We start from the raw sequence: 72,089 nt of genomic DNA, 5'->3' as shown, positions 1-72,089 counted from the left end.
TGCAGAAGGTCATTGGTTGAAGGTGAGGAAACATGACTGAGGAGAGCCAAAAAGCACCAAGACGCACTCACCGACTTCACATCTTGCCAGAGCAGGTCCTGGTATGGGGTTAATGGCCCACTTTCCCGATGCTGTACCTGGAAACCTTCCCAGACTGCACATCTGTCAGGGCTGGGCAGCGCCCCCTCTGGAGGAGAAATCCGAGGGAAGGTGGGGAGGTGGACAAGTGAACTCTTCCTCTCACATCTCTGCTGCCACGATAGACACCTGGCTGCCCTCCTCCTCCAGAGCCATCTGGCCCAGAACCATCTGCTGGGGCAGTGGGGTGTTCTGAAATAGCTCTGTGCCCCCTTGTCAGTTTGGATGTTTAACTCTCCACTTGGCTCAGCTAATAGGCTCCCAAAGACCCAGGGCATCCCCATTGAGGCAGGAGGAGCTGGCTGGCATCTCCCAGGATGAAGGATTTAGGAAAAGAAAAAGCTCATGCAAGCTGTGTTTGCTCCATTTTCTGCAGTGAATTGGTTATTTTCAGGCATATGTTATCTCGCTTAACTCTCCAGCAGCGCAGCGAGGAAAATGTCATTACTCAAATGTCACCCATTTCATGGGTGAGAAAAACAAAGCCCTGAAGGTCACTGTGACTTGGCACTTTGAGACAAAAGTCTGAAGTGAGCTTGCCCAGTTCCTCTCCCAATGCCTCAGTAAAGGATTGAAAAGTTCCTGCAGCAGGATGCCCTCAAATGCCTGCCTCAAGTTTCCTCCCACTGAGGGGGAACTACCAGCGAGGTGGGGGAGAGCCCCTCAGAGAACAAAAACCCCACCCATCAGAGACAGGCTGGTGGCCAGGAGCCTCTGCAGCCTTGACTGTGGCTGATGAGGACTCACAGAGAAGTTGGCTTTCTTTCCTCCAAACCAAGCTTCTCACCAGTGCTTTTCAGCCATGGCGGCCATTACAATAGCCCAACAAGTTTTGCCAAGTCTGGCCCAGATTTCAGGGCTTTTGATTTCTTTGGTTTAGGGTAGGGCTTGCCCACTGGAATATTTTTAATCACCCCAGGGCTGACAACCATTGTTCTAAAGGAGGGAAAAGGATGAGAGTAGCATTCATATCCACAGTTAGGGGTCGTGGTCCTACCTCACCCACCACTTACCCATCCAAGTGATGAGTCAGCCAATTATTTGTAATGATTTTTACATCTGGCTTAACTCCTTGGTTTGGATGTGGCCAGGTCTATGGGGAGGGATGACTCCTGAAGGAGGAGCGTGGCACAGGACACAAGAGGGAGGGGTGATTGAAATTAGATTGGGCGAGCCACATGAGACAGACATTTGAGAGGTAACACAATGGCAACCTGCTGGAGGAAGAGAAGAAGGCCTCTTGATTTGCTGGTGGCACAGAGAGCAGATGTGGTGCTGCTAATGCCTTCTGTGCCGGGAGCAGCAGCCAGGTGACTGGGTGAGTTATGGGGCCCAGGCTGCCCCTTCCCCATCCTGGTCCAGCCCCACCAGGGAGCCAGTTTTGGAGGAGGATGCGAACCCCTAAGGGCCTCAGGGTGAGGTGGGAATTGTGGTGAGCGCAAGGAGGTGACCTGACTCTCAAGACAAGATTTAAGGACACTTGGAGAGAAAGCAGGAACTCCATGGTGGAGGCTGCAGGAACAGTGAGTGAGCAGAGAGGAGGGAAAAGCAGTTACTGTTGTCAGCATTAATTTAGTAATAACCGCTTAGCATTTCGTGAGCATTTCCTGTGCACCAGGCATTGTGCTGAGGGCAGAATAAGTTTTACCTCATTTATTCTTTACACGCTGTGAGGTACCTAATATCACTACCCCCATTTTATAGATGAGGAAACTGAGGCTTGGTGAGGGGTTAAGTGGCAAAACTGTGACTGAAACCCAAGATGGCCAGCCTTCCAGAACCAGGTTCTTGGTCCCTACAGTGGCTGCCTGCCATGGTCAGAGGCTTGCACAGTGGACAGTTGGCTGGGGGCTCTAATCCTGGCTCTCTTACTAGTGGAACCCCGTGGTCTTCAAGTAGAATTTGGAAACTGTAAGTAATGCTTAACCCCAGGGGATGAAGCTGTTGGTTTTATGGCTCCTGAGCCATTCCATCCCTAAGCAGGGCCGAGTGCTGTCTTTTAGTTCACTGTGTCCCCAGGGGTAACCAGAGACAATTTGATGAGCAGAGAAGAATGGGGAGGGGGGTGGTTTGCTGCTGCAGTGGAGAAGCCGCAGGCCGGAGAGAAGCAGCCATGGGCCCAGGTGTGTGAGAATGCCCGCCTGGCAGTCGTAGGAGCACATGGTGATTGCACTTCTTTGTGCCCCTAAATCAGGCCCTTGCCCCAAGGGGGTCCAAGCCTGTGCTTGTTTGCTGGAAGCACATCCCGGCTTCCCAGAGAGGAGCTGTCTTGGTCCAAGAATGAGCCGACCTGGGGGCGCCATAGTGTGCAGTTTTGTAATCTGAAAATAGATCTGTTTCCCCGGCCCTTTTATTCCATACACAATGGAATCACCAGGCCACTCTTTCTTTCTCTTTCGAACAACAATGATGCCATCAATATCCTCCTGGGCTCATCTTTATTTGAAGGCCGGGAGGTATAAATTTTATCATTGCAGATAATTCTTCTGGCTACAAAATATTCTAAACAAAGTGAACCACTCCAATTGCCCACTAAGGCAGGCTTTCTTGAATCAAACAGGCTTTTATTTGCTGAGTCCTCCTCCCGCCCAAGTCCTGAACCCTTCTTCACGAGACCAAATGGCCTTTGCCAATGGAGGAAGCCTTTCTGGAAAGTTGTGCAACTTGATTTCAGCCCAGGAACGAGCCCTGTGTGGAAAAGATGGTGGTTTTGAACTGCTCTTCAAGGGCACATTCTCGATATCTGAGTGCAGCAGTTTGCGGAAAGTAGTATCACTTGCCCTGAATTGAGTCATAGAGTGTGAGACTCAGAAGAACCAGAGAGATCACCTAGTAACTAAATTCTAGTCTAATCTTGCATTTTACAGGTGGGAAAACCAGGGGCCAGAGTAAAGCAGTGACTTACCTGAAGTCAAAACTAGCAGGTGGCAGAGAAAGGATGTGAAGCCATGCTCTTTCTCCCAGCCCGTGTCTCCCACAGTGTGACATGTGTGGTACAGATGGTGCCCAAAGTGGTTTTTGGTGGTCCATGGCATCAGATGGCATTAAATCATATTGATTCACCCAGGCAGATAAATGGTTCCCTTTCAAGTCTACTTTACTTTTGCTCTGTATATAGCAGGATGAAAGGCTTAGCTTGGTGCTAGCTTGCCTTTGATACCTCTGTAACAGAATTTTTCTCCCTTTGTAACAAATGCAGAGCAGACCTCCTAGTGAGGTGAGGTAACAATATCTGGTTTGCATTTAATAACACTGTTTTGTTTCCATTGTGTTTATTTTAAATGTTACCACCTAATATTACTCATTTTCCACTTAGAGCTTTTTAAGGACTGTTTTTAAGTGCCTGTATTTTTCATAAATTAAAAAAACTTTAAGTTTCTAAAAGTACGTATGTTTAGAGCATTAAGTACGTAACACCACAGGTGCCCTATCAAGTAGCAATACAAATGGTTGAAACTTGCAAACTACTGCTTTTGCACTTGCTGTACTTCCTAAATATGACTTCAGGGCTGAACTAAGTCTTGGAGAGAATTTCCAGAAAAAGATGCTTGAACTTGAACTCGTAAGTCTCAGCCTTCTTGAAGTATTCTACCAGACATTTATTTCTTTCTTATTCCTGACAGTTTGCTTCTTGCCCACGTGGATGTACGTGTAGGGAGGCTTGTTGAGTACTGTGCTCTCCTGAGGGTCCCAGCTCAGCCCCTCCCTGGCTATCCCCCTGCAAACAAGCCTTTGCCTATCTGCAGCTGTCTTTAACCGCATGTGAGAAAACTTAGGCTGAATGAATCTAGTGTGTCCTTTTAAATTTCTCTCTCCCCTCTCTCTCTCTTTTAACTGTGAGGTTGTATATTATAATGGGGGTTCCTGAGCCAGTCTGGAAAGATTCAAATCCTCTTTCTACTCCTACTTTAGCTTGTGCCCTTGGGCAAGTTTATCTAGTTTCTCTGAGCTTTCGCATCTGTATCTACAAATAAAGGATGGTGAAGTGGAAGCCAAGACCATAGAATCTGTGTGCATCTCAGACTCAGTCATGAGATGCAAGTGTCCCAAGGGCATCCGATGAGCTAATCAGGCATGTGGGAGAGAACTGGCTTGTCTTGCCACAACCACCATTAACTTCCTTGAGGGTAAGGTCCCTACAGCACCTAACATACTACAAAGTACCCAATGAGTACTGGTTGAATTGAGTTAACTGAGTCGAATGAAATCAGCTTGGGTTGTACTGCATGGAGTGCTTCTAATCTGCATTTATTTAGCAGATTCTTTTCTGAGCATCCATGACATGACAGGCATCAGTTTTCTGTCCAAGAGGGCCAGCTCCAAGGTCAGCCTAACCTGGAAAGTCTCATGGATCCACTACTTCCTATGTGACCTTGAATAAATTACTAAATGTCTCTGTTTTTTTGTTTCTTCATCTGTAAAAATGGGTCTAATAATAGTACTTACCTTGTAGGGGATTTTGGAAGAACGGAGGGGATAAAGCAGGGAAAATCCCTTAGGAAAGTGTGAGCATGGAGTACACATTACCCATCATGCCAGAGGGCTGTGTGCTGGGGATGGGGCAGTGAGCAAAACAGACATGGCCCTGGCCTCGTGACACTCATAGTCTAGCAAGGGAGCTAGACAAAACACAAGTAAGCCAATGAAAATATGCAACTAGAAGCAGTGGCAAGTGCTATGCAAGAAACAAGCAGGGTGCTCTCAGAGAGGCTGATGATGGGACTACCCTTGTGCATCCTGGCATCTGGTCAAGCTTGAGAAGAGAGCAATCAAGGTGAGACCATAGGGGTGAGAATGAACAAGCCCCATGCAAGGTCCAAGCTGTGCGTGACTCAGAGAGGAAGATCCTGGATTGAGAATGAGCCAAGAGTGGTACACATGAGCTGGAAAGCACCAGGGATCTCTTTCCCTGGAGTGTTCAAGAAAGACAATTTCTTAAGGCCAGATAAGATGCACTTTATTAGCAGGGATTGACTCAGTTACATCAATCCCAAAGTGATGTAGCTGTTCCTCTTTGGGAAGGACTCATCCTTTCTGCTTTGTTGTATACTTCTAGAGCTTCTGATCACCAAATCGGACATGGCAGTAGTGGGACTCCCCCAATGCTGGCAAGCAAGTCTCTGACACCAGCTGGGTGTCATACAATCCAACTCAATTTTGACACTCTCTACCCAGAGATGGCATCAGATTCCACATCTTAGGGGCTCAGCCCCACAAGACTGCCCTCTGCTTCAGATGCCAGTCTCTTCTCAACTGGCTATAAATCAAAGGTTCCCACGACCCCCTCCCTGGGCTCAATTAATTTGCTAGAACAGCTCACAGAACTCAGGAAACTAGTTTACTCACTAGCTTACCAGTTTACTACCAATATTAAGGGATAAGAATTAACAGTCAGATGAGAAGATGCACAGGGTGAGGTCCCAAATAAAGGAGCTTCTGTCTTTATGAAGTTTGGGACCTGGTATGGTTGCACATGAAAGCATTCTGGTTCCCCAACCTGGAGGCTCTCCAGACCCTGGCCTTTTGGGTTTTATGGAGGCTTTATCCTATAGACATCACATGGGCATGATCATTGGCTCTTGGTGATTGTTTAAACTCCTAGCCCCTCTCCTCTCCCTGAACGTCAGGGGGTGGGACTGAAAATTCCAACTCTCCATGGTTCATTCCTCTGGCAACCTGCCCCCATCCTCTGGTACCTTCCAAAGTCTCCTCATTTGCATAACCCCAATTGTGGTGGAAAGGGGCTCCTTATGAATTAGAAGGCACTCATATTACCTTTATGGCTCTGAAGTGATTTCAGGAATGAAGACAAGAGACCAAATATTGCCACAAAAGATGTTCCCATTGCTCTTATCACTCAGAAAATTTTAAGGGTTTTGGGAGCTCTGAGCCAGGAACTGTGGACAAAAACCAAATATACCTGAAAAGTACATTTTGGTCATGTGTATGACCAATACATATTTCTTATGAATCACAATATCGCACCTGCCATTGTCTATCTGGTGAGAGGTTGGAGAGAACCTTCTTCCATCTGGCAACACTCGGCTTCACAATTCTGCCATTTCGCTAAAGTCAGGAAATAGACCCTGTGGGGAGATACGGAGATGCCTAAAAAGTGCTAGTCCTAGGAGACAAAATTCTCCTTCACCACTTGACAGAAGGTGAAGTGGCCAGGCAGGGTGACCTGCACATTGAGCCAGGCACCACAGAGCTCCACTGGCACCTGGCCTTTGTGGGGGAGATTTGTAGCTTGAATTCATATCTGCATGGGTCAACATGTGAACAAGTCTCCTGTTTAAAACACTATTACAGGCAGATGACTCTGTGCCATTGACATCATAACAGCTGGGTGGTGTTAAAAAAACAAAATTCAGCCAAATAAATTTGAATGTCTAACTGGCTTTATTAAGGGATTCATGAATCAGGAAGCAACCCATATAGCAAGTTGAAAGTTCTCAGGAGTCATACAAAATGGAAGGTTTTTATAGGAAAGAGGGTGGGCAGGGAAGTTATTACCAAAGAAAAGAAAAGATTGCTTCAGGCAAGGTCACCTTCCCTTAGAGGCAAGGGCAGGAGGGGTCTTACCAAGCAGATTACCTCATCTTCCTTTGAGGGAAGGAGAGGGCATTCTCCTTGGTGCAGACCAAACAATTCCATATTGATTGGTTTAAAATTCCACTCCTAGAGAGGATGAAACTGCAAGTAAGTCTTGGTTTGCTGTTCTGGGGACAAGTGGTTCCACCTTGGGCCTACAGTTTTCTTTTCAGTAGTGACAACTTTCTTGGTCTCCTGTGTCTCCAGTTTGGTCTTAAGTACTGCCCTGAAGTTCTTCTGGGCTAAGGTAGAGACAGGTCTCCATTTATGCATTAAGTGAGTAGTAAGAACAACTGACATTGATCCAGTGCTTAGGATTCAACCAGAATATGTTTTCTTGGCCAGCCCTCACCACACCGAGAGAAATGTTATAATTATCTCCATGTTAAAGATGGAGAGGTTGAGTAACCTGCCCAGGACCCAACAGGCTCTAAGTGGCAGTCAGGACACAAACCACACACAGGCTGGCTCAGAGCCTGGGCATGTCACAGCAGGGCAACACCAGCTACTATGTTCAGAGGAACCCAGCAGAACCTCCCCATCCCCCAAAGCCCAGCCTGTGTATCAGCAGCCTCTCATTTGGGATAAGACTTACCATGTACTTAGGACATCTAGTAAAACATTCTTTAAGGGCTAGAGCAGGCAGATTGCCCATCTGCTCTGTGAAACCTAAAGAGACTGAGAGATTTCAGGCTGCCTGGCCACCTCATTTCATTAGATTAGAGCTGAGATGGGCCCTGTCTCTCTGTACTCATCATAGCCCTTTGTGTATACTTGACATGGTGATGTAGACCCTCCAGGCCCAAAGTGTGGCCCCAGGTTCAGCAGCATGGTCCTCACCTGGGAACTTGTTAGAAATGCCAATTCCCAGACCTGGCGAAACAGAATCTTCATCTGAACCAGTTCCATACACCTTAAAGTTTGGGATGCTCTGGTATAGACCATGATTGATTCATTTATTACAAGCTCTACTTAGTGGTTGTATCTGGACTAGGAGACGAGCAGCTTCAGTGGATGAATCACTGTGGCCTCTGCCCTCCCAGGGCTGAATGGGAGGCAGACCCAGTGCAGGAAGGGCCAAAATGGGGGCAGAGGTGTACCTTGCAGGAGTTCTAAGACTACCATAAGCAAATTATAATCAGTCTAGAGCAGGATAAAGCATCAGAGAGAGCATCCTAGAGGAAAATGGCATGAGGTGAGTCAGGTGAGGAGGTAGAGATTGGGGTTCCACAGGCAAAGAGGTGCCGACTGAGAAGCTGTTAGTGAAAAAAAGAGGCCTTTAGCTTTGTCTGGCATCGAGCATGGGTTTAGATGAGTTCTACCCCTACTTGCTGCAAAAAAATTTTAATATCTGTGAAATGTCTAGTCATATATTTAACTTTAAATATCAGTGTGATCTGTCAGGGATTCAGCCTGGTCTTCTCTGCACATGAACTCCAAAACTGCACTTGGCCCCTCCCTACTCCAGTCTGCCCAGTGCCCACCAAAACTGTCCTGTGTGGACACCATCTGCTGGAACCTACCGTGGGGTAAGTGCAGCTTCCCATGGTCACCTCTCCCAGATGTTCAGCATGGGGGACAAGTGCCTCTCTGTGGCTGCTTCTAATTTCATCTGTTTCAGTGGCAATGGTGCTAACTCAGTAACAACTCTTGCCTGTTTCCACAATCTTGTCAATTGTTAAATTGTGCAGAACCACAGGCCATATCTGTAAAGATTTATTCTCCTCTCCTGGTGCTTGCTACAAATATGGTGTGGGGCATGCTGGAGCTTTCGTGGAGGGGAACTGGAGGAGAAACAACTTGTCTCCCTATTTGATGACTTGTCTCAAATAGGAAGGCTAGTCTAGTGGCCAGACACAGGGGGTGAGAGCTCTGGGAGGTGTGTCCTAGGTCTGAAAAGAAACTATATAGCTTGCTTCTCAAGACATTTCTGGGAGAGTAGTGCTGGTGTCTTTGTCACTGGTCAGGTTTCAATAGGTTATTATTATTTTTTTAAGATTCTTATTTTCAGTATTTTAATCCTTCTACCACTTTTTAGTGTGATCCAAATGCTTGCCACCAGACATGACGGTGAATGTGTTTCTGCAGTTCTGATTTCTGGAAAAGAACCCAAATGAACCAACCCAGATTTGAATTTCTATCTGGTTGGATTTTTCAACACCAAGTCCCTCTCCTAGGGTGGTTGAGTTGTGGGAATACTTGATACTTAGAGGAGAGGAAGTAAACCCAATCTTCTAGATTGTTCTATTCCATTTTTTGAGCACCTGGGACTGGGCCTTAGGATATTCAGGCTAGCTTCACATAACTTCTTATTTAAATGTTTTTTGAATAAGATAATTTGCTCAACAAATATTTATTGAACACCTATAATGTGTCAAGTACTTTTCCAACCACGGGAGAGAAAATGGTGAATATTCTGGTGAGGCATACACGCCACAAACAAGTGAAAAAAGTGAATTGACAAGATGATTTCTGAAAGTACAAGTTTCTAAGAAGAAAATGAGACAAGAAAAATGTGTGAAAACTTCTACAATACAGCTTGGGTCATATGAAGTGTCCAGCATGGGCTGAACGAAATCAAACTTCTCAATTCACGTGGGCATTATCTGGCACATGGAAAAGATAATGAAATTTGGAGCTAACTGGCTATGAATTAGACTCTAGCTCTCACGTGGCACCTATGTGTTCTTGGGTAAGTCACTCAACTTCTTTGTGCCTTGAGGTCCCCATCCAGGACTGGGACTAGGGTGAGACAAGAAAGGCACTTAAGGAACAAAGGTTAAGGAGGCATTCAATGTCAGGGTCTTGCAAACGTAGAGTTAGCACTTGCAAGGCCATGAGAGTGAGTGTTTCCCTAAACTTTCACCTACATACTTCTCTAGCCTCACCCATGTCCAGGGCCTGTCCCATATTTAAAGTGGGGGAAATCACTGTGCCTACCTCCAGGGGTTACTATAAGTAATTTAAGGATCAACTGGGATGTGAGAAAAGACAGAACATCTTACAAACAGGCAGTTCTTGGCTTCTGCAAGAAGAAGGGAGTTGCCAGGATGAAGCTGTGCCAGAGTAGTAGGCTGGGACTCAAACCCTGCCACCTTGTCCCCTTTCCAGTACTGGGACCTAAAAGAAAGTGGCAGAACTTCCATTTTCTGTGAATTCTCATTTGCACCAAGATATGTACTTACTATTGGGCTGTCTTTGTGCAGAGTAAGACAGCCAGAGGAAAGCCCAGTGTGCATCTCTGCATAAAAGGATTGCAGCCCAAACTTATGGGCATGTGGGTGACAGCCTTTCCTTGGAACCAGGACTTCAACCTTCCTTTGAGCAGACCAGATAAACCACAGAGGGTAGGGCTCCAGAAAGGCAGCTCCATCCCTCCCCAGCCTGGGCAGTGGAATCCCCCATGAAGCCACCCTGCCATACATGATCCAGTGTGGGGTTCCTAATGAAAAATGGCTGGGCTATTAGCGCTTTGCAAATTAAGGGTCCTTTCATTTATTACTCTGCTCTGCTAAGGATGAGCATTAATTTTTTTCTCAAAGCAAATTCACTGGAAACAGACAGTTTAGAATTTATGCTTGTAATGATGGCTACATGGGCCATTAAGACCACCTCTAAGTGAGCTTAATTTGTAGCAGATAAATGTATATGTCTACATATTTTTCAACATAGTTTATGGTGCATCTTGCACAGCTGCGCCCAACTGATTAAATCCTCACAAAATTTAAATAGGAAACCCATTACATAGACAGTATTATAGCCATTCATCATAGAGGCAGTATTAGGTTAACTCTTTCACTGCCAGGCTGGGAGAAGTGCCAGGAATTTTTTTGTTTGCTTTGTTTTTGTCAAGAATGCAGGGGTTTCCTGTTCCCCTGACCTCTTTGCTGCTTCTACCTTCCTGAGGATGCTGAGGAGGTCTTAATCCTCCTTGGTGGATGCACCGAGGAAGTTGGACTCTTGCTTACTGGTTGTGGTGGCCTTCACAACCCCAGGTGCACACAATGCATTTATCACATGGTACTGGGCAGAGCATTCAGACTCCAGAAACTCCACCTCGGGGGTTCCTTCCAGTCACTGAAACTGCTTAAATCTCAGCAGACCATAATATGCAGCAGCGTGTAGTAGTGATGTCTGGCCGCAGGTGGACGTGGGATTAAGTACCAGCTCTGCTGCTCGCTGGTGGAGTGCAGCCCTGGGCAAGTTATCAGAGAGCTAAGCCATGCCACGTGCTCAGCACAGTCATCAATGGTCAGCGAATGGAATCTTGTAATTTACTGTTACAGTTCCTAATGGATGCTGTCACCACCCTCACTCACAGCCTCCTGGTACCCACCATTCCAGATGCAGTCACCTGAAGCTTTTCGCTTGAGGAAAGTGATGCAACAAAAAGGTGATCAGAGGGGTGCCTAGGTGGCTCAGTCTGTTAAGCGGCCAACTTCGGCTCAGGTCATGATCTCGCAGTCCGTGAGTTCGAGCCCCGCGTCGGGCTCTGTGCTGACAGCTTGGAGCCTGGAGCCTGTTTCGGATTCTGGGTCTCCCTCTCTCTGACCCTCCCCCGTTCATGCTCTGTCTCTCTCTGTCTCAAAAATAAATAAACGTTAAAAAAAAAAAGTGATCAGAGTTGTTCCAAACCCCAGTTCTCTAAATTCAGGCTTTTCCCATGACTACATGTTCACAGTTTTGTTTTGAAAAAGTTTGTATACATAGACTCCCTCAGTACATGAAGTATTTACCTAAACAGTTCCATTAACGTCCTTTAGGTTTTTGCTCTAAATGTGTTTTCAGGGTGGGGAGGGTGACTTGAAAGAATGAGTGCCTGATCAACATCCAGTAAAGAAACCAACGTTTCTTGAACCCTTTCAAGTCACTTAGACCAGAATTCAAGTCTGTCTCCGACACTTACTGCTTGTATGATCTTGGACAAGTTGCTTAATCTCTCTGAGCATCAGTTTCTTTCTGTGTAAAATGGAAATACTAATAGTACCCAGGGGTACTAATAGTACAATGGGAATATTGTAAAGGTGAAATGAAATTATCCATGTGAAGCCTGTTGGGCTCCACACTTTGGATACAAAGATGCAAGGATCCAGACCTCATTCTCAGTTTGAAATAGAGAATGGGCTGGAATCTAAGGAGTTTTAATACAGTAAGATGTATTTAATGATCGAAATTTATTCACATAGTTACAAGACAGGGTGATAAATTCCGTTTCTAGGAGAGATGGCTGTTGGAGAAGGCTTCACACAGGTAATATCAGTGGTGGAGCTTCACAGGAGGGCAAGGGATGAAGTTTCCAGGCCAACCAGGAAAGGAGGGCATCCAGGGATTGGATGCATAGCTGGGAAAAACCAGGAATCTTTTTAGGGCCTGTGGTCCTGCTGAAGCATTCATTGTAGCACAAGAAAGGAGCAAGGAGGTGGGGAGGTAAGCAGCCTTGGGATCTTGAAGCACCTTGCTTGCCATCATATGAATCTGAGACTTTACCCTGAAGTTAACAGGGAGCCTTTGAAAAGTTTTAATCGAAGCATGATGGGACTGAATTTGCATTTTAGAAGGATCTCCTTTGCAGCCACACGGAGAATAGCTTGAAAGGGAGCAAGAATGGCGGCCGGGGGAGCCTTTAGGAGACAATAGCAGGTGTCTCATTAGCACCAGACGAGGGTCTAGGGTGGTGGGAATGGGAGTGGAGAGACACCTTGGAAGGGGAACCATCAGATTTGGTGATTGATTAAAGGTGAGGAGGGAGGGGGTTGGCAAGGAGGATGCTGAGCCTACAGCTCAAGGCCAGCTGAGACAGAAAGGAGATTTGCTTTGTGGGGGAGGGTGAGAAAATGGAGCCAGTTGGGGATATGGTGTGTTTTAGGTGCCTTTGGAGTAAATCCAAATTTCTATTTATTGATCTCACTTCTAGCAAGGATCCCTTGGTCTGAAACAATACCTCCTAGGAGAAGAGAAATTGACGGATGGGTAATTTGCTCTAAAACCCCAGTGGATGATTGTTGGCACCCAGCAAATCTCCTTCCTGTAAACTGCTTTCGATACAGTGAGGGCTCTGACTGGCTGTTTATTAACTCCAGGGTCACAAGTAAGCAGCATGCTTCAAAATGTGACCAATTAAGGGAAAAGCCGAGATGTAGGACTGTCTCTCTCTGGGTGTTTGAAAGGAATCAAGTGAAATGTCCTAAGTGTTCAATTTCACCTGTCAGAGTTACCAGTTGTCACTGATGGGGTCCAGTTCTCTAAATCTGTGCAGTTCATTAGCACGTCGCCCCTCTCCTAAAGAACTGTGTGATTCGCTCCCTGGACATCAGTCAAGGGAGCAAAGCAGACACTTTCCTTTTCCTCCTGAACAAAAAGCATTTTTCCCTCTATCTTGAATGAACAGGCACTAATACTTAAGTACCTAGTATGTGCCAGGCATCATGCTAATAACTTTATTACAGCTCTAAATGATGACGGCAATAAAAGTCACAACTGTTTAGTGCTTATTCTTGGTCAGCACTGTGCTAAGCCCTTGAGATGCATTGTCTATCTCATTTAACACTTTCGACAACTCTTCAAGGCAAAGCCTGTGATTATCCCCATTTTACTCATGAGAAGATTGAGGCTCGAGCAGGTAAGTAACAAGCTCACCATGTAGATAGTGAGTGGCAGGGCTGGGATTCAAACCCAGGACTGACTGGCTCTGAAGCCATGTCTTGGCGGCTACACGATGACCATAGGCTCTTTACAGACCCTTTGGCTGCATGAGTCACATCACTGACATGGCTGCATGCCTCCTGTCACCCTCACTAGACACTGAGCGGCTGAAGGACAGGACCTGTCACACTGCAGCAGAGTGCACATAGTAACATAGTAGGTGCTCACTAAATGTTTGCCAAACAGGAATGACCCCAGTCTCCCTCTGCCCTCCCTATGCTTCCAGAGAGCCCTTCTGCCTGAGAGGTGCCCCTCTTCATCCTTCACTGTCTAATTATCTTTCCTCCCCCTTTTTTTTCAAGTTTACCCCAGTTTTACCTCCTCCAGGAAGTGCCCCTGATTAACTTCTTTTCCTGGTCCTTCCAGGCACCTCAATCCAAGATTCCTTTGACTTCCATGTCCATGTATACTGGTCTAACAGTTTCTTCAGTCCCTGTGTGTGTGCCTATGTGTATGTGCGTGTGTGTGCATGTGTGTCTATGTGCATGTGTGCATTTATGTGTGCACCAACATGTGTGTGCATGTTTATCTGTCTGTCCTTGAATAGATGCCCTATTCTTTCAGCCCAGGGATCACTTCTTCTATTTCCTCCAGTGCATAAAAGTCATCACTGTGACAGACAGCCTGGACAACCCATTATCTAGTTATTCTATCTCAGTCAAACTTAATCTGTTCTTTGCCACTTAGACTGCATGATCTCAAGCAAGGTAATTAAAATATAGTGATCAATTTTCTCACCTACAAAATGGGGGCAATAGAACCCCTCTCAGAGGATTAATTTGAAATTTAAATGATTATACATAGCTCTTAGTACATCATTTGACACTATGTAGGTGCTTAATAAATGGTAGATTTTATTATCATGGAGTCAATAAGGAGGTGTAGAGAGGCCTGCGTGTTGATAATATGAGCCATCCCTCCCATGTTCAGATTTCTCCTCTTTTGATCCCTGTAACCACACTGAGGGACAAAAAGAGAGGGAGAGACAGACTGAGGTAGAGAGAGGAGAGTTTCGTATCACTGTGTGTAGTTGTTAGTGCTGGGAAGAAACTCAGGGCTATCCTAGGGGCTTATGGATGGGCTCTAGAAGATTTCTGAACCCCTGAAATCAAACATACATTATTTTTGCATGTATGTTTATGTGTGCCCTGCTGGGGAGAGGACCCCATTGCTTCATTAGCTCTTCAAAGGGCCCCACTGCTCCATGAAAGCCTTAGAACCATAGTCCTAATTCAACTGTTCACGTTTTATACATGAAGATACTGAGGCCTGGAGAGGGAAGGGGCATAATCCAATGCTCACAAGTTAGGCAGAGTGGGGCCCGTCTGGGACCTGGTGTCCTTGCTCCCAGGCTACAGCTCCATCTACCTCCCAGACTCAGCCTGGTCTAGGCGGTGTCAGGTGAGGACAGCCAGGAGCCTTAATGAGGGCAGCTTGGCTGAAGACGTCACCACAGCAGGAGATGGGAACTTCAGGGCAGGGGACCTGGAGCCTATTAGAACCTGCTTGTTGTGTGAGGTGGACACTAATTGCACAGCCAGGGAGTCATTGACTGACCATTGGGACCTCAGTGGTGAGCTCACTGAAAAAACTCTGAAGCTGTTGATGACTCTGGGAAAGCAGGACAAGAGAGCCAACATGGGGACAGAGCCTGCGGGACAAGCAAAGGGCAGCTCACGGCTTTTATGTATCATTTGTTATTTCTGTGTGTGTGTGTGTGTGTGTGTGTGTGTGCGCGCGCGCGCGCAAGCACGCATTTGGAGAGTGAGACAGAGGGAGAAGGAATGGGAGGCATACATTCATACATACATACATTCATAAAGACCACACACACATATGCACACACCTGCTCAGGCACACAAACCAGCATACACATGCATACATCTGCCCAGGAACACTCACACATGCATACACCTGCCCAGACACACACACATGCACATACCTGCCCAGGCATCCACACATGTGCACACATCTTCCCAGGCACACAAACAGGCACACACCAGCCTGGGTACACACATATGTACACACACTCACACTAGGATTTAGATGTTGACGAGTTGAGCTTCTCTCAAAGGAGAGCCTCCCACCTACCTCCCACCTGAAAATACTCGCGTGTGAAGGAAATGGGTTTTGGAGACTAGCAGAAAGGAGCTTGTGAAAGGGAGCTCCTGAAAGGGTTTCAACCCCACAGGCCTTATGATGATGGGCGTACCAATCAAAATAATCTTTAAATGCGGACAACACATTTCTAAAGTTCTTTCACATACATTTTCCCACTTGAGTCTCAAACAACCTGGGGAGGATGGTGCATGTTTAATATTTATACCACATTTACTTAGCTTGAGTTATTTGCCATTTTAGCGTGATTTCATTGCTATATACATGAGAACTAAAAACTAACACAGCCAAGGATTTTTTTAAATTTCATTTGTATGCACCACACCACAAAGGCTTTCGAGATTTTTAATTAGCTATTGATTTGGATTTCATGAAAAAGACTGTGTACACGTATTCAGAAAACTAAAATGCAGCAGTGTGTGGTGTGCTTGTGTTTTAACTTACACATGGCCAACATTTTAAACAATAAAAATAGAATTTCAAATAAAAAATGAAGATTTGTTCTCCAGCTTCCTCTAAAAGACCCATTCTCTGAACATAATCCAAAGGTTTGATTAGCCTTATTTCATAGTCCCAGAGAGGGGAAGCAGTTAGCTTAAAATCACACAGCAGACAGCACTGAAGCCCTGCTCTTGAGTAGAGGTGTGGCCCACTCCTGGCCAGTTTTATGCTGGTCTGGAAATTATGGTCTGGATTCAACCTCAGCAAAGTTCAGGTAAAATACTGTGTACATGCATTTTACTGTGGAAATGGCTCGCATGAATTTTAACACCAGATTTTCAGGGGAAATCTTAAACAACCAAGAACATTAGGAATCACAGCATTAGAGGTAGCCACTGGAGAAGTACAGTTGCCAGTGTTATGGTTGTCATCCCAAATTAGGAATTTAAGAAGAATGAAAACCAAAAAGCTGGGCATTTGGGTCTGGAGTATACCATGATGCTCCCAGATCATCAGGATTAGTGGTTCTCAAGTGTGATCCCTGGACCAGAAGCATCAATACCACCTGGCAATTCCTTTGAAATACAAGTTCCTAGGCCTCACCCCAGACCCACATGGTGGGAAACTTTGGAGTGGGGCCCAGCCATCGGTGGGCTAACAGGTCCATCAGGTGAAGCTGATCTTCATCACTGATGTTTGAAGACCATCATTCTAGGTCTTTCATTTAGGAAAAAAATTAAGTTTCTAGTTTGAAATGGTTCATTGATGTTTTAAAAATGTTCTAGGTTAGGTTTATGATTCAATTTTAAAAATGGGATTTTGTTTTTCAAAAAATTAGTGCAGCTAGTTTACATCTGAGGTCAGGGCTCAGGCTGGCTCTGGTCCCACCCCACTTCCTCCCCCAGCCCTGCTGCAGTCACAAATCACTTCTGGAATGAGCCCCTCCAGCAGCAGCTTGCTGGGAGGTCAGTCAAGAGTGCTCAGAGAGTGGCCTAATGTAGGTCAGACACTCCACTAGGGCCAAAAGAGGACAGCACAGGGGCAACAATCACCCTTAGGCCACCACCTAGAGAGCCCTACACAACTATTTTGAGTGCTGGTAGGCTGTGAGCCAGCTGAGTGCCTGGCAGAGGGCTGAGAAGAACCCCCTGTTGTTACACGACTGTCATCAGCAGAGTCTTCTATGCCACCTGCCTACAGGGCTATTAACACAGAAGCACAATGTGTCTCCAACCAGGCTTCTCTCCAGAGTGTTCTCCTTCTTGTCTGAGTCATCCCCTCCAGCCCAGTCTGGTTCTCTTATTCACCCGCTGGCCTCTGAACCGTCTTTGGAGAACCAGTTCAGAATTGACCTCCTCCAAGAAGCCTTCCCAGACTTCTCCAGCCTATCTCCCTTCTCTAAGTGCCCATTCACATTATTAGTATTTCATGATGTGGGGCTTAATTGCTTTCTTTTAATTGTGGGTTTGGGTTCATCAATTTCCATTCATTATTTTGGTTCATTTACACATTCCAAGCCAGCCATTCAGTAAAACACATTTTGAATGTCTTCAAGCATTGCGCTAGAGGCTCAGAATGATTCAGAACCATCTCTGCCTTCAAGGATCTCATGGATTGATAAAAATAACAGCAGCTGCCACCAGTACAACCTTGCTAAGCAGGTTAAAGCACTATCAGATCACATCTACAATCTAAAATTATCTTGTGTCTTCATTTGTTTACCTCTTTGTTCACCATCTCCACTAGCAATGAAGCTGACATCAGAGCTGACTGCTAGGTCACAGAGTAGGGATACAGCTAATTTTGCAAGAAATTGCCAAAGAGTTTTCTAAAGTGCTTGTAACATTTTACACACCCACCAGCAATATATGACAGCTTTCATTGCTCTACATTGTTTTCAACATTTTGTGTGTTTTTTTTTAATTTATTTTAGAAAGAGAGGGAGAGAAGAGGGAGAGGGAGAAAGAGGGAGAGAGAGAGAGAAAGAAAATCTTAAGCAGACTCCATGCTCAGCGTGGAGCCCAACACGGGGCTCAATCCCATGATCCTGGGATCATGACCTGAGCAGAAATTAAGAGTCAGATGCTCAACTGACTGAGCCATCCAGGCATCCCTGTTTTCAACATTTTGTGATGACAGGTATTTTAGTGGGTATAAAGTAGAATCTTATTAGAGTTGTAATTTGAATTTCGCTGATGACAAATGGTTTTCATAAGCCTATTTGTCATTCAAATATATTTTTATGACGTGGCTTTTCAAGTTTTTAGCTCATCTTTTTGGGTATTATATTTAATTATTGAGTTGTAGGAGATGATAGAAGATAGGTAGATGATAGATAGAAGATAGAGCAAATATAGATATACTACAAGCCTTTTGTCAGATGTATGTCAGATATACCAATACCTTTTTCCAGTATATAGTTTGCCTTTTCTTTCTCTTAAAGATGTCTTTTGGTGAACATTTAAAATTTTAGTGAATTCAAGTTTACCAACTCTTCATGGTTTATGCTTTTAAGGCCTTGTCTGAGAAATCTACTTCAAGACCGTGAAGATTTTCTCATAGGTTTTCTTCTAGAAGCATGGGGCTGTAGCGTTTGGGCATTTACATTTATGTCTTTGATCCAGTATAAATTGAATTTTTGTCTGGTGTAAGGTGGAGGTTAAAGTTAATTTTTCCCTGTGCAGTTATGTATTTGTTCCAGTACCATTTGTGGAAATACTTCTTTTATTCCACTAAATTGCTCTGATAGCTTTATCAAAAATCAATTAACTATATAGGCATACCTCAAAGATACTGCAGATTCAGTTCCAGACCACTGCAATAAAACAAATTGTCTCAATAAAGTGAGTCAAATGAATTTTTTGTTTTCCCAGTGCATGTAAAAGTTATGTTCACACTATTCTGTTGTCTGTTAAGTGTGCAATAGCATTATGTCTAAAAAGACAGTGTACATGCCTTAATTATAACATATTTATTGCTAAAAGGTGCTAACCAGCATCTGAGCTTTCAGCAAGTTGTAATCTTTTTGCTGGTTGAGGGTCTTGCCTCGATGCTGAAGGCTTGGGTGACTGCAGCAATTTCTCAAACTAAGACAATGAAGTTTGCTGTGTTGATTGACTCTTTTCTTCTTTCACAATTTCACGATTTCACTTCTTTCACAAACGATTTCTCTGCAGCATGCGATGCTATTTGGTAGCATTTTACCCACAGCAGAACTTCTTTTAAAATGGAGACAATCCTCTCAAGCCCTGCCACTCCTTTATCAACTAAGTTCATGTAATATTCTAAATCCTCTGTTGTCATTTCAACAATGTTCACCACATCTTCACCAGGAGTAGATTCCATCTCAAGAAACCACTTTCTTGCTCATCAGAAGAAGCAACTCCTCATCTGTTAAAGTTTGATCATGAGATTGCAGAGATTCAGTCCCACCTCCAGGCTCCACTTCTAATTCTAGTTCTCTTGATGTTCCCACCACATCTGTAGATACGTATCCCACCGAAGTCTTGAACCCATCAAAGTCACCCATGAGTGTTGGAATAAACTTCTTCCAAATTCCTTTCCATGTTGATATTTTGAATTTTTCCCATGAATCATGAATATTCTTCATGGCATCTAGAACAGTGAATCAATTAGTTTTTTTTTTAATTTGAGTATAGTAGACATACAATGTTACATTAGTCTCAGTTGTACAATATAGTGATTCATTTCTGTATGTGTTATGCTGTGCTCACCACAAGTGTAGCTATCATGTGTGGTGAATCAATTTTTTTAATGGTATCTTTTGAGGAACAAAAGGTTTTAATTTTGATGGCATCCAATTTATCATTTTTATATAGTTATTGTTCTTTGCTCTTTGTGTCCCACTTAAAAAACCTTGGCTTACCCAGAATGTGCTCCTGTCTTCTTCCAGGTGTTAGATTTTAGGTTTAAATATACAGTTCATCTCAAGTTGACTTTTGAATATGGCGTGGGGTTCTTTTTTTTTTCTCATATCACTATTCAGTTGTGATATGAGACACTATGAGTTGTGATGTGACACTATTTGCTGACAAGACTTTCTTTCCCAACTGAATAATTTTGACATGTTTGACTAAAAACAATTGACTGTATAAAGTAATTGTTCATTTTTTAGAAAACTCTTTTTACTCTGCTTTCATATTGAATCATTTCTATTGATCTAGCTCCGTGTTTCCTGCCCCTTTATTCTGCCGTCTTCAATCTGTTGTTAACACCATCTAGTGAATTTTTCATTACAAATACTGGAATTTTCAGTTTTATCATTTCTATTTGATTTTTTTTCATAGTTCCCATTTCTCTGCTGGAATTCTCCATTTCTGTGTTCATCATATACATCTATTCTTTTTTAGTTTTTGAACATATTTATAATAGCTGATTTAGGGTTGCTTTGCTAATTCCAATACCTGTGCCATTTAAGAATCTGTTCGTATCACTACCAATTTCCTTTCTCTCTATTTTGGTTGAGATATAATTGACATAATACATAATTTTGAAGTGTACAACATAATGATTTGATATATGCATATACTGTGAAGTGATCACGAAAATAAATTTAGTTAGTATCTATAACATCACATGAGTACAAATTCTTTTTCTTATAATGAGAACTACTCTCTTAGCAAGCAACTTTGGTATATACAATACAGTGTCATTAAGTAACTACCAATTTCTTGATTATGGGTCACATTTTCCTACTTTGCTTGCCTAGTAATGTTTTATTGTAAGCTGGATATTGTAGATGATGTGATATAGACAGGCTGGATTATGTTGTTTTCCTTTAGGGGATGTGAGTTTTTAAAGACATTTAAATTACTTGTGAATCCTCTTAATCCCATTTGGCTTTGTTTTATTTTTTGGTAGGACTGGTGTAGGAGTGGTTTATTCTAGTGTTTTCATTAATCATGAGTTGGGGCCCTGAATCTAGGGAAGTGGTTCTCACCGGAGGGTGATTTTGTCCCCCAGAGGGCATTTTGCAATGTTTAGAGTCATTCTGAGTTGTCACAAATGGAGGTGTTATTGGCATCTAGTGGGGGGAGCAGCTAAACATCATACAATGTATACGACAACCTTCGCAACAAAAAATTATCTGTTCAAAGTATCAGTAGTGCTGAGGCTGAGAAAGCCTGCTGTAGAGTTTGGCCTTACTCTAATACATGGCCATTCAGCAGTCTTTCCTGAGATGCACACTGAGTCTTCTCTATTCTAGCTGAGCTGGAGTGCCAAGCCCTGCACAGCCTCTGGCATTATCTGTTTTGTTCTCAGACCCTAAGCAGCTGCCTTCTGCTAGCCCCCACTGAGTTCTGCTCTGGGCTTCCAAAGACCAGGCTTCACCCAAAGCCCCATGGGACATGCCCACACCACCTTATGGCAGCTCTCCTCTCCAGTGCCCCACGCCACAAATTCCAACCACTGTAGCAGCCCAGACTCCAAACTCTGCTCAGTTTCATCAGACCACTGCAGTCTGCTTGGGTTTCCCTCTTTCTGCTTCACTTTGAAAAGTGTTCCTGGGCAAACATGCTGGGAAACAGACGTGGTGTCTTCCTGGTAAGTGTTTCCCTTCTTTTAGGGGTCGTGGTTCTGTACTTCATCTAGTGCCAGGAAACAATTGCCCCATTCACTTTTTTCATTTCTATTTTGATGATAGGGAGAAGGCAAGTAAGGTACTCAAGGAGTTTTTAAAAACACAGCTTCTCTGAGCCCCATCCTGACAGATTCTGACCCATTGGTCCAGGCTTGGACCTGGCAACTTCTGTTTTAAAAATTTTAAGAAGATGCTGATTCAATACCTAGTTTGGGATTCACCACTCTAAGCCCCACTGGGACCACATAGGACAAGCAGGGCATTTTTCCTTTCTCCACAGTCCTCAGATGCCAGATGCCTTCCACTGGGTGGAACAGGATTGCACTACAGATTTGCTGCTTCAAAGGGGTGGGGTGTGGTCCACACTTGACACGCTATACACACACAGAACCTTTACATTTCTGTGTAGCTACAGAACCTGAGAGAAGAGGGCACCTGTTGGGATGAGCACTTGGTGTTGTATGGAAGCCAATTTGACAATAAATTATATTTAACATAAAAAAAAAAAACTTGACAGAAGTCTTCACCTGATGGTGAGGTATCCTCAGTCCTTCATCATTCTTGACCCTCCCCACCCCAGCAGCAGGTTCCAGAGGCTATGTGTTCATTCTCTCTATGTCTGGGGACCTTGAGTCCCTTGGAATTCTTTCCTGTTGTGGCTTCTGGACTACCAGTTAAAGTGTCTTGCTGCAGGACATCACATCTTCCCTGAGGGCTCCCAAGACCCAGTTCTGAGATAGAGGAGATACTCACAGACTCACTGTTTGTTCACTTCACACTTAATGGTAATTTATGAGTTTTAATCATTATGCCACATAGGGAAAATATGGTGAGGAGTCATTTCAATAAGTAAATCCCTCTATTTTTATACCTTGGGCCTCATAGAGATGAGCATCTTCTCTAAATGATCTGTTCCAAAAGCCTCATTAAGTGTTCAGAGAAGAGAGGTTCACAGGCATCCTCCCTTCCCTACACCAAACAGGCATTTCCAAAAGCTGAGGTCCAAATGATCCATAAATCCAACCAGTGCAGCTCTCCTCTAGCTCAATATGCAGTCAACTTTGCAGAATGAACCTGGACTGATGAATTCACTACTGTTGTGTTACATGGGCCCAGCCCAAGATCTTACAGACATATTTTACTCACTTATTCATACTCAGTCCTTATTTTCTTTGCTCATTCATCAATCTCCTCATTGACTTATATGTTAATCCATGCACACATCAAAAAAACAGTATTCATCCTTATTCCATGATAGGCACTCTGCCTGGCTTCATGAATATGGAGGTCAATAGGTAGTCACTTACTCACCCATTTATTCCATAAATACTTACTGAGCACCTACTGTGTGCCTGGCATTAGGGACCCAGTAGTAAAGAATGCATACAAAGCTACTGTTCTCATGGTTTATTTTGTAAACTAGAGGAGAACACAAATAAACAAGTTAATAAAAAAATAAATAAGACTATGTTCGAAAAACTAAGTGCTATGAAGGAAATAAGGAGGCAAAGGAAGAGGGAATGGTCAGGGAAGACTCCTCTGTGAAAGTGACATTTGAGCTGAGACCTGAGTGACAAGAGGTGAAGAACTGGAGGCGGAATGTTCCATGTAGGGGTGCCTGGGTGGCTCAGTCAGTTAAGCATCCAACTCTTAGTTTCAGCTCAGGTCATGATCTCACGGTTCAGTTCATGAGATTGAGCCCTCCTTCAGGCTGTGTGCTGACAGTGAGGCGCCTGCTTGGGATTCTCTCTCTCTCTCTCTCTCTCAAAATAAATAAACTTAAAAAAAGAGAATGTTCCACGTAGAGGCATAACAGATGCAAAGCTCCCAGGAAATGCAGTGTAGTTAGAACACTGTGGATAAGAGGATGAGGTCAGAGAGGTAGGCAGGGGCTAGAGTATATGGGGTCTTACTGATTAGGTAAGAGCTTTGACTTTTTTCTTCATAGGATATCTGTCTACTCTATTTATTTAATTTATTTTCTATTTATATCAGTTTAGATGTTTATTTTACACTTTGAGTTATAAACCAATACTACTTTATTTATTTTCTTGCTCAAGTTGTTCCAAATTTGGCCACTGGGGCTCTTTCCATTTGCTCCTGGGTCTCTCTAAAATACTACTATTGTGATTTTTTGGTTGTTTGATTTTTAGGTTTTGTTTGATTTTTGTTTTGTTTAGTTTAGTACTTCCTTACTTCTTAGTGCTACAAGATGCTTCAGTTTAGTACCTTTAGGTTTGATTCCAAGTGCAAGAGGAAGCCATTGGATTTATCTGACCTGTCTAAATCTGGCTGCTATTGGTGACAATCTCCCCAAGCCTTTCTTCACATGCTTGATCCAAGGACCTTCCTCTCCAGTCCAACCAGCCACCTTACAATCCTGCCATGGCCCCCACACATTTGCTTCCAGGATGGCCTCTCTCTACTCTCTTCTTCTTGGGAAGATGGCATCCTTATCTTCAATTATTCATGCTTCCCAATAAGCATTCCCTTTGCTGTGTGAAGGTGCCAGCTCCTCTCACCACAGGGGTAGAGTATATTTCCACCTTGACATTGGGCTCAGTCATATCTTATTCTGGATGAGGCAGAAGTGACAAGGTACCAGTTCTAAGCCTAGCTGGGTTTTTTTTCAAGAATTTTATTTATTATTTTATCTAAGTTTATTTTTAAATATAATTTATTGTCAAATTGGTTTCCATACAACACCCAGTGCTCATCCCAACAAGTGCCCTCCTCCATGCTCATCACCCACTTTCCCCTCCCCATCAACCTTCAGTTTGTTCTCAGTCCTTAAGAGTCTCTTATGGTTTGACTCCCTCCCTCTCTGTAACATTTTTCCCCCATCCCGTCCCCCATGGTCTAGGTTTTAAGCAGCCTTGTGAGTTTCCTTTTATTCTTTTGCACCTGTGCTATCATCTTAAGATTATGCCTGGGCTAACATGTCCATCCCACCCTACAGTTTAGAGCCACCCATCCAACCTAGCACAGACCACACCCCTAGCTGACATTTACTGTCATAAACACTTATTATTTTATGCACCTGAGGATTTGTGATTGTGTGCTACCCAGATTATTGTTCATTCACAAATTGATAATCCTTCAAGGCTTGACTCAGTGCCACCTTCCTCCACCTTCCCTTATATCTGGGAACCCCACTCATCTATGCCTTTCTAAATGTTGTCATATTTTGTAGACATTTCAAGATATAATTTATGTAATAATAAACAGTAATAATAACAATAATAAATAATATTTATATAATAATAAATAATTAAAACAGTAATAATAACAATATCTAGTGCTAAACATGTGCTAGGCACTAGGTGTGTGTATGCATTCACTCATCTAAATCTCTCAGCAATCCTGCAAGGTCAGTACTATTACTGTCCCTGTTTTACAAATTAAGAAACTAAGACAGTTAAATGAAGAGGTCAAAACAGTTTACCTGACACTGTATAGTAACAAGTAGTAGAGCTAGATTTGAACACCACAGGCTGGTCTCAGCCTGCCCTCCCCCTTACCCACTGTGCTACCTCTTACAATAATATACGTGATTGTCACCCAAACATTTGACAAAGAAATACTGAGCAGCTATTATGTGTCAGGCACTGTGCTAAATCCAACAGATTCAGGGCCAAATGAGACCAACCCAGGGTCCTCGTGGAGCTTAGTTGGGTTCATGGGGGGAGGTGATATTGATAAGTAAGCTGCCAATTACTTTCCAAACTGCCCCAATGATCATCTCACCACCTCGGTCTGGCTTTGACCTCTGGTCCTTGTGGGTTATCTTGTCTTCCCAAAACCTGTGTACTTCCGAGGAGAAGTACTGGAAGGTGCCCAGGAAGTGTTTTATGCAGCAGGGTGACTCTAATAGGTTTGTAGGGAAACTCTGGAAACCCCAGAAGTTCATTTTATTCACAAACAAGATGATAGTCCTCTCTAGTACCCAATACAGAGGTGACTTTTCTATCAACAATAATTCTATTTGATGTTCACCAAGCACCCATAGAAGAAGAGGATATCTAAGGTGTTTGAAAGACTTCTACATCCATGTACTTACTCCCCCCTTGAAGAGCTGTGTGGTATTATGGTAAATGAGGGGCTTTGCCATGCCTCCCCATCACAACCAGAGCCAAGTAGATCATCAAGTGATGAGGGAGGACAGAAGTTTCTTTCCTTTGTTTTTCCAAAAGAATCTCAAATAGCCAAAACCATGGACAGAGTAATTTTCTCAACTGGTCACCATACTGCATTAAATGATTAATACAACATTAATTAATACAACATTGGAGAGCACTGTGAGATGGAGGGTCTTTACTCAGAGTATGAGACTGTGGTCTTTATTCTGCTTTGGATTGACCCTCACCACAAAAGCCATGAGTCCCTGAATCCTGATGGACACCTTTTCTGTTTCTGGCAGTAATGACTGTCAGGTGGGGAGATAGGATAATAGGCACCACTTATTACTAAGCACTACACATAGTCTTCCCAACCAGCCCCACAGAAAGCTACCTCAATTTTATAGATGAGAAAGTTGAGCCTTGGCAAAGTCAAGAATCTTCCTCAAGGTTACATGGTTGGTCCATGGTGGAGCCTATATGTGACCCCAGCTTATCTGGCTACTCTCTTTCTCCTTCCCCTTCCCCTCCCCCTCCTCCTCCTGCTTCACCACCTCCTCCTTCTGCTCCTCCTCCTGCTCTTCCTTCTTTGGGAGAGAGAGAGAGAGAGAGAGAGAGAGAGAGAGAGAGAGAGGCAGAGGGAGAGGGAGAATCTTAAGCAGGCTCCACACTCAGTTCACCACCCTGTGAGATCATGACCTAAGCTTAAATCACGAGTCCAATGCTTAACTGACCGAGTCACCCAGGAGCCCCCTGGCTACCCATCTTCTTAACCTGCCTTTTACTCTGCCACTTGAACCCTCCCGCCACAATTTGATGTAAATTACCTGCTCCAAGTATAGGGACACAAAGGAGTTCCCCACCATGGGCTTTTCCCCCTTGTAACCCAGAACTCCAAGTGTAATCTTGCACTGCTGGTCATGGGAGCTGCAGCTGGAGGTGGAACCTGCTCCTCCTGGTTGTTGAAGTGCCTCATTCACACATCTCCTTGTTCCTCACTGAAAGAGTCTAGTCTGGTTTGGAAAGATACACAAAAGCTTCTTAAATTGGGCTGGCTCAAGGCGACTCTGAGGTTCAGATAGGAGATACATTGATAGGAGAGACATTGTTCATCTCTTTTGTACCAGCCTTTGCAAAATGGCCACATTCCCTAGGTCTTCTTCTCCCCCCAAACCCCAATATTTCAATTAACATATTTCCTCTGCTTTTTACTTGTGGGTGTTCAGGCAGCACTGATGTAAGATTGGGGCACTGTAGATTTGCCTTGAATTCTTTACATCATGATGCAGATTTAATAAAAATTAACTTTATTGGTTGACTAAACTTGTTCACAAAAATGTGTGCTCTATCTCAGTCCCAATAAAGTGGAATTTCCCCCCACACATTTATTGAATAGCTACCCTGTAGTAAGAAATGTGCTTGGTGCTAGGGAACAGACAAATGTAAGTTATATAATTTCTGCCCTGGAAGAGTCCTCCAGACCCCAGCCTCAGTTCAACATGAGGGGTTCAAATTGAGGCCTGGATTATGAACTATGAAGAGAGAGAGGATCCCTTCCCAGGAGGATCACAGCAGACTTTAGGAGGGGTATAACTTGAGCTAAGAGTTCTTTAGGCAGACAGAAAATGGGAAGGACATTCCAGGTGGAGGGAACAGCATGTTCAAAGACCATGTGAAGGAGCATGTCGCATTTGGGGATAAGGACAGAATGCATTAAGGGATGAGGAAAACAGCTCCATGAGTGTGTCAAGAGATGAGGGTAAGGAGACACAAAATATCAAGCAATTGTCCATAGATTCTTTGAATGAAGGTCATGGGTCCTTACCAGTGTCCATCTCTGATCTGTCTAGGAGATCCCCCTTTACTCCCAGAGGAGGGACCACAGACTGGAGGGAGGAGATGGTGGTCTGAGGAACTATTCAGACTATGCTGCAGAGATGAATATACACACATGCACACACATCTTTATACTTACCATTGTGCACAGAAGCCTACAACATCCATGGAAATTCTGAGAGCCATGATGAAGTCATGCCTGTGACTCACCATATCTTAGTTATTGGCAAGGAATCCCAACAGGACAATTAGGATTAATTAAAATTGGTGTGATTGATTGGTCTATATGAACTTTCATCAGAGGTGCCTGGTGATGTGGGCAGAGGACAGCTGAATTGGCTCTAATAGACCCATGCCTGGAGGAGGAAATGCAAATGGGTCAGTTCTAGTCTCAGGTGGGACAGATGCCAGAGTCAAGCTGCTAGTGTCCCTCACTTGGCCATGGTTTGAGTTTCTATTGCTATTGGACAGGTCTGGGTGTTCTAAGAGGAGGACCTTGGGTTAAGGAGGGTCTTGTCTTCTTTGCAAATGTGGTGTGGGTAAGGGATCTGTTTTTCTAGCTTCATTTACTTCTGCCTTTCACTGGTTCCTGGTTAGTCTAAGCTTCTTACAATTCCCTGAGCAGACAGATTTCTGTCCTTTCTTCCTTTGCTCTGACTGTTCAGAGGTATTATAGTGTCTATGAATCCCATAGGGATCTTGTTGAGGTGTTAGCAGATCTGGGATGGGTCTCAAAATTGTGTAGGTGATAATGATGATTCTAGTCTATGGAACACACTTTGAATATCAAGATCTAGAAAACGTCCTCCCTTTGATTCACTTCTCTATGCATGTCTACACCTGATGGTGAACTCCTCTTCAATCTTAGAAACTCAGCTTCAATGTCATGTCCCCGAGGAGACTTTTTCTGACATGTTTACCTGCTCCACTGTGCTGATGCCTCACATGAGAGTTGCTCTGATTTTGATACCCTGTTCTCTGGTCCTTATGTTGGTGGATTTAATCTTCTATCTCCCCCACTTATACTCTTTAAGGCCACTGACAGGATTTTACTCATCCCCAGTGCCCAGAACAGGGCCTGGAACACAGTAGGCTTCAGGACATGTTTGTGGAAATAAATCATGCACAGTGATTTTAGTTTTTTTCCATAGTCTTCCTCCTTTAATCTCCCTGAATTAATCCTTCTTCATATCATTGAGAATGGGCTGATATAGGGGCCACTGAGTCCAAACTAGATTCAGAGTTTAGATGTTTATGGAATTATATGCAACTACTTTCTTCACTAGAACTGCAGCTTCTGGGTTTTGTGTGTGTGTGTGTGTGTGTGTGTGTGTGTGTGTGTGTGTGTTTGGGTTTTTTTATTTGTTTTGTTTTTTGTGTGTGTGTTTTTGGTGTTGGTTTGGTTTTGGCTGAAGAAGAAAGATGTCTTAAGTAGAGAGACTGATTCTGGAAAATTCAGTGGGCAGTAGTGGCTCTTTTAACCCACTTGGCTTTGTGGGTTTTGGCTAGAAGGTATAGTCCTAGACTGCAGTCTCTACCTTAGGAAAGACCAGGAAAGACAGTAAGCTTGAGCAGGGCTGTTCAGAGGAGGTGCAAGGCCAGGAGAAGGCCACTGTTTGCCATGGGTGCAGGAGCCAGCCCTGTTTATGGCTCCAGGGGTGGGTGGCTTTGGAGAGGTAGAGGAATCATTGTATACTTCCTTCAAATGCTCTATGGATCCCTTTTGGAATGAACAGAGCCAGCTATATTCCCTCCAAGGGTATAAGACCCAGGATTTTTCTGGGTCACAATAGGACTTGACCAGGGTCAAAACTCAACTGTAGCATTTTTGCTGAGGTGGATTTAGGTAAGTTATCCCTAAGTCAGCAATATGCTTAAAGGTTCTCTTTTGGGTAGGGCAAACAACTGACTAGATGTAGCCACTTCTCTGAGTTTATGCCCAAATTTTTCTAAACATCCAAATAGAAATGGAAATGAACCTACAAATGATTTGAATTGTTTTCAAATATCCAGACATTTAAATTTTTATTGACTCTTGATTTGGCTACAGAATTTAGGTTTTTTATTTGGCTTTATGCCTTTTAATTAATAATAGCAAACAATAGGGTCACCTGCGTGGCTCAGTCGGTTGAATTGGTTGACTCTTGATCTTGGCTCAGGTCATGATCTCATAGTTCATGGAATCAAGCCCCCCATCGAGCTCTGTGCTAACTGCTCAGAGCCTGCTTGGGTTTTTCTCTCTCAGCCCCTCCCCTTCTTGTGCTCTCTCTATCTCAAAAATAAATAAATAATTTAAAAATAGTAGTAAATAATAAGCAGTATTTTTGACCATTTAGTGAAAACTAGGTACAATGTTGAATCCCATTCACATGTTATATTTTTTAGTTGTACAACCACCCCATGAGGGAAGTATTATCCTCATTTTACACCTATAGAAACTGATATTTAAAGCGGTTTTAAATAAGCTGTACAAGGTCATCCAGCTTATAAGTGGCAGAGCTGGAATTGTCCCCCAGACAATCTGAGGCCAGCACTAACTCTCTTAACTGCCAATGTGGTTTTGCCCAAGGTTCCTTGGACAGTTCCCTATGTCCTCTGGAATATGCCTGGATGTACCCTTTATCTTAAAGCAAGAAGGTTCATGGGGGGAGGGGTATGTGGCCTTCCTGATATATGAGGACTTCCAGAAAATCATGTCTATCCTCATTGTGGATATTTTACTCCTTTTACCTTGGTTGTCAATCTGTTGGGGAAATCTCTTCATTGGCCTGATCAAAATTGTCCTTTGAGTTATGACTGCCTCCCTTAGAGGTGTTAGGAAACCAAAACTACATATTTTTCAGATAATATGAATGCTTATTATGTCAGACACAATTACATGTATTAACTAGTGTAAATACATGTAAGCACTTCACACGTATTATTCACTTAATCCTCTCAACAAGCATAACAAGTAAATATTAGTATCTCCATTTTACAGAAAAAGAAACCAAGGCACAAAGTGATTACATACTTTTCTTATTTTGGTTGAATTGGTGCTCACTGAATGGTTTCTTTCACTTAATTTTTCCTTTCCTTTCTCAAAAATAGTCAATTACTTCTGAAACTCCTTAGCTTTTCCTTGGTCTGACCCTAAGTTAAATTTTCAGATTTGTTTCCTGCCACTTGTCCCTTCACATGTCTCTTCACATGCCTCCTGCTAAAGTGTTGTCTCATGCTCTCTATCCTCCACAGTTTTGTCTTGCTCTTTACTCTGCCTAGACTGCCACTTAAAGTGTGGAGAGATTATTGATACCTGATCAATAATTCTCATTATGTGGCAATTATATGCTGCTTTATGGCATAACTATGTATACCCTTTATTTTCAATTAGACCATGAGTTAATGGGTGGGTCCATGTCTCTGTTTCCCCTTATCCTCTCATCAACAAGCACCAGGGATGATGCATAAGTGTCTGCTAGAGGCTGTGTGTGCTCACATCTATCCATGTGCTTGCTCTTCTACATTTCCCAGACTCCCCTAAAGCTAGGTAGGGTCATGTGACTGGAGTCTGGCTGATAGAATGTGGGTAAAAGTGATGCAAGACGCTTCCAAGGTAAACCTTTAAAACTATCCCACACAATCGCTCTGCCCTCACTTCCCCTGCCATCATGGTTGGGAAGCCCCTTGTTCTAATGGCATAGCTACAAGACAGCAGTGGTCTGGAACCCTGTGTGGCCTCCTGGAGAATAATGGTGCAGGAGAGCCAACCCACCCTCACAAGACATTAGATGGGTGAGACATAACCTCTTTCTGTGCTAAGATTTGTGAGATTTCTGTTGCAGGAGCCAGCATTAACTACCTTATGAATAGAGGTGGTGTCTCATACCTGCTTGTAGAAGGAATTGACACATAAGAGACAATAGCCTTATTAGACATGTATTTAGCTACTTTTTTTAAGTTTTCTTTATTTATTTTGAGAGAGACAGATAGAGTGAAAGCGGGGGAGGGGCAGGGATAGAGGGAAAATACCAAACAGGCTCTATGCAGAGCCCTAATGCTGGGCCCAAACGTACGAAATCATGAGATCATGACCTGAACAAAACCAAGAATCTGACGCTCAACCAACTGAGCCACACAGGCACCCCTAACTGGTATTGCTTTTGATAACATATTTTACCTCTACTCATGTATGTCTAGAAAGAAGAGAAAATGTCATGCCAAATGCTCACAAGAACAAACAAAAGATTATTTGTTTAATGTTGCTATAATTAGTGCTTAAAGTCATTATTTACAAACAGCCCTCCTCCTTTTCTTAAAAAAAAATATGCTTGGGGTGCCGCCGCTCAGTTGATTGAGCCTCTGACTTCAGCTTAAGTCATGATCTCACGGTTTGTGAGTTCCAGCCCCGTGTCGGGCTCTGTGCTGACAGCTTGGAGCCTAGAACCTGCTTCAGGTTCTGTCTGTCTGTCTGTCTCTCTCTCTCTCTGCCCCTCCTCTGCTCTCTCTCTCTCTCTCTCTCTCAAAAATAAATAAACGTTTAAAAAATTTTAAATATGTTTAACTTTATTTATAATCAAGAAAACTAAAACCAAAGCAACAGTGAAAAACGATTAAACTAGCAAACACATTAGACCAAGGATAATGAAAACATACTTTCCTCCCCTACTTTTTAAGTATAAAATATTCTAGGTTTGGGTGATTGTCCAATAATCCTCCCCATCTTGAGCACTGCATGGACTTATCATTTGTGATTACTTTATGTCCCTGACATATCATTTTGCTTTATTCCTTGCAAACATTCATAGGGCGATTCCAGACTTGAGGCCAGCAAACCAATGTGGGGCTATACAAATCCTCAGGCCTCTGCTTAGTAAGTCTGTAAATTCACTGTTGTTCATTTTCCTTTTCATGCTGGAGAAGAGTATTTAATATAACTTCCTAGAGGCTACACTAAATCCCAAGAGTAAATCTCTGGATGATTAGAAATGAGTCTTTCCCCCTGGAACTGTTCCAAGACCATCCTCAAAGCAGTCATGGCTCAACTTGCAATGGCCCATTACAAATTTCCCCATACCCAGAAAGCAGGTCTTCTTTTAATGTCTTGGTAATTTGGGAGGAATCAGGAGGCAGGGTTTCTGGGGACTGCCTTATTCTGGGCTTCTCCCACTTGCTCAGTTCTTAGTTTATGAGTTCTTTGAGGACAGGGTTGGTCCATTAATAGTCCATCTAGAATTCAGGAAATCTAGCTTAAAGTGTTTTGAATCTGAATTTCTTGAGTAAAGCACTCTGGACAGGGACTAGCACAGGCATGGGACCAGGGGAGGGTTGAATGAATGAATGAATGAATGAATGAATGACTATAATAGCATATCCATTAAATCAGTTTTGTGGCACACAAGCTGCTTTGAATCTATTATGTTATTCAATTCTTACACCCAGAATAAGACTAAAACTTCTTGCCGCCATCCTCAAGGGTGGCAAAAACCTCACCCTGCCTACCTCTCTGACTCTTCCTTCAGCCCACGACTTGGCAGACACACTGGCCTTCTGCTGTTTGTCAAACACACTGAGCAAGTTCCTGCTTCAAGGCTTTTGCATATGCTCTCCCCTCTGCCTGAAACATTCTCTCTCAGATTTGCACAGGGTTTGCTCCTTCATGTCTGGTTCACTTCTTGGCTCAAACATCATTTCCTCAGAGAGGCCTTTCCTGTCCACTTCCTCTCAAAGAGCATTCTCCACTTTTTTTTAAAATTTGATTTATTTTCAAATTGGCTAATATACAGTGTGTACAGTGTGCTCTTTGCTTAGGGGTAGATTCCCGTGGTTCATCACTTACATGTAACACCCAGTGCTCATCCCAACAAGTACCCTCCTCAATGCTCATTTTTTTATCCTCACTGCAGCCTGTGTTTACTCATCTGTGAAATAGGGATTATAATGTACAAATCTTCCTTAATTTACAATGGGGTTATGTCCAGATTAGACCATGATAATATGAAAATGTTATAAGTCAAACATGCATTTAATACACCTAACCTACAGAATATCACAGCCAAGCCTAGCCTACCTTAAACATGCTCAGAACACTATGTTAGCCTACAATTGCGCAAAATCATCTCACACAAAGATTATTTTATAATAAAGTGTTGAGACATTCAACATGAATGCCTCATGTAATTTATCGAATACTGTAATGAAAGTGAAAAACAGAATGGTGATAAGCATAAGAGTTGTTTTCCCCCGTGATCGTGTGGCTGACCAGAGCTGCAGCTGCCTAGCACCATAAGAGAGATGTATGTGTATCACTAGCCCAGGAAAAGATCAAAAGTCAAAATCTGAAGTACAGTTGCTACTAAATGCATATCACCTTTCACACCATAGTAAAGCAAGAAACTGTAAGTTGAACTATCTTAAGTTAGGGACAGTGTGAACATAACTGTTGCAAGAATTAAATAATTGATGTAAGATGTTTAACCCAGGGTCAATCCATAATGAGTGTTCAATAAATACTTAATGTTGGTGATGTTATTATTATTCTCCATTCTTCCAAAAACTCTCCCTCTGAGCTTCTGCTTTGGCCAAATTTACCCCCCAGAAGCTGATGGAAAGTTTAAATTGGGGAGACCCTCCACCCCCACTAGTGTTATAAAATGAGAACAAAGGAGGCAAGGGAGCAACCAGGATGGAAGGACCACCCCATATGTGTCAGAGGCATTAGGATTTCTGAGGCTGTTCCAACATTGTCATCAGATCCCTTCAGCATCATTTAGAGGGTGTTCTGATGGGGCTGGGGGAAGGATATTATTCTCCTTAGTAGATCTCACAAATGAAACCTAGAGAAGCGAAACAATTGACAAAAGTCTTCACAGCCTGAGGAAAGAACACAGAACTCAAACCTCCAACCAAAAAAACCTCCCCCCCCTCAAAAAAAAAGAGTTCCTGAAGAGCTTTTTTTTTTTTTAAACAATCTAACTCTCCTTGGCATGATTCTCACTCGCATTTTCCCTGGAGCCTGCATCTGGGGCAGAGGAGAAGGTGTGTGTGTCCTTAGCCATGCTGGGGTGTTGGAAGATGCACAGTCCTTTTCCCAAGGACTATGCACACCTCAGACCAACCTGGCTCCATGTCAATATAAATGTGTTTAACATTGGTATTTTCTTTTTTTTCTAAAAATTATGTTATTTGCTGACTGTATTGATGGCAGTCATGTTTATATTGGTGGAAAATAATTTATCTCATTGGAGTCATCTGTGTGGAGGCAGTAAAAGGCCTGTAGAAGCCAAGATATTAGCTAGTTTGCCAGCAGGTCCATCTTTATTAGCAACAATGAGTCTCTCACCAAAATCCTACTTCTGAGCAATATTTGCTGTAAGGCTAATATTGACACCCTGTGGCTTGTTGGCCATGCAGAGACCAACCAGAAGGCTCTGAAGTTACAGTTCAAACATTATCCAAAAGGCACCCTGCTCAAGGAGCATAAAGAAAGAGCAGAAATGGAAGCACACTGGCAGACCCACAGTGTGGGCAGGGTGTAAAATGGGGGGAGTTCCTCATCATGGGGGGCTGTTTCAGCAGAACCCCACCACTGGAGGGTCAGGCCATAGGGGGGAGAAGCATACAAAGCTATGTCTGTATGATGCTCCTTAGTCCTGTGATTCCATGAAACTAAGATCTATGTTTGTGATTCTAGGATTTGTACATACAGCAAAAGACCATAAGACCCAGTCTAACTGTCTTTATGGAAACTTCAATAGATATATAAAATTGCATAGAATCTATCTTCAAAATTCCTATCTTGGCTTTTAGCTAGTTTTTCCTCATATAGAGTCAGTACCTACCTCTTTGATACTGTCCCCCATTGTCTGCAGACCCACCCCAGAAAGAAATAGAAGCAAGATTCATCCCTCCACTCACGTGACTCCCTGCAGATATTCAATAGCAGTGACCCCCTTCCTCTAAGCCCACTTCCTTCTACTGAGACTTAATGGATGAAACACCCACTGGCTTGTCTCCCCAGGTCCCACGCCAAAGAATCAGAGTCTCTCTTACCACGTGGTGTACACAGAGGAATAAAATGGTATTTCACTTATATAGTTATTCAGCAAAGATTTATTGAGCACCCACTGGGTGTCACATACTATGCTTGATGTTGGAGATCTACTGCACTGACAGAATCTTTGCTCTTATGGGGCCAGCAGTGGGCAAATGGACAATCAGAGAATTTCCAGAATGAATGCATTATGACAAACCATGTTAAGTGCTCTGAAGGAAAGCTTAACACTATGTGGAGTGTGTAACAAGAGGCCCTGCCTTGGAGTTGTAGGCATGATATCTGAGCTGAGATTTGGAGATCAAATAAAAGTCATTAGGAAAACTGAGGGGGGGGGCGGGGGAGGAGGATGTTCTCAATAAAGGGAACTTCAAGAGACAAGACTGGATTTATTCCTAGGTATTTTATCATTCTTGGTGCAATTGTAAATGGGATCAATTCCTTGAAATCTCTTTCTGTTGCTTCATTATTGGTGTATAGAAATGCACCTGATTTCTGTACATTGATTCTATATCCTGAGACTTTGCTGAATTCATGTATCAGTTCTAGCAGTTTTTTGGTGGAGTCTTTCGGGTTTTCCACGTAGAGTATCCTGTCATCTGTGAAAGTGAAATTTTGACTTCTTTGCCAATTTGGATCCCTTTTATTTCATTTTGTTGCCTGATTACTGAGGCTAGGACTTCCAACACTATGTTAAACAACAGTTATGAGAGTGGACATCCCTGTCCTGTTCCTGATCTCAGGGGGAAAGCTCTCAGTGTCTTCCCATTGAGGATGATATTATCTGTGGGCCTTTCATATATGGCTTTTATGGTTTTAAGATATGTTCCTTCTATCCCAACTTTCTTGAGGGCCTTTATTAAAAAAGGATGTTGTATTTTGTCAAATGCTTTTTCTGCATCTATTGGCAAGATCATATGGTTCTTATCCTTTCTTCTATTAGTGTCCTAGAAATAAACCTAACCAAAGAGGTAAAATATCTGTATGTTGAAAACTATAGAAAGCTTATGAAAGAAATTGAAGAAGACACACACAAAAAAATAGAAAAACATTCCATGCTCATGGATTGGAAGAACAAACATTGTTAAAATGTTGATACTACCCAAAGCAATCTATATATTCAATGCAATCCCAGTCAAAATAGCACCAGCATTCTTCACAGAGCTAGAACAAACAATCCTAAAATTTGTGTGGTACCACAAAAGACCCCGCATAGCCAAAGTAATGTTGAAAAAGAAAATCAAAGCTGGAGGCATCACAATCACAGACTTTAGCCTGCACTACAAAGCTGTAGTCATCAAAACAGTATGGCATTGGCAAAAAACAGACAGATAGACCAGTGGAATAGAATAGAGAACCCAGAAATGGACCAACAAATGTATGGTCAAATAATCTTCGATAATGCAGAAGAGTATCCAATGGAAAAAAGACAGTCTCTTTAGCAAATGGTGCTGGAAGAATTGGACAGCAACATGCAGAAGAATGAAACTGGACCACTTTCTTACACCATACACAAAAATAAACTCAAAATGGATGAAAGACCTGAATGTGAGACAGGAAACCATCAAAATCCTAGAGAATACTTAAATACTAAGAACAAACTGAGGGTTGATGGGGGGTGGGGGAAAGGGGAAAGTGGGTGATGGGCATTGAGGAGGGCACCTGTTGGGATGAGCACTGGGTGTTGTATGGAAACCAATTTGACAATAAATTATATTTAATGTAAAAAAAATCCTAGAGAAGAAAACAGGCAACAACCTCTTTGACCACGGCCACAGCAACTTCTTACTTGATATGTCTCTGAAGACAAGGGAAATAAAAGCAAAAATGAATGATTAGGACCTCATCAAGATAAAAATCTTCTGCACTGCAAAGGAAACAATCAACAAAACTAAAAGGCAACCAACAGAATGGGAGAAGATATTTACAAATGACATATCATATAAAGGTTAGTATGAAAAATCTATAAAGAATTTACCAAACTCAACACCCGAAAAACAAATAATCCAGTGAAGAAATGGGTAGAAGACATGAATAGATACTTTTCCAAAGAAGACATATAGATGGCTAACAGACACATGAAAAGATGCTCAACATCACTCATCATCAGGGAAATACAAATCAAAACCACACTGAGATATCACCTCATACTGGTCAGAGTGGCTAAAATTCACAACTCAGAAAACAACAGATGTTGGTAAGGATGTGGAGAAAGGGGAAACTTTTTGCACTGTTGGTGGGGATGAAAACTGGTACAGCCACTCAGGAAAACAGTATGAAGTTTCTTCAAAAAATTAAAAATAGAATTATCCTACAACCCAGCAATAGCACTACTAGGAATTTATCCAAGTGATACAGGAATGCTAATTTGTAGGGGCACATGTACCCCATCGTTTATAGCAGTGCTATCAACAATAGCCAAATTACGGAAAGAGCCCAAATGTCCATCAACTGATTGATGGCTAAAGAAGACACAGACACACACACACACACACACACACACACACACACACACACACTGGAATACTACTCGGCGATGAAAAAGAATGAAATCTTGCCATTTGCAACAATGTGGATGGAACTGGAAGGTATCATGCTAAGTGAAATAAGTCAGTTAGAGAAAGAAAGATATCATATTTTCACTCATATATAGAATTTGAGAAACTTAACAGAAGACCATAGGGGGTGGGAAGGAAAATTGAGTTTCAAACAGAGAGGTAAGCAAACCATAAGAGACTCATAAATACATAAAACTGAGGGTTAATAGGGGGTAGGGGTTGGGGGGGTGGGTAAAATGAGTGATAGGCATTGAGGAGGGCACTTGTTGGGATGAGCACTGGGTGTTGTATATAAGTGATGAATCATGGGAATCTACTCCTGAAGTCAAGACTACACTGTATATTAGCTAACTTAACAATAAATTATTAAAAAAAGAAAGAGAGAGAGAGAGAGAGAGAGAGAGAGAGAAGACTGGAGCATTCAAGGAAGGGATAATAAGGTCAATGTGGCTGGAACAAATATGGGGTCCACCCTGTGCAGCTCAGAGAATGACTAGCTATGGATGCAAGGGATAGAATCTAATTCAAACGGGCTTACGAATAAAAGACAGAATAATGGCTCACACAACTGAGAGTCAAATAGGTGATCTAATCTGAGGCTAAGCTTGATCTGGGTGTTCAAATCAAGCCAGCAGGATGACTACCTCCCCACTTCATCTCTGTTTCTCTCATCATAGGCTTTGTTCTCAGGCAAGTTATACCCATGTGGTATAAACATGGCCAGCAGCAATTCCACCAGCTGAGCCACTTCAAAGGAAAAGGCACCTCTTTCCCACTGATTTCATTTGAAATTCCAGGGTTGATGCTTATTAACTTAAACTGGTTATGTGCCCACCTTTGAAGAAGTTTTAGTAACCCAACTGGTCAGCACTGGGGGCCAGGAGGGCTGGTGTTGACCCCTCTGACACCACAGGCATTGAAAATGGAAGAAGAAAGGCTCCCCAACAGAAAGAGGTGGCTGCTGAGAACACAGACAGGGGACAGAGCAGCAACAACACTGATGTGTGCTCAGTATTATGCTTCCATCATGTGAGTGGAGAGCATTTGGGCAACTCCACATAGCAGTCCACTCTCCTTTTCCAGAAACCCGAGCCCTTCTTGTCCCTGCCCAACCTATTCCTCCAGCCCATTCTGCTGGATGGCAGCACATGCCTTCTCCCCAAAAGTGTTAATTCTTAAGAGGTCTCATTAGAATATCTTCTCACACAGAAAGGGGTTGTCTATCACAATGGGAGTTCCTGGGGAGATGGAATGTGTGAGTGCCTTTCCAATAGCCAGGCCCTGGCCCTAGGGTATAAGCCAAGCCTACTCCCAAGGGAATGGCACTGAGTGGGGGAGATTAACAGGTGGTAAGGATGGTGATGCAGGACCAGTCGCCTGTTTGGAACAAGTAGAAATATTGATCCAGCCCAAGGTGAAATTAAACCATGTGGGTTTTTTTTTTAATATTTATTTATTTTAGAGACAGAGAGAGCACAAGCAGGGTAGGGGCAGAGAGAACCAGAGACAGAATCTGAAACAGGCTACAGGCCCTGAGCTGTCAGCACAGAGCCCAACACGGGGTTCAAACCCACGAAATGTGAAATCATGACCTGAGCTGAAGTCAGACACTTAATGGACTGAGCCACCCAGGTGCCCCGAAATTAAACCATGTGTTATTTAAAAGCCAGGCTTTCTCTCTTTCTTGCAAATGTGCTGGAGAATGAATTAATATGCGAGGTAAGGTTGGGATAGTAGCTCCTTATTTTCACCATAATGATAGTGATGATTAAATATAATCATGTATGTAAAACGCCAGGCACAAGTTGGTAAATATTCAATACATAATACTTCCCTCCACATGTAGGGAGATGGTAACTTACATTTGTTCAGCATGATATCGTGCAAAACTATATTTCACTAGTTTTAAAATATAGTGTAATAACAGAAAATTTGAGGTATGAGAAGGCCAACAGATCAGAAGATGACTTAAATTGAAAAGGTTGTCATTCACAGTTCCTGATAGGAGAAGGCATGCCACACCACAGGGGCCACGTGGGGCAGCACCAGGGTCAGTCAGGAGGCAGAAGAAGAGGAAGACTGTGGCAAGAGCCTCTACTGTGGTTTCCATGGGATGGAACAGGTGAGGCAGGGTAAGCAGGCTTAGGCTGTACTAGTTTGAGTGATTTCAATGGACTCTGGGGTATAGGGACTGTTCCTGCTTGTCTAGCACCTGGCCCTGTGGTCATTAGAGCAGGAAGACAGTGACCTGAAATGTGAGAGCCCAATAAAGGAGGTGGTTGGGGTTTGGGCTCTGAGTGAGCTGTTTACATTTGAAAAGCATGTCCCCAAATGAATTAATTACCGTCTCTAGGAATTGGCTAACCCTGGGACGGGCAGTTCCTCCAAGGTTCGGAAGGCTGTGGATGTCACAGCATCAGAATACAGAAAATAAAAGACATGGATAATACATTTATGTCATCTCACTGAATCTTCACAAGAAGCCTGGAGGGGTGCATTATTTAATTATTGTATTTCTATTTTATTATTTACCTATTTTATTTCACTATTAATTATTATTATCATTTGGCAATTGCCATAGAATTTAAGAGTGGGTTCTAGAGCCAGACTGCCTGGGTTTGAATTGGGCTGTCTTGGCCCAATTTCCTAACTTGCCTGTACCTCACTTGCCTCATCTTGGGATTGGAGATAAAAGCAAATACTTGGCAGAATTGGCATAAGAGCTGAAGGAACTCATAACATTAAGTGGTAAAGCAGCACCTAGCATGTGAGAGAGAGCTATGGTTTATGCACACTTTTGCAGATTGATAAAGTGAGGGTTGAATGTGATGTGATTTGCTCTGAGAGTCCCAGGCAGGGAGGATAGCAAGGCTAGAAGGCTGATCTCCTACCTCCTGATCCAGCAGCCACATACCCCATCCCTCTTTATCTCATCTCTAAGACTATGTCTTTTTAAAATTGTTTTAAAAGTTTATTTATTTTGAGAGAGAGAGCACAATTTGGGGGAGGGACAGAGAGAGAAAAAGAATCCCAAGCAGGCTCTGCACCATCAGTATGGAACTCCAGTGGGGCTCGAACCCACGAACCATGAGATCATGATCTGAACCAAAGCTGGATGCTTAGCTAACTGAGCCACTCAGGTGCTCCTAGGATTAAATTGTCAGAATCTCCTGTGTGAATGTGGGAGCCTCCCCATCCACAGAATGGCCCAGCTTACCTGCCCCAGGAAAGCAGATTGGATCAGATGTCCTGGATGGTGAGTAGCTGTGTCTGTAGCTACTTTTAATCCTCTGCTTAAGTAATTGAAGATATTGGCTCTAATTCAGGATCACTCAATCATGAACTCACTGGATCCACTTAAGCAAAGTTTCTGCCCCTCCCTAGGCCTCAATTTCCCCAATAGGACTAGCAGCCCCCAAACAGTCCTTCTGGCTCTTCAGTCTAGGATACTGTAAGCTGCTTCTTTCTTTCTTTTCTCCTTTTTTTTTTTTTTTTTTTTGTGGTCAGCAGGGTCGAGGTCTGGGTTTGTGGGCTCCCACATTCCTCAAGGCAGTTGATCCATTCCTGAGTGGCCATGCTTTCTGATTTCAGCCAGTTAAGCTGCAAACGCCACATCACAGACATGACTCTCAGAGGCCCCTTAAATTGGTTGTGCTGTGTGGCTTAATGGAGGGCTTTCCAGGCATCCCAGGAACAAGTGTGATAGCTGAAAAACTCTCAGAGCCCACAGCCCCCTCCCCCTTGGACCATTAGTGAGCCAAATGGGTGTTTTTGGCAATGATTAGTCTTAGCTTTGTTAGCTTTTATTGGTTCTTTTTGCTGTTTCCCCCCAATTGGGTCATAATATTGGTTTCTCAGGAGTTTGCATCTCAGGCAAAAATGGATACATGTCAAGTGCAAGAGGGAGGCCTAATAAATACTAAATTCATAAAAGGACTTTACATAAACCCTCAGAGGATGTCTCAGAGAGAAATTGAGAAAGAAATTGCTGAACAGGAAAGCGTAGGCCCTCATTGGCTATAAGCTCAAACAACAGACATTGACAGGACACTGCAGCCGCTGACAGAGGTGACAATTTCAGGCTGCACTGAATGGGGTATAAGGACCCTGTTCGAAGGAGGTGATAGTTCCACTGTTCTCTGATTGGTCAGTTAGGATTCCTTTGATAGCAAGTGTTAGAACACCAGACCTCACCTGGCTTAAGCAGGAAAAGAGAAAATGTATCGATTCGCTTAACTTAATTACCCATAATTAGACTTTAGACATTGCTTGATCCAGTGTGCAAATACCATGCCTTTAATCTTTCTCCTCTCTCTTTTTCTCATTGCCTCTTATGTCTCAGCTTTACTCACTGCAAAGGGGGTCTATTCTCAGGCAAACTCACCTTCCACAGTCTTCAGATGACTGCTGAAAACACTTGGGACTCAATATTTGGCGTTGAAATGACGAGAGGATGAGAATCTTAGACCAGCATTCCCAGCCTGAGTCCTTTTGCATCTCATTGGTTGAGATTGGATCATGTGACCGCATCTGGACCAATCACAGCTGGGGGATGGGATGCTTAAACTCAGGCCTCGCAGTCAGGAGTAGCATCCGAGGTACTGAAGCACTTGGGCTTCTACCAAAGGATGGGCGCTTTCCCTAGGGCAGAGATGGGATGCAAAATGAGCCACAGATGAGGTATTGTGCTCTGTGTTGGGCTCTGTGTTTAATAAGAAGCATGAAGAAAATGTAGCAGAGCCAAAAAAGTGTTAAGAGTGATGAGGGAAATTTAAAATCTTGCACATGGAGAAGAGTTGGAAGAAATAGGATTGCTTTGGCCCAGAGAAGAGAGGGTAGTACAGAGTTATAAACACTGTCCCTGAGTGCCTGAATTGGCGGGAAAGAGCTGGATTCACTCTGCCTCTGTGGGTAGTGGCTGGAGGGGGTGGGGGGAGAACGGATTTACACACACCGACTTTGGCTCAGTAGATAGTATTTGGCTTAGTAGGTCATATCTGTCACCTCTTGCTATAACGCGCCTCAACAGTCACACAACTACTTTCTGCTGTTACCCACTAGTTTCCCTCCAGAATAATCAGAGTAACCACTTAAAAGTTTAAATCAGCTGCTACAACTTCCCTGCTTAAGAACCTCTGATAGCCCCCCCTTGCGGTGGATTAAGTCTCCTATGGCTTAGCTGATCCACCTCTCGGGCCCATCTCAGAGCCTTCCCCTCCTCACTCCTGAAGCTCCAAGCTCATCCATCCTAGCTTTCTCTGTTTCTCAAAAATGCCAAACCCATGTCCACCTCAGGGTCTTTGCACCGGAGCAGTGTCTGATCTAGCTCCCACATGGCTAGCACCATCTCATTAATCCTATCTCAGCTCAAATACCCACCCTCTGCCATAGGAGAGAGTTTCTCTGAACAATCTGTGCAAAGCAGCTATCACTCTAGGGCCTCACAGGTTCTCCATTGCCTTCTTCTGTTGCACACAGTAATGGACACTCCCCAACTTTCTAAAGTTATTTATTTTGTTCATTTATTAACTTACAGACTGTTGACTATTATAGATTGAAATGCCATCAAAACAGGGATCTTGCTTTTCTTGTTCGCTGCTATATCCCCAGCTCCAATATCTGGACTGTTTTTTTTTTTAAGTTTATTTATTTATTTTGAAAGAAAGAGTGCGCACAGGAGCAAGAGAAGGGCAGAGAGAGAGGGAATCCCAAGCAGGCTGAGCAGTCAGCAGAGAGACCGATGCAAGGCTTGAACTCATAGATTGTGAGATCGTGATCGAGCCAAAATTAAGAGTCAAGACACTTAACCAACTGAGCCACCCAGGTGCCCCTGGACTGTTTTTTTTGTCACATTACTGCATGAATGGATAACTTCTCCAGCTCTTTGGCCTGATGAAGTGCTGGGTTTCTAACACTTCAGCATATCATAACAGACTGAGTGAGCATTTATCAGAGATGGATTTCTTCATTGAGCAAGGGGCATTCCCAGAGCTCTTGGATGCAAGGAATGTATGATGTACCCCACAACAAGTAAATGACAGCAACCTTGGGTGTAATTCCTCTGGTCTCGCCACATGCCAAATGGAAATTTCTTCCAGGGCCATACTGTTGGTACCGGGTGTTTTTTAATTAAAGACACTCTTTGAGGAATTGTGTTAATCCTGCCAGTACCTGGCTTTCTAATTCCCTCTTTCTCACTATGAAGAGAAGGCATATTGGCCACTCTGGCCCCAACTGAGTTGTTTTCCAAGAGAAGAACTTTCAATCCTTCCACGCACAATAATGAAATATGATACAAAACAGGCCTGTGTCAATAAATCTACAGGAGAAAGGTCAGGCTTACATTGCTGGACGGGATTGGCAAATACATTTGTTCCTGCAATGTCTGTGTTTTAAATGCCACCCTCCGATGAACCTGGTGCTGAAACACACTTTGGAGTTTGATGAGATGTCAGTTTTGCTCAACCCTGATCAAATAAGATGAATGAAAGTGAAGCAAGAACAAAAATATTACTTCTGTCATTTTTTTATGCATCACAGGAATTGGGTCAGTCGGGAGATTTCTCTTAAACAAATACCAATCCCTGCACAATGTCACCCATTGATCTGGCAGGCAGCGGACAACGATCGCTCTCGCATGGGAAAGGGCACATGACTGGAAGAGCAAAGACCAGGGCAGCACCCATATAATATCATCTCCCACTTCGCGTCTTCAAAATCCACCCATCCACCTTCCAGTCCCACTTCAAATAATGCTATATGAGAATATGGATTTCTCCCTGCATTGAGCAAACATGGTTAAAGAACAGGATGGAATTTCTCCTGCAAGGGAGAATTAAAATCATTAATTGCTTATTTATTCAACTTAAAACATGAGAATTAAATTAAACAGAGACCTAGAAACCTGTCTGACCAGTCTGAGGGCCATGAGGTCATGGCATGAGGTCAAGATAAATTATGAGATGTGGGATGGGAAATAGCAAAATAGTAGTAATTCAAAAGGAGCCAAGGGCCAGGGACCAGGAAGGTAGATGAAGCAACAGGAGACCAATGGGAATTAGTAGGCACTATGGACCATGTAAAGTAGGGGGTTCTAGGGGCCATCTTTTCCTCCTTGTGGGGTAAGGCTGCATGGGAATGAAATCAGCCAGAGCAAAGTGAAGCCAAGAGAGGGACAGAGGCGAATTCCTAATGTCTTGAGAACCTGGATCCAGTCTCGGCCATAGCCAGGTGCTCCACACTTTTCATTTACATGGGACAATACTTTTCCTTTCATGTTAAAAGTTTAAATTAAAAATAAATAAGGGGTACCTGGGTGGCTCAGTCGGTTAAGCATCCGACTCTTGGTTTTGGCTCAGGTCATGTTCTCACAGTTTGTGGGATCGAGCCCTGCACCAGGCTTGGCACTGACAGCACTTGGAATTCTCTCTCCCCCTCTCTCTCTGCCCTTCCCCCATGCATTCACATGCACACATTCTCTCTCAAAATAAATTAATAAAATAAATAAAAATAAATAAATAAAATGAAGGCCTGGGTACTTGCCTGTCTGATTACCCAGCAAGGGATCTTAGAGCACCACATAGGACCTAAAATTTGTTCTGGAAAGGGAGGCTGACTATCCATAACCAGTGCCCCTGAGTTATGCAGGGGGAAGTACACAGGAGAGCTCTGCTCTCTGCTTCCATAGGCCCTCTGCTTTCCCAGGCTAGACCAATATAGCATACACAAATTAATGAGTAAGAGCTGGGTCCTAAAGGGACTATTGTTTTGGACATTTGTTTATTCAGCTCTTTTAATTTTTAAAAATACACCAAGAATCCCTGGAAAGGAAATGCTTTCCATGCTGTGTGAACAAAAAGGTCCTGAAACCCTCTTAGGATATAGAGATATGCAGTCTCAACCCTGAAGTTAAAATTCTGAGTAGTATCCTTTCCAGAGCAAGACCATTGTCACTTTGATATCCCTGATGCTTAGTGTAGTGTCTGGTGCAGAGTTGGTGATTGTGTGCATAGGTGTGTGTGTGTGTTTCTAAATGAAAGTGCAGGGGCGCCTTGGTGGCTCAGTCCATTAAGCATCCGACTTCAGCTCAGGTCATGACCTTCCAGTTCATGAGTTTGAGCCCTGCTTTGGGCTCTGTGCTTGCAGCTCAGAGCCTGAAGCTTGCTTCAGATCCTGTGTTCCCCCTCTCTCTCTGCCCCCACCCCACTCATACTCTGTCTCTCTCTCAAAATTAAATAAACATTAAAAAAGAGAGAGACACAATGCAGAGATCTGAGTCATCTATGTCAAAATCCTTTGCTACTCCATGGAGAAAATGCTGATTAAAAAAAAAAACAACAAAATAGAGGGATGCCTGGGTGGCTCAGTTGGTTAAGCATGTGACTTCAGCTCAGGTCATGATCCCACCGTTCATGAGTTCAAGCCCCATGTCAGGCTCATGCTGACAGCTCAGAGCTTGGAGCCTGCTTCAGATTCTGTATCTCCCTCTCTCTCTGCCCCTCCCCTACTCACACTCTGTTTCTCTCTCACTCTCTCTCTCAAAAATAAATGAACATTTAAAAAATTAACAACAAAAACAAAATAGTTATCTGATCCATGGAGCTCAAATTACAACGTTTGAAGATAATGGGTATCTTCCATCAAAACTGGCTGTTTCGAAGGGACACATGCACCCTCATGTTTATAGCAGAACTATCAACAATAGCCAAAGTATGGAGAGAGCCCAAATGCCCATCAATGGATGAATGGATAAAGAAAATGTGGTATATATATACCATGGAGTATTACTCAGCAATCAAAAAGAATGAAACCTTGCCATTTGCAACTACATGGATGGAACTGGTGGGTATTATGCTAAGTGAAATTAGTCAGAGAAAGACAAAAATCATATGACTTCACTCATATGAGGACTTTAAGAGACAAAACAGATGAACATAAGGGAAAGGAAACAAAAATAATATAAAAACAGGGAAGGGGACAAAAGAGACTCATAAATATGGAGAACAAACTGAGGGTTGCTGGAGAGGTTGTGGGAGGGGGGATGGGCTAAATGGGTAAGGGGCATTAAGGAATCTACTGAAATCATTGCTTCACTATATACTAACAAATTTCGATGTAAATTTTAAAAAATAAAAAATAAAGTTAAATCAAAAAAAAACTGGGTTGGGAGGATTCTGGACAATGATGAACTGAGCACTGATCTGGTTACCAGTTTCTTCTCTCTTATTCCCACAGACTCCAGAAGGTATTCATTATTTTTTTTGCCAGAGCCTCTGAATTATGCTATGCAATTCACTGTTTTTTTTTTTCTTAGAAAGTTTTCCTTTCACTTTACCCCAGTTGATATGTTGGATTTCTGGAATTTTCTGTTATTCTGTTCAACTGATATGCTATCAGTTCTCCCCCAGGAGAAGGAGCCAAGAGATGCCCTTGATGCCAAGATATTAAAAGATGCCTTCATCCTCAGGGCTAGTGAGTGGAGTACCATCAGGTGTTCTGAACTCAAGGAGAGAATAGAAGTGGCCATTTGGGAGGGTGAAGGGAAAGTGTCATGAGGGTGGGAAATTCTCCAATCTCCTGTGATAATATGGCTCTCACTCCCTGACTTACACAGTGGGTTTCCCAGAACTTGCCAAAGGCTGAGATTGGGAGGTGTCTTTTGAATTGTAAGCTCCTGTACATCCACTCACATACTTGCCAGGTCACTCACTGTGTCACCCATTTCAGGGTACAGAAGTAACTTTGCACTAGGGTGCACTAGTTGTGTTCTTATTGTAGAAATGGACTAATCATGTTGTTAAACCACTTCATATCAGGTAGTGTCATGTGACTCTTCTATTTCTCCTTCATCTTAGGAAATGCCTCCTTCTTTATTTTTTTTTAATTTTTTTAACTTTTTTATTTTTTATTTTTGAGACAGAGAGAGACAGAGCATGAATGGGGGAGGGTCAGAGAGAGAGGGAGACACAGAATCTGAAATAGGCTCCAGGCTCTGAGCTGTCAGCACAGAGCCCGATGCGGGGCTCAAACTCACAGACCGCGAGATCATGACCTGAGCCGAAGTCAGACGCCCAACCGACGGAGCCACCCAGGCGCCCCAAGAAATGCCTCCTTCTTTAAATATCAGTTGCTGGTGTTGGTTTAAACTTTTTTTTTTTCTGTAACAGTCCCCAAGGTGCCTCAGTTGGGCTCTAATTTTTGAGTTGGTAGTACTTCTATAGAAAGCATGATCTTTACGACCAAAAAAAAACCCCATTCTGTATGCTTCTAAAATTCATATCAGCTGCTTAGATAACAGAAGGGTTATAAAAAGGTATACATTCTCATCATTAGTACCTTTCATTATATAATCCTCCTACTTCTCCTCCTCTTCATCATCATCATTTATCATTTATTGAGTATTTCCTAGGTGCCAAACTCTGTGCTAAATGATCTATGTTTACTTTTTATCTGCACTTATTCTCTGCTTCAATTAGTGTCCCAAAAGACCCCGCTTGATACCAAAGAACCACATACTCCTTCTGAAAGCAAGAGTCAGAGGGCATGCACCAAACCCGTTGATTCTCAAATACCAACAGCCATGCTCACTCTCAAGACACAGGACAGAAAAATCCAGCACAGGGAGCATGTCAGCATAGATGAGTAAGTGTAGCAGTGCTGTGCAAGAGGGGTTGGGGTGGGCTATGGTGACCTCCAGAAGTGACCCTTTCACTCCTGTGTGTCCACAGAGCCAGGCAGTGCCAGTACCAGAGCTAACCATATCTACACTCATGGGAGAGCAGACTCTCCAAAGAATGCCAAAGGGGCCTTGTAGGCTTAAAACAAACAAAATCAGTTTGAGGCAAATAAGTTAGTTACATGTCCTCAGTGCCTGACATTAATATGTTTGGATTTGTACACCAGCAATCCCTTAATAAATACATTCTCTCCTGTTCCATTGAAGTATTCTGTAAATAAATAACAAAACACCTCACTTTTGCTGACTAATCATTTTTTCTTTCTATCTGGATGCCAGTTGCACTTTATAAATGACTTTAATTTACAGTACGTTATGTTTTCTTCTATTGCTCGCCTCTAAATCCCCTTGCAATATTTTGTGTTCTTTCCCATGATAGTTTAAGTGTCTTTAACCTTCTCAGGGAGGTGTGGATGTGTGTATGAGTGTGAATGTGTGTGTGTGTGTGTGTGTGTGTGTGAGTATGTGTGTACTTGATAACACCATTTACGTATTTCGTTCCATCATTTTTAAATGGATCAAATGAAGTTTGTCATTTTTACCAACTGTCTTGGAATCATTATGTGTCCATTAATATCAATTATATTTGCTTTGTGTAAATCGGCCCCTGGAGGATTGTGGCCAGAGAGAGCTAATCCCTTTGGCATGAATGTGGAAGCAGAGCCTGAGTTGGGGATGGGGAAGTTCATTGTTGAAGCCAAAGCAGATGTCACTTTGTCAGACTGGTCATCCACCTCAAGTGTAATTCTTTTGGAAAATTCCTTTGAAGCTTTCCCCAGAAAACACCAAGGTGCACTATTTACCATAAGACAAAATAACAACAACTGTTGTTCAGTGATCACCTTCAGTATGTAAAATTTTCTATTTGCCCAGCTTCATTAATCTTCACAAAGAAACCTGGTTGGGGGGGGGGTGTTATCATTACTCCATTCCATAGATGGAAAACTGAAGCCCAGAGAAGTGAAGTCTTTTACCCAAGGTCATTCAGATAGTTTAAAAAGCTTAGCTGCATTTTGATCTGATGCCAGAGGCTACCTTTGAATCTCTAGCTGGTATAGCCAGAGTCTGATTTCTAGAGGTAGGAGAATAAGAACTTTACTTAACAAAATAGTATCCAACATAAACGTTCTCTTGGTTTCTATGGGCCAGAACGCTTCAGCTCCTGCCAGATAGGAATCTCCACAGGACAGCTGGAATAACCTCACAGTGTGGCATCTGGATTCCCTCAGAGCAAGTGATCTGATAGAGAGGGGAATACTATACCGCCTTTTATGATCTAGTCTCTGACACACACGTGCACACATGCACACACACATATACTTCCATCTTATTCTAATCTTAGATGCAAATCACCAAATGCAGCACCCACTCAATAGGAAGCGACTACACAATATTATAAATAGCGTGAGAGGAGTACCATGGCACCATCTTGGAGGCTGCCTATCACAGAAGGCTTCTTAAGAAATAGGGTATTTGATATGAAATCTCAGTGATGAGAACAATACTCTTCCAAGGGAAGAGCACAAGTTGAGGCCTTGAGATGGGAGACAATGAGCCTGAAAGAAGCAGAACCCACATGTTGGATGCATGAGGAGGGAGACAGTTGAGCCTACTTGGTTCTCTTAATTGACAAAATCCCAAGCTAATCATGCTTCCTCTACCTCTTCAAATGTTTCTCTTCTTCCCCAGTTTGTTTCCCTTCTGGCCACCGAGGTGCAGAAGTGGAGTTCCATGCCCATGTGGCTGTGACCCCTGTTCCTCTACTAGGCTGTTCTCCCACCCAGCATACCATCTCCACCTCCCCACTTCCCTAAATGCTGACCTGCTCTAAGACCCACCCGAGGCACTCACTGCCTTGTCTCAGAAGCCTCCCCTGATCCTGTCCCCTTTCTCTAATCAGATGCTTTGAGGATCTCATGCAGACGACTTTGCCTAGTAGGAGTGTCTGTGTCCTTTCTATTTGTTGCTTATACCTCCATTCAACTCCATTGTAAACTCCCAGAGGGAGAATAAAGTGTTTTGCTTATTTCTGACATTCATAAATACCCCTGCATCATTCAGGTCCCAGTGGTCAAGAACTGGCTCATTCAGACTGGATAATCTGAGGAGTTACTAAAGAAACTAGTATATAAGGTTTAAAGACATGAATAAATTAATAAAGGATAGTACAGCATCTAGGGCTAGCCAAAGCAGATGGCCATTCCCTCCCCTATACCTGAGGATCCAAGAAGGAATGGTGTCCCAAAGGAAGAGAGGATTGTATGGCAGGGGTCATGAGATAGGACCTGTAGCCTCTAGAGTCATCTACAGTGAGCTGGCAGAGAGAGATCAGGAGTAATAAAAACCCTGACTTCTTTCTCCCCCCATCTTCCCATGTCCAAATGGCAGCTTCCATGACCAAACTCAACCAGAAGCCAGAGGTCAGGAGAGGCTGATGATGCAGTTCTTAAGGGGTCAGCCTCAGACATGGAGCAGAGTAGGGAAGGGTGGGGTGTGAATCTGGAGAAGACACTGGAAGTTCCCTAGCACAAACCCACAGTGCCAGATCCAGAGCTGGTGCCCAGCTAATGCTGCTTAACACCCTGGAGCTTTGCCTCATGACCTTCTAGATCTTCTTGGTCTCCTAATACCTCCTTCCAGCCCAACTCTCCCCTGACAGGACATCTGCCCCATATGACACCCCCTTCTCTCATATTAGCTCCATTTCCCTTGAGAGGTGCATATAGGAATCATTGACTTTTTGATGTGACTATCCTAGGAAAGCATACTGTATTTGTGCTAAGGTGGACCTGTCTTATGTTCACGGTGAGCCCACAGTGGGAATAACATCCACACCCCCCAAGAACACCAGGTGCCTCCATGAATGAGGAGTCTTTGAAAGGATGGGAGCATTGGCCTCCATGATAATTGACCTGCTCTTCCATCTGGTTTCTTTACAGTGCTTGGAATTTATAAAGCCACTGTTGGAGTTTATGCCAAAGCTCTTGCTTTTAATTAAGTGGCCTAGTTTCAGTAAATAGTGTGACAGGGACAAATCTATCAGTAGAGACTGATGTTATGAGCAAAAGAGCTTCCAGACCCAGTGGAAATGCAGCCCCCATATGGCAGGGCTTGGAGGGAGCTGCTTTGGCAGGACACTGCCATTTCGGTGATCACAGACCAGACAGAGGCTTCCAGAAGTGACCCACGAATGGAATAGAGCCAGGACATGTCTGCTTCCAAGAATAGCTGCAGACCCCAGGCTGTCTCAGGGATGCCTTGAGCCTCAAACAATTGAAAAGGGCCTAGAGACTATCTTCCCAGCTGCTGGGCCTGGGTCCAAAGATGGGGCTGGTTCACGGTGCAGTTTTCATCATAGTCCACAGAGAAATGAGAAAAAAATGACAACTAAGTGAGATATTTTTAAATAATCCCATTTCAAGAGTTGTTTCTAATTCTGTATTATTGTAAATTATATTCCTTACCTGGTGTGAAAATGTCTTTTCTTTAACAAGAGCTGATAGTAGTAGACAGTGGGGTTTTATACAAACATATATTTAATCCTAACTTGAACTCTCTCCTCTCCCAGACACACACAGATTAAACAATATTATTGGCCTATGGAATCCCAAAGGCTGGGAACTCATGATCTAGTGACTAATAAAAATACTCATGTTCAGATGGGCAAGCTGAGATTCTGAGTCTTAAAACAGGTCCAGGAGAGTTGGCTGAACACCCTGTCTTCCCACGGCCTTGAGGCTTTTCTCCAGCCCTCACCACATGGTAAGGAGAGGAGAAAGGCCTTGGAGCTATCCTGGGATGACCTTCTCCAACAAAGTCAACCTTGCCTGGCACTCTGGCCAGCAAAACAGAAATGTCATCACACATATACGACTCCAGTCATTTCCCCTCAGCTCTCCTTTTCCTTTTCCTCATACATGATTCAATTGGCATCCACTGCCTTCAGCTCCCTTGTGAAGGTCCATGTTTTACTGTCCAAGAAGAAGGACCTACAATTTAAAGTTGGGCAGGCATGGCCACTTAAGCAGCAGTAGCTGGTCCTTGGCAAGTGATCTAGCCTCTCAGATTCCTCAGTACTTAATTGCTTACTCACTCTCCACCAGACTAAAGCCCCGTTTGGTCCCCCATGTCAGTCTTGTTTACAGTTATATCTACAGCACCTAACACAATGTCCAGCATATAGTTAGCGCCTAGAAAACATGCAAGCAATGAATCACATTCTATAAGGATTTCAAGGCTGGAAGCCACACTTCTTTATTTGTGGAATGTGGGTGATAATGATACATCCCACATAGCATTCAAGTAAGGCTTTACAAAATCATGACCAGAGATATAATTGCAAATTGTCAGTTCCTGGCCACCCAGATACCAGGATGGTGGCAAGGACAGTTACAACCTGACCAGAGGATACAATTTCTCATGACCCGGTCCTGGGAGGCACCAGCTGTGCAGTAGGATTCATGAAAATCCAGAAAGGCCCAGGGCTGGCCCTATAGAGGTTCCCAGAGTGGCTCTCCCAGAAAATAAATTAAAGGGCATACACCCAGAACACCCTGGCTCCCTCCCAGAACTGGGCTGCCTTACTCAGGTGTCTTTCCCATCAGGAGACACTTTCACAAAGTTGGTATTTGTGTCACATGGGGAGATTTCGAAATGCTGTATTTGGAAACATGAATGTGTAATGTCTCCCTGGAAATCTACACCTTCTCAGTGAAAGATACAAGTGCAGTCCAAGACAGACATGTTTAATTAGTGAGCAAACTTGACATTTCCAGTGTTTGGACTAGACAGAGGAAAAGCCAAGAGCAAACCGAGATCTTTTCTTCATCCCATCCCCCCAGCTTGCTGACAGAGAATAATTTATTGGGTTTGAAGAAAAATGAATGTCTTTACAATAACAGGAGAGAAAAGGCCAGAAGATCCAAGGGTGGGTATTAAATAATTGTCACCACTAAATATGCATCTCCCCATCTCCCCCATCCCTGCCCTCTTTGGATTCCTGCTTGATCAACATGAATGTAGTCACAATGGCATTTCTATCCCCCCAGTCTCTGCAACTCCAATTTTTTGATATCTAACACATCTGCTTCTTCCTCAAGCCCATAATTGATTGCTTTCTAACTGCTTTCTCCCCACTCCATGCCAGTCTACACATTTCTGCCAGAACGAACTTTGCAGGGCATGACTCTTTGCCCCGCCCCTTTACCAAAATTGTCAGTAACTTCTCAATTATTCAACAACATTGATTGAACTCCTTTCAGGTGCTAGGTACTGGGTGTCAGTGGTGACTAATGTTGCCTTAAGATGAAGCCCAGACTTTAAGCTGGTATTTTGTAAGACCCTAACATACCCTTCCTGGTTTACCCCTTCCAGCACTCTCCAACTGTACATTCTAGAAACATCCACTGACTGTTATTTCCCTGACACTCCCTACACATCTCCACCTTCAGATGCACCTTGATTGAGAAACTTTCATACACAGAGTCAGACACTTTTCCTCCATTTTCTCATTTATTACCCATGAATTATTTACAATAAGACCAGGATTCTTATTGATCATGCCTTTGTTTGCACAGATCCCCCATCCACAATGCTCTTATCTCCTCAAGCTCCCTCATCCTTTAATGGCCAACCTAAATGTCATACCTGACACTTCTGGCTGGTATTAATATCACCTATTATTATGTTATTATAGAACCTTCCTCAAAGTTCCTTTATGCTACCTCACACTCTTTCTCCAATGGCAGGTATTGCTGATGGTAGAATATCTCAGAAATTGATAATTGAGGGAATGTATCAATCAGAATGCAATCAGGAAAAAAGAAACCACTCTCATGTATCACACAGAGGGAACTATGGTTATAAAGGGCATGGAAGAACATAGAAACCAAGTAAAGGATGACAGTCTAGCCAGAGATTAGCAATAGCAAAGACCTACTACCCTTACAAGACTAGGAAGACAATGGGAGGAGGTGGGATTTCAGGCCCCAGGTCTTGGGTCACCCAGAAGAAGCTAGAAATGTGGTATAGTTCATCCAGTAAGAGTCAGAACCTCAGAGGAGACATGCCTTTAGCAGGGATGTTGCTAGAGGCAGTGGAGGAGTGATAGCCTGGTTTCTCTCTTCCTCCAATCATCTTGATTCCCCAACAGTGCTACCTTTGGCTGAGCCCAGATGGAAGTCAGCTGGCATGGGAACCTGGGTCACCCTGCCCTATGACATAGAGCAGAGCAGGACAAGGGTGGAATAGCACAGCCCCAAGCCAGTACCTCATACTTTTGAAACTAAAACACTCTATTAAAGTATCACATGACTCCTTAGACTCATCTATAATACAAAATTTTACATAATGCTTTTTAAGAAAATGCAAACATTGAAACATAGCTTATTTCTCTCATTTGTCCTCTGTTAGTAGCAATTCTGCACTCATGTACAGTCACCTTGAGTCTGCATTGAGACTTTGATCTTTCCAGTGTTTTCTTACTAAACTCAGCTCTTGGTTTTGTGTAGTAGCTTTATTTGAGTGAGACTCAAGTTCATCTTTCTCTGCTGATGCCATTGACCCAAGAGGTTGACATTTGCCTCCTAGGTCCCTGCTCTTGCTGTAAGTTTTGGGGCACCTTATGGGTGTGAGGGAAGTGCCCCACTAGGCGGCAGCAGAGAGAAAGATTAAGGCTGTGGCCGATGGATTCCTGTTGTGTATTCAAATCCACCCTCTGCTCCCTTCTGGTTGCTGACTTTGGTCTCTGACTTGACCCCTTGAATTCACAGCCCCCTCATCTGAAACACGTGGACAATGACAGCATCTGTGTTGTACAATTATCATAAGGAGTCATGAAAATGATTCATGTAACTAATCCTTGGCACGGTGCCAAGCCTATATGTATTTAGTAACTGTGAGCTATCAGTTTTTCTTTACAACAGCAACACATCGTGAAAGACCATGGGTTATTTCGGTGTGGCAGCCAGGGTCCTCCAACAGCTGTTTTTGTTTTTAATTATTTTAATCAAGTAGACAGGCTTCTCGTAATCATGTTTTACCTCACTAAGTCCAACTAATTTTCCATCCCTCAGAATCATAGTCCTGAAATGTCACAACTGGTGGAGGATTAAAGATCACCTGGTGCAGTTCCCTGTCTTGATATGGAGAGAGACTAAAGTCCAGAGTAAGTAAATTCCTCTTTGTGAAGCCTGTGTGTGTGTGTGTGTGTGTGTGTGTGTGTGTGTGTGTATCGCACAAGGAGAAGCAAGAAGAAAGTCCATAAGCATCTATAAACCTACCACTCAGAGATAACCCAGGTATTTTTCTGTGTAACTGTTTAGTCTCTTCCTTATAAATATATTATTTTAAAAGACAAAATGGAGTTAGAATGTACTCCCTATTTAAAAACTAATCTTTTCTTCCCCCGAGTAACACCATTTCTTCAACATCTTTCTGTGCCATTACATACCATTTTTAATGGCTGTACTGGCATATATATGCTGTATTTTATTTTATTTAACAAATTTCACTTTTAAAGACCTCCTTCTGTGGACATGTATGATGTTTCCAATTTTTCACCATTGTCAAATGCCTCCAAAATACTTCCGAAAAAGGCCAAATACCTCCTTTTTCTCTGAGTATATTAAATACTTTGGACACCAAAGGAATGTCGAATTTTCAAGCAGACTCTCGTTTCTTCACAAGCTTCCTGCAACACAGCAAAGAGCTTTCTCATCCATTGTTATTTCATCCCTTTGCAGCAAGGCCACAAGGTCAGTCCTTGAAGGTTGCTATGAACAAATGTGAAGCAGTTTTAGGCCTTGCTGGCTTTCTTGGCCTTTTACTAGATGGAATCTATCCAGGTATTTTCTTTGGGTTGTGGGCCAGTGTTAGAGATGTAGACCCTTCTCCAAAGCATCACAATTGCTGTATTAAAAATGATGCATGATGTCACAAGCCTGGCTTCATGATGTATGACCAGTGTCTTCTGCTTTCTTGGGACTTGCAGTACAGGCTTTGTGTTATATAAGAAGCTTTCGAAATGTGTTCTTTACTTTTCATGCTGATCTCTTGAACTGAGACCAGCTTCTGGGAGAGCAGATTAGAAATAACTTAGAAGTCAGTGGCTAATAAGATATGGCCATTGATGTAGCAGTCTCTAATCTAGGACCTTCTGTGCAATCATTATAAAGGCCAATTTCCTGGAGATAATTATGGGGCACTGGGAAGATCCCTTACCCCAAATGTCCAGTATCTACAACTGCACTTCAGTGAGACAGTAACATGGTTTTTGTAACTTCCTCTGATAAAATCCACAAATTCCAGGAAGAAGTGACATCGTAGTCCATAAATAGCCAGTAGCCCTCCACTAATATATCCTTGTGGAATGGAGTCGATATTGGTTTGCTAGAACCACCATAACAAAGTACTAAAGACTGGGTGTCTTAATAGCAATTTATTTCTCACACTTCTGGAGGCTAAAAGTTTGAGATCAAGATGTCTGAAAAGTTGGTTTCTTCTGAGGGGCTTGAGAGAACGATCTGCTCCTGGCCTCTCTCCTTGGCAGGTAGATGGCTGTCTCCTTCCTGTTTCTTCACATGATCTTTCTGTGTGTGTCTGTGTCCAAATTGCCTCTTCTTATAAGGACACGCATCATACTGGATTAAGGCTCATCTTAATAACCTTATTTTAACTTATTTGTCACTTTAAAGATCCTAACTCCAAATATAGCCACATACTGAGGTATTAAGGGGTTAGGTCTTCAACATACAAATTTTGGAAGGACAAATTATGGGAGCCCACAGCAGTCTAACTACATGAACGAACACAGAAGGAGCTCTAAAAAATGGGGATTGGAAAGATCAAGTTGCAGAATAATATATTCTATATGGTATCATTCATGAGAAAATTTCAAAGTATGTAAAGTAATACCTTACCTTTGTTTATGAATTCACAAATGATAGAAACATGAAAAGCAAAGTTAGCCATGGACCTCATGATGGTTTTCTCTCTGAGGAGGGAGAGAAATATGGAATTGTAAAGGTTTGAAAAGGCAAACTTGACTGTGCCTTTAATGAATTTTTAAGCTAAAGCATGTATGACAAAATATCAAAATTCACTCATTCTGGGGGTGACTGTGCATATGTTAAGCAAAATACTCTGTATTCTTCTCTAATTTTGACATTTTTATGATTTAAAAGATGAGTAGAAAGGATCATTAAGGAAAACCTCATTCTATTTTGCTTCTCTGGTGTTTTGGGGAATGATGGGTTTTACTTAGTTTGTCTCTTAGGGTTGGTGGGAGGATCACATGAGACAAGAGTGTGAACGCTTCATAAAGAAGGCTGTCGTCAGTAAGGGCCCTGTTCCTCAAGACATGACCCCAGAGGCCTCTAAAATAGAACAGTGAAAGCCTGCCTTCTTCACAGCCTGCACACGGTAGGGTGAGTAAAGGCTCTTCACAGGCTTTGGACTTTCCCTGTCTAGCTGCCTTCTCATTCTACTCCCACCCTCCAACCCCCTCCACCTTCTTCTCCTCCAAGGGCACCATGTGCTTGTCAAGTGTTTATCAGCCTCAAGCAGGAAGAAGCTTCTCTGCCCTCAGATTTCAGAAGGGAGCAGTGGAACAACTCATGCTATGATCTTTATTCTGTGCCAAGCACAGGGACCTACCAGTGAGGGTCATCTCCTGGTTATGTGAAAGGGGAAAAGTCCTCAGGAGGCATGCCAGCCACTTAGCACATCTGAATCTCTTTTTAATTTTTGAAACTATCTTCATTTCATGGCTTTTTGGATTTCACAATATCACTTGAATCTCACAAGAACCAATGGGCCAGTCAGGGCAGATAGAAGTGGCACAACTTCCAGTCCTGAGTCCCCAAGGTAGGATGTGATTTGACCACAATCCCACTCTGCATTCATGAGGCAGCTCAGGTCCTCCTGCTGCAAGGCACCTTCCTCCTGTTCACAGGAACTTTCCATTGGATCACTCCCCCGAGAACTTCAACATGCTTGTTGTCTCCCCCACTCACTTGGTACCTACAACTCCTTGTCTGCCTTGCTTTTTGTTTCATGTCTCATCCCCTCACTTGGACTAAACTGTGAGGTCAACAATTCAGAGACCACACTCAAATATGCAAAAATGGAGCATTCTTTATATTTTGGAACTGAGTGAAGTCTCTTGTAAATCCCATCCTGCTGAATGGTGTTGGGGAATGAGGAATTTAAATTTTCCAATGGATATATCAGTATCAAAGGCCTACTGACATTCTAAGGTAAACTTGTAGGGATTTCAATATTTAATCAGGACTATCTTCACTTCACCTTCTCTGGCTCTTGTTTTTCAAAGATAATGCTGAGTTCAAGGGGGTTTTGGGGTGGTAGCCTAGTGATGCTGAAGCAGGAGCTTCAGGACCCAATGCTTTTGGGAGAATGGTGGGGAGGAGGTTCTGGACTGCTTATTTTGTTTTTTTTTCTTTTATATGTAATTTATTGTCAAATTGGTTTCCATACAACACCCAGTGCTCATCCTAACAGGTGCCCTCCTCAGTGCCCATCACCCACTTTCCCTTCTCCCCCACCTCCCATCAACCCTCAGTTTGTTCTCAGTATTCAAGAGTCTCTTATTGTTTGCCTCCTTTCCTCTCTGTAACTTTCTCTTTCCTCCTTCCTCTCCCCCCTGTCTTCTGTTAAGTTTCTCGGGATCCACATATGAGTGAAAACATATGGTATCTATCTTTCTCTGCCTGACTTATTTCACTAAGCATAACACTCTCCAGTTCCATCAGTGTTGCTATAAATGGCCAGATTTCATTATTTCTTATTGACAAGTAGTATTCCATTGTATATACAAACCACATCTTCTTTATCCATTTGTAAGTTGATGGACATTTAGGCTTTTTCCATAATTTGGCTATTGTTGAAAGTGCTGTTATGAACATTGGCATACAAGTGCCCCTATGCATCAGCACTCCTGTATCCCTTGGGCAAATTCCTAGCAGTGCTATTGCTGGGTCATAGGGTAGATCTATTTTTAATTTTTTGAGGAAACTCCACACTGTTTTCCAGAGTGGCTGCACTAGTTTGCATTCCCACCAACAGTGCAAGAGGGTTCCCATTTCTCCACATCCTCTCCAGCATCTATAGTTTCCTGATTTGCTCATTTTAGCCACTCTGACTGCATGAGGTGGTATCTCAGTGTGGTTTTGATTTGTATTTCCCTGATGAGGAATGACGTTGAGCATCTTTTCATATGCCTTTTGGCCTGCCTATTTTGGAGGTGGCCATTGAAGTCATGGTGGTAAACTGTATAGTGCCCTGAATAACCAAACCTTCTTTGGTCCCAAGAGACACAGCCCCAGTCAAGATCTAGGGGGCCTGCAATGCAACTCAACTAACAGCCTCAATCTCCTTTAAAAGTCTATCAAATCTTTGCACTTCTTCCATGACACTAGAGGCAGGAATGTTTGAGAAATGCTAATGATAGCCATCTTCCCTTCTTACATAATTCCCCGTTAGTCCAAGCTACAAACTATGTGGAACCAACTTGTCCCAGGTCCATGCTGAACATGAAATTTTTTTCTTAGAGGCTTGTAATATTTTCCAGACTAAATCCCAAGAAATAAAAAGCAAGTTTTCCTGAAGTGGAAGTTATCCAAACTTATGGGGGTATTTGCCTAAGTCTCCACAACCTCTCCCACAGGGGTCATCTAGAACTTCCACTGCTGACTTCTTGCTTCCCTTCCTCTATCTTCTCTCACAGGAAGGTCTCTTTCCTTCTTTCCTAATGGACACTCTCTTTATACCAGCTCCTGAATTTTTTCTAACATGGTCAGTAATGAAGCTCTAGAGTCTAAGGTAGCTAGGCCTGCCTATTGATTTATAAATGGGACAGCTCTATGAATTTAGAAAATATGTTTCCTTTTGACAACCTAACTACAGTCTTAAAAAGTTAGCTTTGAGACTCAAAACTGACCAGGAAAATAAGAGGTACAGGAAATGAATATATATCAGAAATTACTATTACTGATACATATAGTGCATCTTGGGCAGGGGGTAGGGGGTAGGGACCCAGCACAAATCTGAGAAAAGAGCCAGTAGTCATGATAAATGTTTGTTAAACTGAGGAAAGAAGATACATAAAGGATGTTCCATTCCACTGTAACCACCTCTTTCTTACTTTCTGCCACACCAGTCTTGGCAGATGTATACCAGATGGCTTAAGTGCCACTCCTAAATTCTAGCTTACCATATCCTGAAGTCTAATAAATTCTCTCCAGTTCTCCTTCTCCATCCTCCTCCCCACTCATTCACCTAATAGAAAGCTGGGCAACTGCTTTGAAATGTCACACCTGAAGTTAGCTCAGCTTGAAAAGTTTAAAAATAGTCAATTCGAGCAACAAAGGTGTTTACCAGAAACAAACACTGTTAACAGCTCCTCCTTGACACACTTCAAGTTCCCACAGGGTGACAGAGTTGGTGTGTGAACAAGGACCCTCCTGCTTCTTTCTTCTGCTCTCTGACAGCCTTCAACATCCAGACTTCTTTCTTCCTAGGCAAGCTAGGTATGCCCCAGTCCCAGAAAAGTGAGCACAAGAGAATTTCTTCTTCCCATACCTAAATCCTTAACCCTTTATTACAATCTGATTATTTCCATCTCTTTCCATATCAGTGATGTAATAAAGTACAAGTTTTTCCGTACCACTTATCATTCTGTATTATAATCATACATTTTATTTGTTTATAGACATGCAGTGTAGTAATTAAGCGCAAAGACTTTTTAGCAAGTTTGCTGAGCTCAGATTCCTGCCTTTGTTACTTTCTGGGTGTGTGAACTTGAGACAAATAATTAACCTCGCTCTTTCCTGGTTGCCTCATTGCAAAATAGAAATAATTGTCATTCCTATCTCATAAGGTTGTTGTAAAATCTAAGTGATGTAATATACATAAAGCCTTAGAATAGGGCTTGACAGGCAGTGCACCTTATGTAAGTGCTTGCTATTACTAATATTTATCTGGATCTCTCTCCTCAACTAGATCATAAACTCCTTGACAGTAGGTACTCTATAGGTTTGAGGATTTCAGCACCATGGAAAGGATCTGACACAGAATAGGGCTTAGTTATAATTTTTTTTAACATTTAAAATATCATATATATATGTGTGTGTATATGTGTGTATATATATATATATATATATATATATATATATATATATATATGAATGATACCTATTGTGGCAAACAATTGAATGAATAAGTATTTTTCCACCTTTCAGGATCATCTCTTCATCCAACACTCCTACCATGCTGTCCTTCTTTTCTGTTCACCCTTTCCCTGATTATTCTTAGTACTAGTCACATGCACATCCTGGTCATTATTTTTAGTTTATCAGAATGACAGTTTGGGAAGGGGCGTGGCAGGGGCATTTTCACAGTGTGGGTTATTGATACCTGGATATGCTCAAAAGTCTCCTTCCCATGAAGCCTTCCTAGGCCACCCTATCTAAATTACATTTCTTATTCCTTTTCAATGCTATAGTCTTTCTCTCTGACGTTTATCGTTATTTAACATCCTTTTTATTTTACTCACTTATCTTGCTTATTGTCTGTCTCCCCCTCTAGAATCTAAACTTCATGAGGAGAGGGTTATTTATGTCTTTTGTTTATCCTTGTATCCCTAGACTCTAGAACAGTGCCTGGCCTGATGAATAATAAGGTCTTAGATAAATATCTTTGAATGAATACATAGATGCATACATAGATACATATTCTTAAGAATATAATCCATACAAACCTCCAGGTCTAGAGATTTGATGTTGCCTAAATGCATAGACCTAATTAACATCCCCTTGAAGTCACAGAGTGTAGCCTGCAAGTGAATCAAGAATGCCAACCCCTTCCACCTGGGATCACAGAGCAATGATCTTGGTGAGGTCAAAAAGCAGGAGGAAAACACTCACCTGACATTTAAAAGTCCATTGAAATAGCAACCTGACACAGAGAACCAGCACATTTCCAGCAGCTGCCTGCTTCTTTTCCAGTAAATGTCTTATTTGGTTCTGTGCTCTGACATGACTCTGCATTAGAATCTGGCAGACTTTGAGGGAAACATTAGCTATCTAGAGCCCAGTGCTACATACACCTCTTCCAAGTCATCTGAAGAGAGATAATTTGAGATTATAACTGGCTAGCAAAAGGTAACTCCTATTGGTTAAGCCCCAACTCCATGTTAGGCACTCTCCTATGAGTCTTACAAAGAACATTCCACTTAATCCTCAAACACCCTCTAGAGTAAGCATCCCAAGCACCATTTTGTAAGAAAATGATGATTCAGGCACATCAAGTTATTAGCCCCAGGCCCCACAGTAGGTCTTAATTCAAGAATTTTAATCCAAGCCCAAGGCTTTCCCACTATTAAACTTTTTTTGCTCTGAGTGTGAGGTACAGAAAGCTTCCAGTCTCACGGGCCAAGGATCAGATTCATCACTTCTATTCTCAACTCATCAGTCAGAGTGGTCAGACCCCACCCAGCAAAAGGGGACGTGGGAAGTGAAATCATACCATGGCCCAGAAAGGGGAAAGGGGGCCAGCATATTTGGCAAACAGCACCGATGATTATCTTAATGACTAAAGCACCAGGAGCTCAGCAAAATCTGGGGTGCTTTTTGTGGCTGAGATTGACTTCTTCATTGACCTAGTGGGATGGGAGTTCAGCATTCAAAGCAAATAAAATTCCTGTACTCAGGCATCTGTGGACTGAGTCTTCTATCTACTAAATGTGTTGGAATCATAACACATGGAATTAAATGTAATGTGAGGGATTTAGGCTCAGTCAAGACTTCTGTGGATGGATAATTTTAATCAAGCACAGCCTGAACTACAAGGTAACAAAAGACTCTTCATATCAGAAGAGTGAGCCTTGATCCATTTATTGTTCTTCCCAGATGTCCTCATTTACTAGTAGGACCAGTGTCCAAAAGTGGACAGCTAAGGTGCTTGGGTCGGTTATGACTTCTGTGGCTGATTAAAACGCCTGTTTCACTGTTAAGGTCAGGAGAGTCCCTGCTGCAGCTCTGGAAGCAATAACTGGCTGCCTACAATGGATGACAGCCATCTGGCATGGGGCTGGAGATGAATATGTGGCGATGAGGTCATGATGCATCCAGTCTCTTATGCAACAATTCAGCAAACACTCACTGAGAACCTGCTTTGTATATTAATGCTAGACACGCAGCTTAAGAAGAGCTGTGGAAATGTAAAACCAAGACCAAGAGAAGCAGAGCTAGGGAGTCAGTAACACTCCCTAGATCCTGTGGGTGAGCAATTGATTGTTCAGGTAACCTGGGAAGTTGAAATGACAGCTGAGCAGCTAGGCCAGAAGGGCTTGGTAGATGGTTTGTGGCCTGAAGGGCCTAGAGACCACTCACTTCTCTCTTCCAAAAGGACAGTTGGGGTGGGGTGGGGGTGGGGCTCTTTTTTCCTTCTCTCTGACATTTTGAGGGTTAGCTCTGTTTCACACGATTAGCCTGTGGCAACCAGGCAGCGAGATGAGACTCGCTGCATCCCCCAGCCCATAAAGCCTGCCCCTGCTTCACGCTGAAAATTACAGGCTTATATTACAGGGCGCGTGTTAGGGAAGTAGCTGGAGGTTGCTGATACAATCAGAGTTCAGGTAGCTTTATTGAGAATTGTGAAATGAAACTGTGTTACTACGTGCCCAAATCTCAACAAGAAATTTCCCCCATCACCAAAAAACCCCCCAACAAACAAAAAAACAATAACTGAAACTGGTTTTTTTCTTTTCTTCCCCTCCTCCTCCTCCTCCTCATTTTCCTCTTCCTCCTCCTCCTCCTTCTTGTTCTTGCTCTTCTTCTTCTTCTTTGTAAAATTAGTATACCAAGCTGTAGCCAGGAATCTAGAATCTTTTTTTTTTTTGCTTAGGAAGAGCAAGATTTCCCCAGAATAAAGCAGTACTCTAAGGACCAAAGGAGGGAAGACTATTGGCACAGAAGGCCTCCAGGGTACAAGCTGCAAGAGGTGTTTCTGGGAGTGCCAGGGTAGAGGCAGGATACAGACAAGGTACAAATAGAGACACCTCAGAGGATGCTTAGCAGGACAGCACAGAGACCCAGGCTCAGGACTTGGCACTCCCAGACAACTCTGACTGCAGCATTTCTCCTTTAGTCATTTACATTTGGGGGATCTGGATCCAATTTTGTTGGAAATTTTTGCTTTTTTTCCTTCTTTAATGTTTTTGTTAAGGCAAAGCTATGATGGATAAATCCAGAAAAGTAATTGCCTCTGAGGGGTGGGTGCAGAGATTATCTGGGAAGGGGTGTGAGCTGACTTTGTAGAGTGATGAAATGCTCCATATCTTGAGAGGGGCAAGGGTTACATGGATGTATGCATTTATCAAAACTCATCCAATGGCAAATTTAAGATTTGTGCATTTCACGCTGTAAATCTTACCTCTAAAGTAAAAAAAAAAACATAAATATTTAACTCTAGTTGATAATATGCATGTTGCAATATATAAGGGTGAGTGTGCTGATGCTGCAATTTATGTTAAAATGCCCCCAAAGCAAAGATAAAATCCTGGATGGAGAGAGGAATGGACAGGTGAAAGGATACACAATAAAATAAGTAAAGTGTCAATTGTAGAATCTCAATTGTGGGCTCACTTAAAATTCTTTGAATTTTGCTGTATGTTGGAAAATTTTCATAATAAAATACTGAAGGAATAGATTACTTTCATGAGGTCAACATTTCATAAATTTTTCTGATTAGAATCCTCTAGGATATTTGTTTTAAAAATAAACACATGAAGACCTCTTTTTGGAGATTTGGGGACTAGGCTATTCGAATTTTTAGTCAGCCCTCCTGATTGAGCCTGGTGGTGAGGCGTGTTTGGGAAACACTGAGTTAAATCAACTTGCTCCTGAAAAATTGATATTGGATGCAAGGAAGAGTGACCAATGGGATAATGAGGGAGGACAGCCTCTCACCACCAAATAAGACTCTACACGTGGCCGCAGGAATCTCAGGATTACCAAGCTCCTAAGTGATTATGAAGTGCAATAAGTTTTGAGAAACACCAATTTTGGAAACATCTGCACAAAGAAATAAGAATATCTCAGCCAAACTGTCTGACTCTGGTCCTAAAATCCCCTCAAATGTGTGATTAAGCTGTAAGTTAGGATAAAATGTACCAGTTAGTCCACTGCCCTCTTCCTGTGGGATTGATGTGGTTATTCCAAGGGAATGTCTCTGGCTTTCTCTTGGGCCCTTCTAAGGCTGATAAGGGACAAAGCTTCAGATCTACCAAGGCACATCACCAGGGCCGGCGAGGGAGAGAATATACCTCCTACTGCATGCCTTTACCTCCCACAGAACACTGAATAATACTAATACCACACAGCTCCTTCTGCTCCAAGTGGGTATTGTGTGGTGGGCAGGCTGGGGGACAGGAGCTGAAAGATGAGTGACCCTCAGAGAGGCTCTGGTGCAGCAGGGGGGACAAGACCAGCACAGAGCAGTGAGGGAGCAGGGAGTGAGTGGTCAGTGCTGGGTACTTCCGGATGAGAGGAGAGCCCAGTGAGAGCTGGGGCATCCTGGGAGATGCTAGACTCCAAGTGCACTCAGAGAATCAAGCAAGATTGCTTCACAGGAGGACAAAGATGAGTTAAGAGTGATCCAGCTGCAGAGGGCCTCCATTACCTCAGCCCAAGCACACATACAGCAGTAGTGTGTGTTTGTACAAATGAGTGAAGTATAAAAAATAGGCAGGGGAAAAATACAGAGCAACTTCGCTCTTGGAAGGGAAGGGAAGGAGGTAGGAGAGATTAGAAGGGGTGGCCTTTAGCTCATCTGTAACTAGTTTATTTCCCAAGAGAAGAAGAGACAAAGCATAAAAGTCAGAGAGATAGAGTGACTGATCTTTGTTTTGTAATCTTGCATTGACACACTTGATGGGTGATGCTCAAAGCCCTGATTTTGATGCAACCTGCCAAGATGATGTAGGGAACTTCAGCACTCAGCTCTGTAATCCCCACAGCCACCGTCCGGTGCCCCAGCTGAACCTCTGTCCCTTTCTCTCTGGCTCAACACACACTTTCCATCACAAGTGACACAAGAGGTGCTATTGTATGTTTGTGTCAGCTCTAAATGATAAAACATTTCTAAACTTAGCTCCTAAATTCAGGGTTAGGTTCTCTCACTAGATATTGGGTTCTAGAGACAAAAGTGAAAATCAAGTAAGTCCAAATTACTCTTGGACAGGGCTTATGTCACCAGTTCGGTGTTTGATGTCGTGTGAGGATTAGCACAAAGTGGAGACATGCGCCCCACAGCCCATAAATAAGAACACTGAGTAGATTAGAGATGGGGCAAGAGGCATAGAGATGACTGAGTGAGCTCCACACATCCCTCGTTTTGGACTCATTTGCTCCTGAGCAGATTCACTGAAACAATTCAAATGGCTTTTTTTTCTTTTTTAAATGTTTTTCTATGCAAAGTGTAGATACTTTCCTTAACATAAAGGAAATGCACCTAGGATGTGGCTCCACTGAGCTAGGTGGAAATGATCAGGAACTGCTGAAATCATGGCAATGCCCCCGCCATCCTCCTGCCCTGCCCTCTGGCATGATTTATATATAATGTTAGTTTCCATGCTGCATCTCGTATTTAAGGTGGGGGCTCTATAAGCAGTGCCAACATAGGGGGCAAGTGCTGGGCACACAGATGTTCTGTTCAATCATCCTTCTGAGAGAAGGGCTCTGAGTAGTTTCAGCTGAAATCTGGGGTGAAGCCAAGGGCAAGAGCAATATAGTCTGTGCTAAAGGTGGCCAGCCTAGTCTTTGAGGGATCAGGTCTCCTCAAAACAGTAAAAGGAAGTAAATCAGACAACTTCATGCCTGTCTTTCTGGATTCCTACCCTCCCCCAGCCCAGCATAGCCTTGGACCAAAAGTTGTAAACTGATGGCTCACAAATGCTTTTTGATTTTTGGAAACTTGGCTACATTCACATCATATTTCACATCCTAGCCTTCTCTCAAAACATCAGGGGACCTAACAGCTCAGGGCTTACACCACCACCACCACCCCCCTACCCCCCCAGCAAGAAGGCACTGGGGATGAGCAATACCACCCTCTTTGGAAGGAACCCTCTCTGATTCAGAGAAAACCCACCATTCAGATGGATTTGTTTTTATCATCAGTCTGTTGCTGATGGCCAGGCCTAGGGGACCCTACCCTGAGCCTTGGTGGTCAGAGAGTTGGTGGGCATGTGGGCAGAGAGAAGTGGTTCTTGGACACACTGTCCTTATAGTTCGGCACCCAAACAGCCACTGAGCCACTTCCTAGGAAAAAAGCCAATCTTATATCTGGTCCATGACACAACATGAGCCATCAGTGTTCTCAAGTGTGGTGTTTTCTTCTAATGAAATATAAGCAGGACTCAGTTCCAGCCACCCAAGACTGACACCTTCTGTTTCCCAGAGGCAGCTGAGAAGGGTACAGACACACCCACATCCCAAATGGGGAAAGAAGACATTTGCCACAGCTGCCTTTCCTGCACCTGCCAGGCAAGTCCTGACCCTCTTGTGAGTGAGTTCTTGTGGGAGCCGAGTCTAGACCCTGGGGCAGGGAGAGGTGAGGATTATGGAAAGGTAACTGTTGAACTGGAGCATTTGTGAATAAATTAGCAACTGCCTACTTGCCCTTTTCTCCACATCTACCTATAATTTTAACTTTCAGGGCACAATAGTGAGAATTGTTCTGGAAGCAGCACAGCTCGTGGTGCACTTCCGTAGTGAGAGAGGAGGTGGATGAAGACCAAAAAGCACTTGTGTTGCAATTTCTCAACAAGGATACGAATGCCACGCTTCCTACTTGCATGACACTATGCACTTTCCAAAGCACTTCCATGTGTACTTTATTTATTTCTCAAACTGCCTGTGAGAAAAGGAGCTGTTTCAGAGCTGCAGAATCTGAGGCCCAGCTAAGCTGAGTGATAGGCCAAATGTCACACTGTTGGTGAGTGTCCCAGTCCAGACCAGAGTTAGAGGGACTCCTTGTGGACCTCCTTTCTCCCTGAGGATTTCATGGCAAGCAGATTAATGAGGCTTGGTTGCCATGGGCACTGGAGATGCTTCTCTCACTCAGCACCTGGGCCGTGACAGACTTTACCTGTGGCTGCAAACAGCCCCAGACAGGAATGAGTTCCAGCCCGTTGGTAACCCTCAGGGCCTATGGGATGCCTGGAGATGCCCTGAATGAGCTGTCACTGCTCCCCTCCCTTGCACACCGACAGAGGCTCACGGCCCCTCCCTACTGTGACATTTCTCAGCATCAGAACTCAAGCAGACAAGCTCCGCTGGGCCAAGACAGTCTGGGCAATCAAAGTCTGCAGCTGTGATGGAGGCCTGGCATTTAAGTCTATTGATCAATGACAGAAGTAAAACACAAGGCGAAAAATGCACAGGGAGCTCTTGTTGTCAGAACCAAATAGAGGCTTCTCCTCTCTGTTTTGAAGGCAGCTGCAGAGAGAGAGAGAGAGAGAGAGAGGAGAAAAAAGCAACCATAAAGCCAGGGGAAAGTGGCACCTAAGGATTTTTATTGGTTTTGAAAGGTTTCAGGCAGGGGATGCCGAGAGCAAAGGAATTGAGATGCTCTGGGCTCGCATGAGGATATGGGGGGAGGTAATCTGGGTGAAGCTTTTGACTTTCCGATAGAGATGGATTCTGTTTATGTTCAGCAGTCCAAATGCAAATGTTGTGGCTGCACGCCGTGAAGGTGACAACTTTCTGCCATAAGTGCAAGACGGGCCCCGTGCCTTCCTGAATGCTATTGAAGTAACCCAGTTGTAGGTGTTTTTCTCTGTCTCTGTTAAGTGCCAGCCCCCAAGGAAAGCTGAGGCTCCATCCACTTTACTGGAGAGAAGAAAGGTGCATGTGCCTGAAGAAGGGGGAAGGAAAGGCAAGGGATGCAAGGTACCCTCAGCACCAGAGTGCACAGCAGATGGAGAGGGAAGGTCCCTGGGTTTTGTGTGCCCTGGGCCAAGTCACTCATCCTCTCTGAGCTTGTTTCCTTGTCTCCTAAAAAATAAGGAGGCGAAGGTAACGCCCTTGAAGATCCCTTCTGATCCATGAAATGACTTCAATAATTCATCAGCCTGCAGAGCTCAGGCTGGAGTGGAGCAGTGAGCCAGGTCCAGCCTCTCAAGGGCAAGAAGGTGCTGTCTGGACAGAGGTGTGCTTTGGGAGCAAAGAAGTCCAGCCACCTGCGCCTCCTCAAACTTTTGTGAGAACCAAGCCCCACCACCCTGACCCCAGTGGATCTGCAGAGATTCCACTTTGGAGTGGGACCCAAGTAAATGCATTTTTACAGTTTGGTTATGCTAGGTCACAGTGATGCAGGGAGTCTGGGGCCCATGCACTGAGGACACTGGCATCATTGTTAAGGACATGTCCTTTGGATTCAGACTACTGGGTCTGATCTCATCTCTGTCACTTTCCAGCTGTGTCTTGTGGCCCACTTGATTAATCTCTCTGAGCCTCAGTTTCCTCATTTGTACAATATTACTGACAATACCTATGTTCCAGCATTGCTGTAGGGATGAAGTGAGCTAATAATGTATGTAAAGCCCTTAGTCCAGAATCATGTCTAATGAGGGCTCAGTAAGTTGTAGTTGATGCCTTTATCATACTATCATAACTATGATGGTTATGGGAGGGGCTTGGTAGGGAGCAGGTCAGTTGGCAGAACAGGTATGAAGATTTAGTCCAAGGATAAAAATTCTTCAGCATCCCATAACCATGCTCATCACAAAGTGCGACTTAAATTTCTTATATAACAATTGGAGATCTTTTATCTTTACCTGCGCAAACTTGGTACCGGCCTGCTCTTAAATGCGGCCATTTACGCTTTCCACTTAGTTTAGGGTAAGCAATTCCAAAGATCCCACCAGTCAGAGGCAAAAGCTCTTCGTCTCGTCCCTGATCATTTGAGTCCACTCATCTCCAGACACTCTAGCTCAAAATTACCCTTGGCCTTGGGATGTAATAGGGTGATCCTTTCCTGGGATGGGGCTGAGAGTAATAAGGAAGAGAATGGAAGAAGGCTGTGAAGTCCCTTAGATATTGGTGCATGGCGGGGGGAGGGGGTAAACTCAAAAGTCTATAGGACAGGCAGGAATTGCCAATGTATGAAGTGGCCCTGGAGAAGGAGGAGCTGATGAGCGATTCAGAAAGTGGATGCCCCATTGAATGGGAGAAATGTCTACTTAGCAGAGTCAATTGTTGGCATATATAAGGATAATCAGGGTTCCAAGATGTGATCTTTTGAAAGAAGACATAAATCCATATTTTTTAAATGAAATCTCCTTATTTGTAAATGTTGTCCATTAAATCAGTTCCTTTCCAAAAACACATATCAAAGATCTGGAAACTCCTCCAGGAAACCTTCTCTTCTTTCTCTACATGACCAGACTTTTCCCTCCTTCCTACCCTTTGGCACCCCCCATGCCCTCACCCAGTGCTCTGTGTCTGACGCACACTGGCTCCCAAGACATCCTGTCTTGTTCCAGCTATTACATGTGTATCCTGAGAAGTATGGACTTTGCCATGAGAGAGCCCTAGATTTGAATCCCAGCTCTGTTATTCACTAGTCAGATGGATTTCTCTGAGCCTCAGTTTCCTTACCAGTAAAATGGGATCATTACAGTATCTATGTCACAGTGCTGACATAAAGGTTATAGCACAGGACCTGCTGCTCTTTAAGTGTATCTTCTCCAGCTCCCCCACATCACACAGGGCTCACATAGTGTTGATTACTTGATTCAGTTTTACAACATGGTTTTTTTTAAGACTCTATTTTTTAGAGCAGTAGGTTCACAGCAAAATTGAGAGGAAGATACAGAGATTTCCCACAACCCTCTGCCTCCACTCATGCTTAGCCTCTCCTGTTATCATCACTCATTAGAGTGGTTCATGTTACAAATGATGAACTTGCACTAACACATCATAATCACCAGAGTCCATAGTTTACATTAGAGTCCACTCTTGGTGTTTCACATTCTATGGGCTTGGACTAATGGGTAATGACCTATAGCCACCAATATGGTATCCTACAGAGTAATTCACTGCCCTGAAAATACTCTATACTCTTCCTATTCATCCCTCCCCTTCCACTCACTCTTGGCAACCACTGATCTTTTTACTGTCTCCATAGTTTTGCC

At 43.2% G+C, this 72,089-nt stretch overlaps 1 protein-coding gene across 1 annotated transcript; it reads right to left on the bottom strand.

The window, feature by feature from the left end:
* Positions 1-18,883: 18,883 nt before the first annotated feature.
* Positions 18,884-63,236, bottom strand: LOC128313255 (tigger transposable element-derived protein 1-like). Its single transcript, XM_053210756.1, has 3 exons — positions 62,815-63,236; positions 57,793-57,866; positions 18,884-19,608 (listed from the first exon to the last, which is right to left on the bottom strand). Exons 1-3 carry the CDS (start codon positions 62,865-62,867, stop codon positions 19,340-19,342), a joined length of 396 nt encoding a protein of 131 aa, XP_053066731.1. The 5' UTR covers positions 62,868-63,236; the 3' UTR covers positions 18,884-19,339.
* Positions 63,237-72,089: the final 8,853 nt, after the last annotated feature.

The sequence above is a fragment of the Acinonyx jubatus genome, chromosome E2 (genome assembly GCF_027475565.1).
Source record: "Acinonyx jubatus isolate Ajub_Pintada_27869175 chromosome E2, VMU_Ajub_asm_v1.0, whole genome shotgun sequence".
Taxonomy (NCBI): domain Eukaryota; kingdom Metazoa; phylum Chordata; class Mammalia; order Carnivora; family Felidae; genus Acinonyx; species Acinonyx jubatus.
Note: the sequence above shows the minus strand (reverse complement) of the source record. Positions and strands in the feature narration are given on the sequence as shown.

Coding starts and splice junctions, on each gene's coding strand:
- LOC128313255 (XM_053210756.1), bottom strand. CDS start 62,867: ATGTGCTGGTTCTCTGTGTCAGGTTGCTATTTCAATGGACTTTTAAAT. Junction 57,867..62,814: donor AATGGACTTTTAAATGTCAG/GTGAGTGTTTTC, acceptor CTCCCTCCTCAG/AGAGAAAACCATCATGAGGT. Junction 19,609..57,792: donor TTGTGAATTCATAAACAAAG/GTAAGGTATTAC, acceptor TCACTGTTCTAG/ATGCCATGAAGAATATTCAT.